Source organism: Chenopodium quinoa, unplaced genomic scaffold (assembly GCF_001683475.1).
Source record: "Chenopodium quinoa cultivar QQ74 unplaced genomic scaffold, ASM168347v1, whole genome shotgun sequence".
Classification (NCBI taxonomy): Eukaryota; Viridiplantae; Streptophyta; class Magnoliopsida; order Caryophyllales; family Amaranthaceae; genus Chenopodium; species Chenopodium quinoa.
In genome coordinates, this window is record NW_018742630.1 from 2,227,944 (window position 1) to 2,300,032 (window position 72,089).

A 72,089-nucleotide genomic window follows, 5' to 3' on the forward strand; every position below is an offset into this window, starting at 1 on the left:
TTGTTGAGGAAGGTATGGTGGAAGAAGGATTTTCATGCAACCTAGTTTAATTAAAGAACAAAGTGTAAGGGAAACATTATTATATGTGCATGGTCGTATAATTAAAACAATATTAATTAATAAATCATGGTCCATGCTCATTTTGTCTTTCTATATTAACAACAATTTCATCAAATTAAAACTCATCAAACTAGTTGGATCGCCGCGTGCATAGCACGCGTCAACGAACTTTAAAAACTAATAATACTTGCTCCCTTCATTCTATTATTAAGTGTTTGTATTTGTAATTTAGTGTAAAAGAAATTCTTTTTTGTAAAAGCGTCTATTCATATATTACATGTATAAATTATTTTGAATAATTTGTTCGTTTACATTGCTTAATTTATTCTTTAAACTATGTGCAAAAAAAAAGTATGCTCCATTTAGAAGAAAACAGAGGAGGTATTATAATATAGATTAATATGATTATATATACATACAAAATACAATATAGTTGTCAATACACATATTTAACTATTAATATATCTAATGATGTTATAGTTAAAAAAAAAATGTAAACAAAATTATAAGTACGGAAGGAACTAACTTGCTTTATAATTCAAGAGTGGTTTTACGTTTTCATTATAAAAGCTTCTTTAGTAGCCCTTTTTTCTGTGTACGGAGTAATTCTTACAATTATCATCTTATGGTAGTATAATATTACTATTATTTATTTATCAGTTTATGATTTGATGTGGCTTTTCAGCTATTACGAATATTCTTTTAATTAATGGTTACGTATTCGTATGATACATGTGGTTAAATTATGAACCATAATATATGTTTGTGTAAAGTTAAATTAGTATACTAAATCAGTATCTCTCTCCTCTCATGCTCCCCACCCTTACAATACTACTTTTTTTATTATTATTATTATTATTATTATTTGTTTCCTCTCACATTAATTATATTATGGAGTACTTTACAATAAATTATTAACTTCACTATCTTTCTTTTACAGTTTATTAATACCTTAACTACCCCACTTACCTCTTATTTTATTTAAGTTAATTAAATTGCCAAAAAGTATACCGATTAAAGTGTAACACTTACAAAAACACAAACAGAGAGAGCGATTATTTTAAAAATAACAAAACGTGTATAACGCTAACTTCTAATTTGTTTTAATACTCCATCCGTTTCGTATTAATCGCAACACTTTTTTTTTACATCCATTTTATATTAATTGGAACAGTTTTATATTTGGAAAGGACCCAACATTATTTTATAATTTCTCTCTCCCACTAACCCCACTTTCACAAATATTTTACTATTTCTATTTCCTATCAACCCCAAATATAATACAAAGATATTTAGTTTCTCCGTAATACTGACCTATGCCTCCACTCTATTTTACTTGCATTGCAACATTAAGATTTTGACATTATACATGCTCTCTCGATCTTATGACGATATATTGTGCTTTACAAGGAAAGAAAAAAATAGTTATGTGGGATTTTGTTACATTTGTCTAAATTTATACTCCTTTTATTTTGTATTAATCGCAACACTTTCTTTTACGTTCATTTCATAATAATTGCAATACTTCCTTTTTTGGTAAGGACCAATACTATTTTATTATTCTCTCTCCAACCAACCCCCACTTACACTACTTTTTTATTATTTATTTCCCCTACTAACAATTAAATATATTTCTACTAACTATACTTTATAGTACTTTGTACTTTTGTAGTATATAACATTTTCCCTTTAATCCCCACATTATAAATTTTATCATTATAAAATGGAGGGAGTACTTTTTTTCAAATCTACTTCTTATAATTTTGAGAGTGATTGGGATATGCTAATGGAAATCAACTTTAAGTAATAATGTAACAAAGAGTCAAACTGATTAAAAACAAAAAGGAAGGATGTGGAAGTAATTATACCATTTAATTCCAAATCATTGATTCTCTTTATTTGTACTTTAGTGTTGAATTCCAGATGAATCTAACAACGCCTCAAATGAGTATTATTTTTGTAATGTATAAAACACAGAAAGTAGTCAAAGGAATGTGTGTACATAGTACGGAATATGAAATCTCAAAAGTTTGTTTAAAAAAATATTCTCAAACGTTGTAATTAAAAAAGAACGGAAGATATATATATATATATACAATCAAAAACAAAAAAAGGGCAACGCCATTGAGTTTCCAGTCTATTCTATAATATATCTATAAAAAGACACTTCCTTCGTTCTTTTTACATACTTTACCTATTTTGACTTTTGCACTATTCACGCACTTACCATTGATAATACATAGTATTATGTACTTTATACTTAACGAAAAATATAATTATGTGAGATCTTGTTTGAATCGTCTCAATAAATTTAATCACATATATTTTTTTTACAATTTTTACTTATTAGGAATATAAAATATAGATGACTAAATTTATGTATTAATAAATGTAATAAATGAAACATATTAAATAAAAAAGAATGGAGAAAGTAATGTTTTTTTTTTTTTTTTTTTGAAAAAGAGAAAGTAATACTTAACTACAAATTAAAGAGAATTCTTCCATGTTTCCAAAAAAAATAAAAAAATAAAATAAAAAATTACTTCGACACATACAAAGCAAACCCCCCCAAAAAAAATAAAAAGACACAAAAGGTATAAAGTCAAAAGATGTTACTGTACATCTACCCTTTTCACCCAAACCATGTATTCTCTTTTTAGAAGGGTATAGATTTCTATGTATGGGGTGGGAAGATAAGTAGTTAAAAAATTTATACAATTAAGGAGCATGCATTTTTTTTTTAATAGAAATTAAATTTAATGTGTATGTATTTGTTTCGTATGTTAGAATTTTTTCTTCATGGCTTTTATCCTATATTTAATTACAATATTTGGTTGGAAAGTTGCTCGTAATTGGAAATTCACGAATATAATATCCATAATTTAATTTATATTATTAATAGTGTGATAAAATATATCTTGGGGTTCAACCATCAGTTAAGTTTTTAGTTACGTTAACCCTTTAATATGGTATTATGAGCGAGCCAATGTAACTAGAAGGTCACAGGCCAATCATCTCAATTATTACCTATCTTTCTATCTTCTCAAAAGTGAACATGATATATTATCATTGTAAATCTTGTGAAGAAGAATATTGTGTAAGCAAGATAATAGTACATAAAATTTAGTGTATTGATCAGCTTATTGATAAAATTTATTTTGATTCAATTATTTGAATTATGAAATCTGTAACAAAATGTGTACACTTAAAAATAATGCATCAAAATATCAAATAAATTTGTGACAATAAAAGTTAGTTTCATGCATCAATTAATATCGACCAACCAAGTAGTCCAAGTTTGAGTCTGCTATTGAGACATAATAATAATCATGCTTATAATTGGAGAGCCAAAGATCTACGAATATATCAAGATCATTCAGCTTGATGCTTATTAATGAATGATTAGTTGACAAACAGAACCAAGTAAATTAAGGTTTTTGTATAAGAATTTGGTGTAGTTTATGGTAGTTGGCTTCCATAAGTAGATCAACTTTGTCTTATTACCAAGCATATAATAAAATCTAAAAATTTAGTTGTCAGTGATCAGTCGATCTTGTTTAGATGCATTTTAGTATGAGTATACAAGTATATGTACGTAGGAGATCGATCGACCTCCTCAGACATTACATTATCATCTCTAGAGCGTGGTTAAAAACTGATCTGAACCATATAATTTAACTAGCAATAACTTGAAATTGACAAACTAATCAATCAATGAGTACGTGCTGTGATATTATCAACTAGTAACCTAAATCAAACTTGACCCGATAAGCTATTGGCCCTAATGCTTGTGTGGTCTTTCGTATTTGTTAGTATATGTATAGAAAACTTTATGGAATGGCTGACGAGATTGGTAGTTACAATAGTACGCACCTACACAAGGATTGTACTCAACACTTTGTTGTCATGATCAAAGTCAAAGTATAAGGGAAACTTGGTATACGAATTCACTCAGTGTATGGATAAAAGCTTATTAGCTTTGAATTGGTTCGATAGGCCCTCCCTAACTACTTGTTTGTGTTGCGTGACAGAGCAAAATTTTATATTCAAGATTGGCAACATCATATTCGAAAGAGGTTGAATACCTACCCTATGTTTTGGTTAAAAACAACATGGACTAAAGAAAGTCCTTAGTCATCAGGTAGTCTAAAGACGAGCTCGGTTAGAAAGTCACTGTGCCTAGGATTCCCTGCACAATAGAGCACGTTAACCGGCATCGGGATTTGCCGAGAAATGCCCCTTCAATGCCTAAGTTAGTACTTTTTCATACAAAGAGAGTATTAAATGCTATGCAAGATATTTAGTGATTGAGGCTAGTCGTCATGGATACGTGAAAATGGTGGAAATTATACTATTTATACCCATGGGTAGATAATAATGTGGGATCTGTTTCGGGGTTTTTGGAGTCCCTCGGGAGAGTTACAACACCGAGAATGCGCGTCGACCGTTTGTACCTGCAAAACCACGGAATCTCCGGTTGGGTGGAGTTCCGCCTCCGACGATCAAGTTAGAACGTGTCCGGATGTAATAAAGTGCGAAATGTAATGGTTTTTTCTCTTTGATTAAGAGAGAATTCTACAATTAATGTTGCTAAGTTTTTGTGTTTGTATTTTTGAATGTCTAATAAATGAGGATTTTCCTCTATTTATAGTGGAAGAGGATCAGTTCCCCTTTTAGGGTTAAGATGCCACGTGTCAGTAGAGGATTGGATCCCATTGGACCTCTCTGAGGCTGACACGTGTCAGCATGCCTTTAAGCCACATGGCATAGGGTAATTTTACTCTAAACAGGATCCATAGGACACGCGGTAAGCGATCCGCATATGGGTTGGTTAAGAGGCTTTCCTTTGTCCTTGGGTTGATCTTGCATTGACTTAAGGCTCCAAATATTAGTATTTGGCTTATTGGGCTTGAGAGCCCAATTGTATCATTAGGCCCAAATATAGCTAGCCATTTTGATAACAAAACACCCTACATTATAAGATGATCGGAAGAAGAGCATATATAAATGTTGTTATTATAACAATGAAAAACTAAAAGAAAATTAATATGTGAAGCAAACGTCTCAACTTGGTTTGGTTATAATTAGAGCCTCAATAGTGTCAAAATTAATATGTGAACCAAATGTCTTGATCAACTTGGTATGGTTATAAATAAAGCCTTGACAATGTCAAATTAAAAATTAAACACTACGATTTGTAACCTAGAGGTCCAAGACTAATGAGGAATATACCTTTCACTAGCAAACCATATCTATAAAGAAGGAGAAACTACTAATCTTGACACCAACTTCAATATGTCACATGCAACAAATTACGAGGATTCGAAGATGGTCAAAACTTATTGATATTAAGAATTCTATGTGAACCTATTTAATCTTGTTTGAACTTGTTTTTCCTAATACAAGTAAAAATAAAGTGATCAAAACATAACTTTTTTAGTCATTGTTCTACTATGTACGACTGTACAGCTGTACTAAATCGTCGACATACTTCCCCTCTCATCCACCTTTAAAATCCACCCCCACAATCCAATGACCATTGTGCTCCTATCTACGAACCATTAAGTCGGCGTCTACATTAACAATAGACAGATGTCCAACTTTACGTCCAATGAAATCAACAAAATTTTACAATTAATCTCATAAAAACATGGACCATTTACAAATCTTTGGCAGAACCCAAAACGCCACTCTAAACCGCTAATTTCCTTCCACATCTCTTTCTTCTTTGAAATCCCAAACCGCCCATACTTTCCACGTCACTTTCTTCATTCTCCAAAAACCCGCCATTTTTCTCCAAAACGCTCTTTTCTTCTTCTTCCTTATCATCACTTTCTCTCTCCTCTTCTTCAATGGCGATTTTCACTTCAGCTCAAGTCAACCCCAATTCCAGCTTCACCTTCTTCTTCCCTCCTTCTTCAACCTCTCACCTTCTTCATTCAACGTTTCGAAACCGGGAGTTTCGGTTATGGAAGAAACGCCGATTGAAGCGGAATTCTAAGCTTCTTAGAAACGCACTTGAACCTTCTTCTACTTCCGCTTCAAGTGCTCTTGATTTTCTCTCTCTTCTTCCTCTCAATTGGGTTCCACCTGCTGCTCTAGGGTTTGCTTCTGCTTTTGCTCTTTCTTACTCTAAGTACAGAAACAATAATCTTCTTCAATCGAATTCGAATTCGGGATCAGAATCGAATTCGGATTCTAGGGTTTCCGATGTTGGTGAATGGATTCTATTCACTAGCCCAACACCCTTTAATCGGTTTGTTCTATTGCGGTGTCCTTCGATTTCGTTCGAAAATGGCGAAGAGGAGGATGTGAGTGAGAGATTAGTGAAGGAGGAGAAGCATTTTGTTAGGTTAGATAGTGGGAGAATTCAATTGAGTAAAAATGGCGGCGGCGAGGCGAAGGAGGAGAGAGAAAATGGGGTATTGGAGTATCAGAGGGTTTGTGTTGGGACTGAAGATGGCGGGGTGATTTCTTTGGATTGGCCTTGTAATTTGGATTTGAGTGATGAGCGTGGATTAGATACTACTGTTTTATTGATCCCGGGGACGGCGAATGGTAGTATGGATGAGAATGTGAGGTCGTTTGTGAGGGAATGCTTGCGGCGAGGGTTGTTTCCAGTTGTTATGAACCCTCGGGGGTGTGCCGGTTCTCCATTAACCACTGCTCGGTGAGTCGTTGATGAGTTTTCGATTTGTTGTTTTGATTTTGGTTTGTGTTTTTGATATGTTGGAAGTATGTGTTTTTGTTTCTTTTAAGTTGTGCTTATATATGATGATAATTTTGAGTATACTTTGCTAATTGATCATTAAAGAACTGGAAGGAGAAATCTTTCTGATACAGAATGTAGCTCTGCATTCGCGGTAGGATGGAACCTTGACGACTTGATGTAACTCCCACTTAATTGAGGAATTGACTTGTTTTTACTTATAGAGCTTTTTTTATGTACTAGTTACTCATTTGGAGTTTTGGGCACTTTCTTGATCTCATATATGCTATAGTTCAATTTAAGTAGGGAAATTGGGAAGGTCCAGTCATAACTAAAGTGATAACTTTTACTTTACATCTTGCAGCTTTAAAACGGTATGCTCCCTCCGCCCCAATTCAGTTTGCATCCTTGTCAAAGCACATAATTTTAGGTGTAAGTTTGGAGTGTGGTTGTCAATTGTTATTTTAAGAAAAAGGTAGATGTGATGGACTGATTGGAGATAGTGGGGTATTTTTGAAATTGAATGAGAGAGTGTGTGGACTTTAACAGTTGGTAGTGGGAAGAGAGAAGTATTTAAAAATTAGTGGGTCTTTGCCAAAATAGAAAGGGGCAAACTAAATTGGGACGAAGGGAGTATGTTACAATGCTTTCCTGACATGGGAATTATAATTGCGAAAACTGTAGTGGTTATTTTGGGTTGTAGCATGGCAAGCCAGTATCTTGTCATCAATCTATGGTTGAATATCTCCCATAACATATATGTTCATCTTTAATCAACAAACTGGTACTTCATCTCACCATATGATCAATGCATTAAATCATACCTAACTTCTTTTTCATTCACCTCTAATCAACACATCTCAAAACAATTTCTCTCTTTTTTGTGCCCAAGAGAAATGAGATTATATTTGGGGACGGCAGGAGTAGCTTAGAGGTGCATGATCAAATTCCCCTAATAATTTCATTGTCTAGTGTCTGTGGATTTAGATTCTAGAGATACCTTTGTGTTTTTAATTGTAATTTCTTTTTTTATTCTTTCTTTCTTTGTAAATATCATTTCTGATGTAATTTTTTTTCTATTTGAATTATATTTACCTGCTATTGTGTTTAGAATGATGGGATTTTTCCTTGTTATTTTTCCGTTATTACAAAGAGGATGAATTAATGAATTGCATAACCTGCTTATTTTCAAGGTTATTTACAGCTGCTGATAGTGATGACATTTGCTCGGCTATACAGTTCATCACCAAGGCACGACCAAGGTCTACATTGACAGGGGTTGGCTTGGGTTATGGTGCGAATATGCTGACAAAATACCTTGCTGAAGCTGGGGAAAAGACCCCTCTTACAGCTGCTACATGCATTGACAATCCTTTTGACTTAGATGAAGCCACCAGGACTTCTCCTTACTGCAATATCATTGATGATAAGCTCACTGGAGGCTTGATAGATATATTAAAGTCTAACAAGGTAGATTTCTAATTTGCTAATAACTTTTACTTTTTACTATCTTTTTGACCAGTTTATAAAATGGCGATCTAATTTTGTAAACGTAGATGTTTCCTAGTAAACTTGTTGCTGTTAATTTTCTGTAAGGCATCAAGTATTTAAGTGTTTTACACCTTATGTTTCAGGAACTTTTTCAAGGTAGGAGGAAAGGTTTTGATGTGGAAAAGGCTTTGGCAGCTGAATCGGTCCGCGATTTTGAAGAGGCAATATCCATGGTTTCATTTGGATTTGACTCATTAGAAGATTTCTACTCAAATTCTAGCACCAGAAAGCTGGTAGGAAACCTGAAGGTTCCAGTACTATTTGTACAGGTGTGTTATTTTCTGGAACTGCATAAATGGATGCTTAACATGTTCTTTTATGCATAAATTTATAGAGGTGTCATTCATGAACTTAAGGAGGGCTAAGAATGAAAGTTACTCATTCTATTAATCATAAGATTATCTAAGTACACAACTTTATATTGATTTGAACAACTTTCGTTAAAACCCTAAATTTAGAGGTTAACCTCTGTAATTTTCTACCATAACCTCATAGAATATGGTGGAAAAATAAAGCTTAGGTAATGAGTCTTAATGTGAGCCACAAGGGGCATCATTACAAAACTTAATCAAGGAGAGAAATAATAATGAATTTGGATAAACTAGAACCAACAACTAAAAGGACTTAAAAATAGAGAAAAGGAAAAAGATTATACAAAATGTCATTTCCCCTTCCCTTGTTTTTCTTTTACTGCACAATGGGTCATGCCTTATGGGTTAATCATCCCTGCTTTTCATTGCCCTCAATCTCTTTTAGGCTCCTCTCCTCTACTTCTTTTATCATTATCATCATTCATCGCCGTCCATATTCTGATTATAAACTAACAAGTTAAGGCCGTTCAAAACTAATTGTGTTTATTCCAACAAAAAATGGTGAATTGAAGTACTCGTACCTGCACCGAAATTGAACTTAGCTACTGCCTTTTCCCTGAATTCAGTCGTTTCGGTTCATGTGGGAATCCCCACTGTAGTCATTGCTCTGTTTTTCTTAAGCAGTGTCTTGACTAGGTACCAAAACACTTGTTTCTTTAAATTAACTTACTGAAAAGAGGTCTAATAAAGAGTAAGGAAACTCCGAGCTTCTCATGGGTTCTTTTGACTAGAATGCGATGATTTTTATATCCTTGACATTAGTGGCTAATACCTAATGGGAATTATGGTCTTTATCCTGTTTCCTTTTGGGGAATTTGACATAAATGTGCCTTTTCTTGCCTATTATAATACATAAATCTTGTTATTTATGTTGTTATGGCTCACACATATTTTATCTCTTTCCCACCCCCTTCCAGAATGACACTGGGACTGTGCCTCTGTTCTCTATTCCTCGTGGCTCGATTGCTGAAAATCCTTTTACAAGCTTACTTCTGTGTTCATTTTTACCATCTACTGTTAACACGATCTCGTGGTACCAGCATGTGGCAACTGAGGTAAAAATTATCCTCTGCTTCAATATTTATTTAATTACTCCTGTAAACTGTACTTGTTCTGATGCTATGGCAGAGTTTCTGTTGCATAAGGAGTGATTACTTTTTCTCTTTTATCTTTTTGATTTAGAGTTGGATGGGTGTTCATCTCCAGATTACACTGTAGTAGACTAGTAGTACATTTTGTGATTGGATTGCAGAATATATTCTTTTAGTAGATAAACTGAGAGTAAAACGAAACGTAAACAAAAGTTTCAAGTAGTAAAATAAATCATAAATAGCAACCACAAATTTTCAAGAAATAAATAGCCCTTCAAAATGGGTTATATTGCCCAGCATTGGATATTCTTTTCCTTTTGCTTGCACCCTCAGTGAGTCCTTTGTTACCAAATATTGAAAATTTTCTCTGTTCAGACTTTTTCAACGTAAATGTAACCAAAAGTTGTACAAACTTTTTAATGATATATTGAGATAGATGGCACATATCTATTTTATCTTTGATTTGAATTCTGTTCTACATAAGTAATTAGTTAGATGATAACTTGTATGAGATGTACAAATATCATGCTTGGTTATATAATATCCTTATAAGAGATCTTTGCTTATGTGTTCTTCCATTTTTTGAATCCAAGTAAAGATATGTTGGGAGAATCGGTTTGGTACTTTTTGTTTCTAAAATATGTTTCTATCCTTTGTTCTTGTAAAATCTTGTTTGCTACATTTTTGTGCCCTGTATATCTGATAAATATATTTATAATGAAGTGGCTCACAGCAGTGGAGCTTGGAATACTAAAGGGTCGCCACCCACTTCTTCAAGATATAGATGTTACTGTCAAACCTTCAAAAGGTTTAGCTCTTGTGGAGGGAAGAACGTCTGATACAAGTGGCAGAGTTGACCGTCTCTTGAATTTGGCCAAGTTAGATAATTCAGATGTATTAGTGGATCCAATGAAGGGTATGCGGAGAGAGACTGATACTTTACCTAGTATTCATTCAAAGTTAAACCAGAATTCAAAAGGGAGCTCAGATGATGAAGATTCCACTAAAGTCACAGAAACCAATCCAGTAGAAAGTGATTCTGGCCAAGTGCTCCCAACAGCACAGGTTGTTATGAATATGCTTGATGTGACAATGCCTGGGACATTAAAAGAAGAAGACAAGAAAAAGGTATCTATTTTAATATTGACATTTTAGCCTTGGGATTTTCTGTAAAGCTGGAGTTTGATAATGCTAAAAACCAAGTGCTCTTTTGTATCTTTATTCTTAAAAGGCCAATATGACTTTGTGCTTTTACTGTAAAAATTTTGGAAGATAAAAGAATTATATCTTAAGTATCTCTAATGAGGATACTATATAGCAGTATAGGATTGGGGCAGCAGTCCTGTTGGGGTCACATACATGTAAGGCATAGCTTTATTGTATAAATTCAAAAAGACTTTCCTTAACTTAACCCCTTCAATTTTAAAGAGGAAGTTCCCAGTTAAGTATGATGCGGAAAACAATTGATTGGTCTATCATAATTTGTCCGTAAAAATGAAAGTAAACGATAGTTTGAATTAGATAGTCATTTGACCGAGTTTAGATAGTCCTTTGTAATCATAGGATTGTTGGGATGACTTGCCTTTGTCAGAGATGAAATATGGAAGTATCAACGATTGATCTCTACTAGAGGGAAAGCTGACTGAACCATCTATTGTCTTCTGTATACACAGATTTATATTATATTGTCTGCCCTCGTGATTTTGTTGGTTAATAGACTTAAAAATTATTATAAGCATTGGCTTGAAGCTGCACTCAATCTGAAGTTTTGTTAGCTAAAAGTGCTCTGCTTTAAACCATTTCTAGCCTCTAGTCAGTATTTTCAACACTTTGATTCTCAGTACTAATTACCAACCCCATAACCAGTTTGATCAGCTTGTAGATTAACCAGAGCTCCGGAATTCCCCTCCCAATATAACAAAAGAACCGGGCAAAATAAAATAATTTGTCGAATTTAGTTGAAACCAATGGGCTTCTTTACACCTGACGAGTTTGTGACGAGAGCCATGTGCCATGCCCTGAAACAAAAAGAGAGCAATTTTTGTTTGCAGTATTGTGACTATGATTTGGTTTGTTCAAGAACTTTTAGCCGTTTTTCTGGGAGTATAAACTACATCTTAGGACTAAGGCACAATTCTTCAAGGTTTATGTGCTTGTACATGATGAAGTGCAAAAAACTGCACCCTGTTGGGTAACAATGATCATGAAAAAACAAACTTAACAAGTTTAAGAGTCTTACATCAGGCAGAATGTATGTATTACCCACACTATATAGCTATTGCCCCTTCACAATGGGTCATGATCTTTTATGTGAATATCTACTTTTCTCTGGGTCAATAGCTCATCTGTCTGGATCTTTTAGATAGCGTCCTTAGTTTTTAAAACAGTTTTTTTTTTTTTTTTTTGGTAGATTTAGTTCAAAGCACCTTCACTTATTATACTGTTAGTTGAATACTAGCTATGTTTGTTTGTTTTGTTATGATGGATCTCACTCATTTGCTAGGTACTATCCGCTGTTGATCGAGGTGAGACCCTTATTAAGGCGTTGCAGGATGCTGTCCCTGAGGATGTCCGTGGCAAACTTACTACTTCTGTTTCTGAAATTTTGCAAGCACCTGGGAAGAATATGAATCTTAATACACTACTGAGCATTAACCATAAAGCTGATCCTTCATCTGCTCTGAAATCAGATAACAAAGAAAATGCAGCCTTGCGTTCTGACTCTGAAAATGAAAACATTGATCGACCTTCAGAAAACAGAGTATCCGGAGATGCTAAACCAGACAACAGTGATAACAACCTCGGTGAAGAAGCTACTGAGACTAAAGTAGTTGACAGCAATGAGGGGGATACAAGACTGACAGAAGGTTTAAAAGATTCTCAGAATAGTGATGAAAAACCTGATAATGATGCCTCTGCCAAGAATGTTGACCAGCCTGTTGATTCTGGTGGGGATGGTTCTGATGCCACTGCCAAAATAAACTCATCTAGCGGCAGTGGTGGTAGCACCAACTCTGAAGCAGGTGTTAAGCCGAGTACTTGGTCCCAAGATGACGAAACAAAACAGGCAGAGAGTGATATCTCTGAGATTGTTGGTGAGTCCAAGGATTTGCCTGAAGAGCAAAATAAAACAAGCTCAGATGCTGAACCGGCAGCAGATACAGATGAAGCAACGCCACCACCCACATCTGATAGTCAAATATCAGAAAATGGAAATGGTGATGGTAAAACCAAGGGTGAAGATTTGCAACCGCTGCCAGATCAGAATAGTGCTCCTGAATCTAAAAGCCCCACTTTCAGTGTTTCACAAGCTTTTGATGCTTTCACTGGGATGGATGACTCAACACAGGTGGCTGTCAATAGTGTTTTTGGTGTCCTTGAAGATATGATTACTCAGCTGGAGGAGAAAAGTACTGAAAACATAGTCAATGAAGAAAGTGAGAACAAGGATGCCATTAATGGCTCAGTTGTTGAGAAGGATGGCAGTACTAGTGAGCTCCATCTAGAAAAACAAATGGATGGTAAGACTTAAGTTTGGTTGTTTCATGACTTGTCACATCTTCCTGCGTAATTGCTATGGTTATCTTACTGATTCACAGCTTGATGCAGGGAAAGATAAAGAAAATACCAATCCTCTGGATATAGAATCAGTTCATGCACATGATAGCAATGGTAGTATGAAAATGGGTCCAACGGCAGCTTCTGGCAAAGAGAAAAATATTGAGATGCTTAACTTGATTGTCAATAACCCGGGAGCAGCAAACGTAAAAGCATTTGACAAAGAGTTTGTCCCTAAATATATCCTGTCAAAGATGCAGAAAGTGAAAGATGTTGCTATGGATGCAACTACTGCTCCATTACTTGATTATGTTCCAGAAGATGGGCACTTGCTTCTGCTAAAACAGCCTGGTGGAATACATGTTGCTGTATTTGACAATAAAGACAAAAAGGAGCACACCAAGCTACCTCAGAAAGAAAATGTTATAGATAACGTTATTGAGCCATCATATGTCATTCTTGACAAAGAGACGCAGGACGAACCAACGGAAGAATTGATGCAGAAATCACATGACAAATCTGTGAAACGTGATAATGTGGACAGGTCAAAATTATTTGTTAAGACCACTTTACTTAATTCTCTGAAAGTTGAAGTTAGTCGTAGACTTAATGCAACAGACATTGAAGACATGGATGCTGCTCTAGCAGCAGATATGGAAGCAGTGGCAGAAGCTGTCTATTTGGCAATCCAACATGAAATAGAGCATAATCAAGAGCTCTTGTTCTCTGGGTTAGACCCTGATTTCCAAGAATGGAGTAGGCTTATTAATGGTGACCTTATCGTAGAAGCAATATCTAAAGTACTACAGGATACCAGCTACTTGAAAAAAGTGCTACCCATTGGTGTTATCGTTGGTTCTACTTTAGCTTCTCTGAGAAACTGCTTTGATGTAGCTGCTGGAGCTTTGGACATGGATCAAGATCAATTCAGTGTGTTGAAGCCAGATGATATACTTCCACAAGAGGTCATTCAACTTCCTATTGATGGGATTGATCTTACTCCAGAGAAGAATTTAACAAAAGTCAAGGGAAGTGGTGCCTCAGATGGTCCTGGTGAAGATGACGTAGATAAGGAGGAGTTCAAAGGTTTGGATGGAAATACTCTCATGGTTGGTGCTGTTACAGCTGCACTTGGAGCGTCTGCATTATTAACAAGTCAGCAGGTATTTTCTATGGTTTTGAAGTTTCTTTCTGCTACACACATTTGTTCTTCAAAATGTAAGGGTCTTATCTATTGTCACCGCTCCCTCAGGGTTTTTTTTTTTTTTTTGGTTGTAAATCTACCCCCTTTGCCATTTCGCATTATTTACATAAATTATTTTTGGTGATTTGTTGATAAGAAGAATAGTCTAGTGAGATACTGTAAATCTTCTCAACGTATAGTTCCGAATATCAACATTTATAATTTTTATTTATTAAGTTTTTAACGGTCAAAGACTCAAAGCCCTGTGTAGGTAAACATGAATAGTCAATATGGGTAAATTTAAAAAAAAAAAAAAAAAAAAAACAATAATGATGGATGTATCTCTTTCTAGCTTAAAATTTTAGGATGGCATTCAACTACTTTGAAAGAACTTGTGGGAAGTCTTGGATTTTAGCCAAGTATTAGGGAATCAGATATACCAATATTTGGAAGGTATTTTTTCTGTGCCTACACACTGGCAATAATCTACTTGCCAATGCACAGAATTGACCATAAATATATGCAATAATGTATTATTAAAAACTATATTAAAAAAAGTCCATGTTTGAAAAATATACATTAAGATCAATCTTACAACATATTACACTATAACATTTGTTTTTTATGAACTGAGTAAGAAAATGTGGTCATGGTTATATTACACAACCGAAAGAGTTGAGCAGAAGCTTAGAATATCTTTTATAAATCTTTTTCAATTTATATTAGTATTTTCTCTTCTTGGGTTTTCACTTTACTCTCTCTTTGTTTTTTTTTCTCAATATATTCTTTCTCGTTTTTTGTCCCTTTCAATTTTCTATCTTTGTTCCCTTTTTTTTTTTTTTTTTTTTTTTTTTTTCCTTCTGTTTTTTATTTGCTGATTAACCAACCCCAACTCATTATGGGATTAAGTCTTTGCTGTTGTTGTGGTAGCAAGAAAATGTAATCAAACTTAATTTATGAATAGTGCAAAACTCAATCCATTGTGAGTAACAAAGTTAGTAATGTTTAGCATAATGATGAATGCTTTTAACAAGAGACAGGCAACAGCCAGTCTGAGTCCGTCACTGGTGGAATTTTAAAGGTCAAAATGTTTGTTGTCTTACCCCCTAGATTAAAGTTATAAATCATCAGCTTTTAATCTGAAAGTATCTGTGTAGTTCAAAGTGATCTTTTGCACTGCTAATGCAGTGTCAGACTGGCTAACTGTTATTTTATATTATCCGCCATTCACATTGTGCTGATGTTAAATGTCAGGCCATATATCGGTTGAAATAATAATCACTTTAGTTGGCTTCATTACTGGCCATTGGCCTCCCTCTTGTTTCTACAATTTTGTTCATTCCTTTTGACTTCTGGCCTTGTATATTATCATAGGACGATTTCATGGCGAACGACGGTTATGAAACTGACGATAAACATATGAAGAGTGAATCAGTCCATAAAGAGGAGACGGTAGATGACAAAGACCAGAGTAATATAGTAACAAGCCTTGCTGAAAAGGCAATGTCAGTCGCTGGTCCAGTGGTTCCTACTACGCAAGATGGAGCTGTGGATCAAGATAGGTAGACTGGCTTTTGTCATTTTGTTCTCTATTTTGGTCTGCCTCTTTTTTCACATTTCTCGCCCTTCCTTGAGTGTGTATGTGAATGTTTATCTAATTGAACTATTGCTTTATCAGGATCGTCGCAATGCTGGCAGGATTGGGCCAAAGAGGTGGCGCGCTAAGGCTTGTTGGAAAATTGGCTTTACTGTGGGGTGGTCTTCGTGGTGCTATGAGTTTGACAGACAAGCTTTTTTCATTTTTACGTATTGCCGACCAGCCTTTGTTTCTGAGGTGATTTGTGTTTAAGTTTTTCAAATAAAACCAAAGTAACTGAATAAGTGTGTGGGAATCACAATGATTGCATATATTGATATTTGCTTTTGTCTTTGTTGTGTACTATACTAGTTTGTATCCATTGCATTTCCTTTTTTAGATATCATTAAATAAATACACATTGTATGCACCTCCTTTTCTGGAGAACAGGAGATTATCAGGCTATTATGATGCTTCTTTAAATCTTGGATAGCTAATCTTTTACAATTCAGTGTATATGATGCTATTTACAATTTCTCTGTGTCCTGGGTTTATTGTGATACAACCTGGTGTTTTTCAAGTTCTGACCTCGTTTTGAAAGTCCTACATATGATAGACTAAAAGAATGCCGAAAAATTATATCCTGAAATCATGACTCTCTGTAGAATGTCTGAAATCACTGATAGCTGTTTACAACCATCAATCTAGGTTATGGCAAAATCTTAGTGCTTCAGTCCTTCTGAATTGTGTGTATCAACTAGATATTTTTCAACTAATTTAAATTTTCTTAGTGAATTCATTGTGTTTTTACTTTTAACTCCTTTAATATAATGGATTGCTATGTCCAAAGCATACTAGTGATAATTAGTTGACTACATAATATGTATCCAATACTATCCACACACCATTTTCAACCTGAACATACTGCAAATTAGATAAACATTATGTTAGCTGATACGAGGAAGCATAATATTTTTGTGGCTTAGTTAGATCTTCAACCACTTTTGAGAATATAATCTTTTAGCTGGACAGGCATGTACTGTAGATATCTGATGATAGCTTCTGATGGCTGCAGTAGTTAGCTAGTTGAAAGCCTATAGATTCCGTTAACTATTGAACCTCAGATGTTGATACCTGTAACATTTTTTCCTCTTATATTGTAATTTCTTTTCTTCACGGTATGGCTAGAAAAGCTGACATCTTCTTTGTTTATATCATTGTAAATTCTTGGCAATGTTTTTTCCATTAGTATCATTTATTTGGGATGTATCTAAGTGCCCCTCCAGTGCTTGTTAACAGTCTTCTCATTCACAGGGTACTTGGATTTTCTGGCATGGTCCTAGTTTTGTGGTCTCCAGTGCTGGTGCCCTTGTTGCCTACACTTTTTCAGAATTTGTTGACGCATACCTCCTCTAGTATTGTCGAGCTAGCTTGCATAGTTGGGCTTTACACTGCTGTCATAATACTTATCATGCAGTGGGGGAAGGGAATACGAGGGTATGAAGATCCATTCAAGCAATACGGGCTGGATTTTACATCACCAAGAAAGGTATCAGCTAATATCTGAAGCAGTCACTTCTCCTATCAGATTATATCTTACAGCATTGTCAAAGATTTATATGATTTTGCGACTTCTCTATAAAACTCTCTTCGTGCTTTTATTTATAAAAATAAACTGATTTACCAGAATTGAAGTAGCAATGAATTATTATAGATGCTGTTTTAGTTCATTATGCAGGATCTTGTTATGTTTGCTGCATGCATTGATTGGTGACTGGGCTCACCTCCTCTGACCCATATCCTGATAAAGCAAGGTGGGAGGAGGAAGACAATAGAGAGTGAAATGTAGTAGATAACTTTTTATTTACTGTTGTTTCTCGTCAGTTTCTTTTTCAATTAATTCTGTCTCTACATACAGGTGCAACACTTCTTGATAGGGTTGGTTGGAGGAGTCATGCTGGTTATCTCAATACACTCTTTGAATGCATATCTTGGCTTTGTCAAGCTTTCTTTTCCATCCAGTCTTGGTTCGTCGTCCCTAACTTTTAGTGCCAAAATCAAAGCGCATGGCCAGCTGTTTCTTTCCGCTGGACAAGGACTTGCCGTGGCAGCTGGTGTTTCTTTTGTTGAAGAACTTCTTTTTAGATCATGGCTGTTAGAAGAAATCGCAATAGACCTTGGTTATCATCCTGGAATACTTCTATCAGGACTTGCATTTGCATTATCACAGAGGTATGTCTGCAACTTTTTATAGTTTGAAACAGACCTGGAAGGTATTATGTTCTGTTATTTTTCAAAAATTAAAGATAAAATGTAGGAATGGACATAAATTGAACTGTTTGGAATCGATTTGGTCTAAATTTGGTTTGAGCTTGTTTGGTTTGTTAATCAGCCAAGCTTGAGCTTAAAATAGTTTGAATTTAAATGAGCCAAACTCAAGCTCTGCTCGAAAGCTCATGAGCTCATTAGTTTAAGATATATAATACCAGATTTATAATATTGTTTATTTAAATGTTAAACCAGGGCTTAAAATGATATGAGAAATTCCAACATGACTTATCTAGTCAGAATATTTTTTTATCAAACCAAGCTCTTATTGTTTAAACATACTTTATTGAGTTGAGCTTGGAACAAAGTTGATTTTTTTATTTATTAAACCAAGCTCGAACATAAATTTAATTGCTAAGTTGGAGGTGAGTTCGAGTTCGAGTTCAAACTCAATAGAATTAAACCAAACCCAAAGTATAGTCATGTTAAGAGTTCAGCTCGGCTCTAACATAGGTTTGGATATTTCCTAGGCTTTTATAATTTTAATGATGCCTCTTTGTTGTCGTGTCTTCGGAGTATATTATAATCTCGTTCCTTTGATGTTAGTTACATTTTTCTTACTTCAAGCAACACAATGCTCATATAAATCTTATTTCATTATTTCCCAGGTCCTGGCAGGCCATTCCTGGTCTATGGCTATTATCCTTGTGTCTTGCTGGGGCTCGACTAAGAAAGGAAGGCAGCCTTTTCATTCCCATTGGACTGCGCACTGGCCTAATGGCCTCCAGTTACTTTTTACAAACGAGTGGTTTTGTTGTTTACATGTCAAAGATTCCATGGTGGATCATCGGTTTGCACCCCTTCCAGCCATTCAGTGGAGTAGTAGGTCTTCTTGTTGCGTTATTGTTAGCAGTGGCCCTATACCCAAGGCAGCCTAGGCTAAAGGAAGGAGTTTCTCGAACTATTCGGGCATGAAGCTCTTTTGCTTGAAGAGAGCCTACAAAGTTGTGAAGGGGTTAGGTTGGAGATCTGAATCATATATGATTCATTTGATAAAGTAAATGGATGGTGGCTGCTTCTGTAATTTTTATACTTATAGTAGTATTTAACCTTCTGCAATGAAGATTATGGGAGTGGGATGTGAATAACAGCTATATCTTCTGAGCATACGAGTGCAGAAAAGAATCTGCTTCAAGCAACTGCGAAGGATTGTGACAAATATACTCTATACACATAAATTATGTGCCATGTAAATGTTTATAGAAATTTTTTGTAGAAAATGAAGTCGAGCGTAGATTTGTAAAGTGAATGTTGCATATAGTACTTGAATCAAAACATTTACGAAATTGTATATATGAAAATAGCTGTTACATCTACTCTCATATATGAATTTTTGCCTGTACTACGGACCTACTTACACTAATGAAGGAAGTTTTTCTGCGTGGTGCATGAATGGTAAATACAAAGGGTGGTGTTTGCAGATCATTGTGAGAGAATGGTATATACAACATAATTTTTTTTCAATTATCATTGTGCAGGTATACTTCATGGATCATGGAACAAAGGAAACCCAGTGGTATACAGCCAGTCGTCAGGACCGTGCAGGAAAGCTCCAACAGTAAATCTCTTTGCTAGATCTTCTGTACAATTCTTCTTGTATCCTCTCCATTTAACTCTATATCTAGTATCTGCCCCTGGTCCAGTATTCATGTACTCGATGTATTCTACTGTATCCAAATTGCTGTATTGATCCCATTGAGACCATCCCTGTGGATGTATCAGGTCTCCAAGATAACTCCTCATTATGACTGTCCTTGAGTAGTTCCTCCATGGTCGACCAAGAAAGGTAAATGATCTTCTGCGATCAGGAAGAGAAAAATCCGGGGCTGCACTGATTGTGCAGTTGGAGAGAGAGAACCCTGTGTTCTGATTAGGGTCCTCTCTGCTCTGAGCAGTGATCATGTTGCTCTGCCCATATATAGGTTTCCGGGCTAGAATCTGGCAGTTGTGAAAGATGGCTGCTGCATTCCCAAAGATGAAATCAATGGTACCTTGGATGATGCATTCTCGGTAAAACTGACGGAGGGAGTGAGCGTAGAGAGTGTCCTGGTTGGAGGTGAAATTGCATCGGAAGAAAGCAGAGTTAGAGGTCACTCTGATTGCTACTGCCTGGTACATCTCCGGACTTGCCGTGTTTTCTACTGTCAGGTCTCTAGCCAAGAACCTGTCTCCAATTACAGCTGCAGAACAGAAGCCAATACAAATGACAATTAGTACTTCCCATGTTTAGCCATCCCCTTTTCATGTAAAATTGTAGCAGTGTAATCAGGAATCAGGATGAAAGGAACAATTGGCTGTAAAACTATTTACTTCCTACTGTATCATACATTTCAGATAATAAAAACATAATCATTTTCCCAACAATAATTAGAAGCCTAATCTGTGATTTTACACAATTGAAATGATCTAAACACCAAGTTCATAACCAAATATCACATCTCCAAATCTCCCAAAATCACAAACTAAATCAACTAAATTCATGGTTATTTACAATTCCAACATAGTCTAAGATCAAAGGCGAAATCAACGAGACACGAAGAAAAGAGAGAGACGTACTCAAAGTAGCTGAAGTAAAGGTTGAATACCCATCAACAATACTCCTGTTTCCACTAATTACAGTTGAATTAATCCCACTTCCAAAGAACATAACATTCATCTTATTTCTTGGAATTTCCAAATTTTCTTTATAAATCCCCGCCTTAATTTTGATCACATACCTACTCGAACTCATATTTGGCGCCATTTTTATTGCTTCCCCAATTGTGGTGTAATTCCCACTCCCATCGCTCGCAACCACGACATTCGGCTTAATTCTGTAATTCCTTCTTCCCATCATCCTCCTCTCCCTCTTACTCATCCACGGCGGAAACCCGGTTTTTGATCTTTGAACCGAAGAATAATACTGCTTATAGTTATCCAATAACAACTGATCATCTTTTTCTTGTTTTATGCTTTCTTCCATATGTTTTACAATTGCCAAGATATTGCTAATCATTTGAACAATGGGTTTTAATTTCATCTCAAGATAAATTCTGAGACCCTTTTTTTGATGAAATTTTGATTCAATTCCCTCCAAATCAGAGAACCCATCAATGCAAGTATTCTCATTAGTCATAGCAGCGCTCAAAAGGGTCTTCAAATCTCCATAATACGGCCGAAAAACCCCGAAAGAACTACGGAGGTTATCCATTGCTTGGCCTAATTCATACAAAGTCTGATCAAGCATATCAAGACAGTCATTAAAAGCAGTCTTCTCTTGTGAATTAAGGAGTTGCCGAACAAAGAAATCGACAATTTCAGGCTGAGAACTCGAAACGAGGCCGATAGTGTGGTTGATCGAGGCCTCAAGGAAGCGATCGAGGGTAGTAAAGTGGGAAAAAGAGACAATAGAGAGACAGAGGGAAGGGTAGAAAGTGGAAGAACAAGCTGATTTGATGATGGGGTTTAGTGAATTGAGCTGATTTGTGGGTGTCTGAGACGTTTCTTGGATTTTCGAGTCGGGTTTCGAAAGCAAGAAAATGGCGGATAGAGTGATGATGCAGAGCATGAAGTAGAATAAGCAGAAGATTACTCTGTTTTGGGTTTTTGCTGTTGAGTTCTTGATCGTTGTTGCTGTAGTTTCTCCCATTTTTAGGAGAGAGAAAAAGAGAAAGATTAAAGTTGATTTTGTTGAAGAATGTTTTTTATGAAGAGAATTGGGGTTATTTGATTTGATTGTTGTTGATTTAGAATGTGAAGTAAACGAATAAGAATGATATGAGTTTAATAGAAGAACACTTATTTTGGCGGCAGAAATTTGGCCTTTCAACCTTTTTTTTTTTTCTTTGTTTCTTTTTTGAGAAAAATTGGGCCTTTTAACTTGCTAAGTTAATGTTGTACAGAATTACCAAAATAAAATATATATATATATATATATATATATATATATATATATATATATATATATATATATATATATATGGGTACAAAATGTCACGGGTTCAAATCCTGTCATCCCTACCTCTCGAACTCGAACCTGAAATCTGAATGACCCGGAATTCTTTTCCAATTTTGTATATTAACTAATGGGGATACCGGGAGGGAGGAGATAAAGGCCCCGTCTTACTTTAGAAGCAGAGACAGGAATTGCTACTTGAACTAGAAAGCATACTACTTAGATAAGAGTTCTTCATGTGCACATCCCGTAGGCAAAGAAAGAGATTAGTTGAAAGCCAAGTCATCGACTGACCAATTTCTTTGTTTCAACGAATCAAGTACAAGCCAGTATTTTCCATATATATATATATATATATATATATATATATATATATATATATATATATATATAAAGGTTATAGTAAAAATTAAGTTGTGACATGATAAGGGGTTAAATTCTACATTATGGTTTTTCTTTGAAAAGAATATATCCCGTGTATTAGCACGAGTACATTATATGATTTTTTTTTTTTACAAAAAGAATAAAGGGTTCCAACAATTGTAATCAGTTTAATCATTAAGTTAATTAGCTCGGTGAGAAACTGGAGTCTGGAGACTATGTGGAATTTGTACGTTTTTCACTACTCAAAGTATTACTTCTCTGACGGAATTGGGCATTAATTTATAAAATGCTCTATCCAATTAGTTTGAAATTATACCTCATGCAATAAGTAACACACTAGTGAATCAGTAAAAACCAATCCAATTAGTATATACTCTACCAAATTATGTCATGAAATCGGAAAGTCTAAGGTCCAAACCATTGTAAAATTTCATTAGCGCAAATACAGTGAGGTTTTGAGTATAGGAAAACCTATTGTTGTATAAGTTTTTTCTCATCCTTGGTGGATGACTCACAAAAGAGTTTGTTATGACAACAAATGCAATTAGTACTCCGTATTAGTTGTAATTCCAAACGTGAAACAATAGTCATGTTCGGATGCTCCATTAAGAGAAGAAAATATGCATGGTAACAACTTTTTCGAAATTTGATATGTTTTACAGAGGCAAAGCGTTTACACTAATATAACACGAGTACATGATAATTGATTCCGGACAAAGGAGAAAGTAGTGTATAAGGATTTAGCATTTGCGAGTCATGAAAGTAAATTGTTGAGATACGTAGATAAAATAGAACAATTTTTCATTAAATTGGAACACAAAGGTTCCCTCCACAATAAAGACAAATGCCGCAAAGAGAAATTTTAATTGCAAAGTAAAAAATAAAAAAAGGGTAAGAAAAAAACTAGAGAAACAAAGTCATAAGGACATTGATTTCTTTTTTATTACAATCTCAAAAGAATTTGAGTTATTTTTGACAAGCACGCAGAGAAACTCAATCGCTCTTCCATGCACAATTGCATATATTCATCTTCAGTTTGAGTTCGAATTCGAATCCTCTACCAGCAAAGGTACTGATTCGGCCTGAAAAAATAACGAAAGTAAGCAGAATATTAATGTTATTGTACATGAAATAAGTTTAAAGAATGTAACAAGTAGGGTGTGTTAGTTTAAAGATCACGTACGAGCTTTTTGTACTTGAGAGCGTAGAACATTTCAAGGTAACGACGAGCCTCACGACGGTCAAGGTTTGAGACGTACTTCCAGAAACCGTATACACCTGCAAGTGTTAGCAGCCTGTCGGAATAAATCTTCCATGTGTATCTGCAAGTAACAAGATAAGCGCGTTAGTATCTACAATATGTATGTATGCAGGACATTGATGTTCAGCTCGTTGCTTACTTCTCTTCAATTCGTTTCAATCCACCCTTGGAAATCTTCTCCCAGTGAGAAGGATCAGCTGTAGACTTCTCGAAGAATTCGACAAGGAGCTCAGCAGCCTTGTCCCCGTGGTATGGATCAATGTGGTAGCCAGATTTTCCGTTGACAATGATCTCAGCAGGTCCACCATGGCAGGTAGCGAATGTAGGTAGCCCACAAGTCATGGCTTCAACGACTGTGAGCCCGAAAGCCTCGTAGTATGCAGGCTGAACAAATGCTCCCTTGGTGTCAGCAATGTACCTGTAGAGCTCACCGTTCCTCACCCTGTTCATTTGGGCAGAGATCCACCTGAATTGGCCGTCCAACTTGTACTGCTCAATAAGTCCGTACATTTTCTTCATCTCTTCCTTCTCTTCTATGTCCTTGGATTCCTTCCTCCTGTCACCAGCAACTACCACAAGGTTCACAAGCTCTCTGAGCTTCTGGTTCTTACCATACCACTCGACAAGGCCAGTCATGTTCTTTACTCGGTCTAGCCTAGCCATCGAGAATATGATTGGCTTGCTTCGGTCCTTGAGAACACATCTGTTTTAACACCATAAGGACAATGATTAGGATCAAGTGCATAGATATTTTATAACAATGATAAAGTAGGATCAAGGATAAGGGAAAGCAAATTTACATGTGCTCTTTGTTCTGAACTTCACTGTAAAGCAGCTCTTCGATTTCTGGATGGAGGGCTGTGAGTCTTTTCTTCTCTTCGGTGTAAGGGAAGTAAATAGACAGATCAGCTCCAGGGGAGACGATGTTGAATTTGGGATCAAAGACGTCAATTCCGTGAACAACTCGGTAGAGGCCAGGGAGAGTGAAGGCCATGTGAGACTCATATTGTCCAACAGTATCCTTGCTGAAAGATCAAAGAATCACAGATATCAGTAAACTGACTAAGTTTTAGGGAAAATCTAAATGGTTAAGTCTGAAGACTGAAAGAGGCCTTACTTTCCAGCAATCTCTTGGAATGTACTGGTAATGATAAAGTCGGTGTGGTTCATGGCAATTAGATCAGCAGTGAATTGGCAAGAGAAGTGGTACTTCTCCTCGAATGACTTCCAATAGATGTCAGAGTTCGGGTACTTGGTCTTCTCAAGAGCATGAGCAATCGTACATTGTGTAACTCCGAGTTTGTGGGCTAACAATGAAGCAACAATATTTCCATCACTGTAGTTTCCGACAATCAGATCAGGCTTGGCCTGTAGTTCTCCAGCAATTTCGTTTGCAACATCCTAAAAGAAGAGAATTATGTACTCATTAGCCTGTCAAATATATAAATTTATGGCTCGGAGAATAAAAGTTGGATGTTATCAGAATGTGGGTGATTTACCTCAGTGTAAGTCTCTAGGTATGGCCAGACTTCAAATCGGGAAATCCATCTTCTGACAATTCCCTTCTCGGTTCTGAAGGGCACACGAAGAATGTGTGAGTGTTCAGTTCCGAACACCTTCTCAAGACGCTGACCACAGGTTGTTCCCACTGCATCAGGGAGCAGACGAGATACAATAAGGATGCGAGGGACAATATCAAGGCCTTGTTGCTTGATGCGTTGAAGCATTTCATTCTCCAAAGCACGGACTTGATCAAGGATATACACAACCTGTACAACAAGAAATCAGAAATATCGTTAGACATCAAACACCTTTAAATGTATGGATCAATGCTCGGGATATAAATTCAGGTCAAATAAAATGAAGAGGATAAAGAGATACCTGGCCACCAGTGTCAGGGTAACCAAGGACATTGGCCTGAGCGAAGTAACCATGAGGCGAGAGGATCACAACATTGAATACCATCGGGATCCTGCCAAGGAATTTCTCGAGAGTGCAAGAATCAGGAGCCTCAAGAAGGTCAAGGAGTAGCTGTATCATGTCTGATACTCTCTCGGCAGTGTCACCCCAACCTCTTTCCAAGCCAATCTCCTGAAACTTATGATCAAATTCAGAGTAGGGTGTGTCAGCAGGTAGTGTAGCCAGGAACTCCTCTGCTTTTCTTAAAACGCTTTGGAGAGAATCAAGGTTCTGGATTCTGTCATTGAGCATCATGGTCTGCAAGGGAACAATGATACAGTTAAAGACAGGAAATCTTACCCCATCAATCGGAAATAGTAGTCTCATTGTTTTAGCACCTCACAACTCAGTATGATAAATTTACAAAAATTTCTCACTAACATAGTATGATAGTTATACATGTTTGATTTGACTCATTTCTATATAATTCAGTATGAATCTGTTAACTCTGTAAGACTGGATCTTATCATATATTTTCAGCAGCTTTTATTTACAACACGAGACATTTATGATCAGCATATCTAACAAAAATTTACCTTGCCCTTGTAGTGGTGCATCCTAAGGAAGTCAAGCAACGGGCGCATACTCTCCTTGTCATGGAACATCTTAGCAGAAAGGTGCCTGTTCAGGAACTCCACACCATTTCCAATCGATTTGGAGAGGGTAGGGCGAGGGAATGAGGCATTGAATGGTTCAAAATCGAGCTCCAGCACAAAATTTCCATTCACACTGTCATCCACAGATTGGTAAAAAATAGTTTGTCAAATGACTCAAATCCCTAGCTAATGTAACTGAGAATGCATCATACCAAAACCTTTTAACACTTGTACAAAAAATAAAAATTCATTTATCTTGAAATTACCTTCCATCAACTAATTCCTCCTTCACATGAAGGAACTGGGAGGGGGTCAATTCCTCAACAGCAAGCTCGTCGACATTGACACGAATGTACTCCCACACACCAGGCCTCGGACGAACAGCAAGGGTGATCCATGGAGGCAACACAATTGCTTCCTAAGATTGAAAATAAATTTGCCAAGGACATCACATGAGAAACAACTTAAATAAACCATGATCTATTAAAACTAAAGTTCATACTACGTATTTTATTTTTCCAATAAATTATAACAAGGGCTATTCAAGTTCAATTCACAACTAAAATAAGTTCCGCTACATTCCAATAAGTTCATATAAACAATATCAGGTGAAAAGAACGAAGCCATAGTACGACAGAAATCTTGGTGGGTACAAAAAGTGAGTAAGAAGTGTTACCTGGGTGTGCCTGAAAACTTCACCAAAAGGGCCATCAGCAAGCTTATGTTTGTCTTTGTCAGAAACAGCTTCAAATTCAGACAACAGTTCATGGGGTTGCAATATCCCTTTCCCATGACTCGCAATCCTTCAAAATTTTAAATTTTTTTGTATTATTGGTGATTTATACATTCAATAAACCCTAACCATAAAAATATAAAAGAAAAATAAATTCTTTGCCTAAAGAAAAGTAAAAAGTAGTGACAAGAACACAAGTTTTATGCAATGTCATATTATCATTATCATCAGGACCATATGAATCTTAACAAAATAACCATTTTTTCTTTAAAAAAAAAAATAAATAACACCAGTAAAATCCAATTATTACAGTAAATGAGATCCTGATCAAGTACGAGGTAATCCAAAGGTGGGAAAAAAATCAAAAAATTAATTTAATTTATTTTTAAAAAAAAACCATGTTAAATTAAAAAATAAAATATCCCAAGAAAATCAGAGAAAATAGTAATTAAAAATCAGAGTAAAAATTTAAAAATTGAAAAAAAAAATAAAATACCTGGACAAGTAGGAGAGAATTTCATTGCGTTGAGCAGTGAGAGTTTCATCCAAACGCTCCTTAAGGCTTGGAACCCTCGTTAAACGCCCTGCCATTTCCGGTTTTTCCGGTAATTTTCACTTTTTTTCTGCAATCACAAATTTTCAACTGTTTAGTTCAACATAATCTTTAAATAATCTTAGTTTTAAAAAAAAAAAAAAAAAAAAAATCAAATATTATGATCACTTTATCAAAGAAAACTACGTAATTAGTAGTCCGTACATTATTAATTTATTTAATTAGTCAAAACTAAACCAGAAAAGCACTGAACCAAAACCATCCAAGAAAAGTATTACTGTACAAAAATTATGAATATAATACGTTGATTATTTGGTTCAAGATTAATAAATTCAGTAAAACTAATTGGGTTTATCTAGAATCCTCAAATTTCAAACGCCACCAACCTTAAACAACTAATGGCCGACTACACTAATTTTAAATTTATCACTTAGTAATCTACTTAGGCAAGTGAGAACCTAAGTATGGATAATGATACATTGAACTCCAGGGCTAGCGACTCTCACACTGTGATTAAACCCGAGAGTTAGCGACCCTTACACCGTGATATATCACTGTCCGTATATTTATTACGAGTACAACCTATGAGTTAGCGACACTCATCTGTGATTGACCACTTACGAAAGTTGGCTAGATCTTTAGAGAAATTTAAATCAACAGTTAAAAATTTTGTGCTAGGGTAAAAAATTGTAACTTTACCATAAAGTGTAAGAAAATATGAGGGTGGTGAAAAACCAGAATAAATGAAATTTCTTTAAACGTTGCATGATTTTTTGTAACCAAATATTAGGGGATTCATCAGTTAATCTCACATATTTTAACGTCATCATAAAAAGTTCTGAAATTTTCGGCAGATTTTTTTTTTTTTCGGCATAAATTATTATTATTATTATTATTATTATTATTATTATTATTATTATTATTATTATTATTATTATTATTATTATTCATATTCAGTACTTTATCTGTGATTCTGAAAGAAAGTGACTCAGAGTGAAAAACAGGGGAAAAACAGAGTATCTTGAATTTTTATATAAAAATTATACACTTATAATAAGTAATTAAAATGAAGAAAATAATTAAGTATAATATATAAACGAATGAATAAATAAAACTTACCAGAAAAATGATGAATGAATAAAATGGATGAATGAAGTATAAAAATGTAAGGGAGAGTGGAGGAGAGAAAGAATGTCTTAAAGAGAGTGTTTATGGGAATTTATAGAAGAGCATCAACCCCATAAGGTCGCTTGTTATCCAAGCAATATTTTTAATTAATTTTATAAACATAAAAATAATTGAATAAAAAATGAAAAAAAATAAGGACAAATAAGATTATGTGTCACCAAACATCATTATTATTTCTCCATGTATGTCAAATTTAGAGTAGGTTCTAGTTGTTCCACACACATATAGAAAAGTTCAAGAGTATATTTATTAAATTATTGAAACAATGGATAATATAAATATAAGTTTTATGGAATAAATAAATATACTTTTCAAATTGGTAATAAGTCTTGTAAATATACGGATCGGAGTAACAGATTGTGTATTAGTATTTAGTATATGGTGCATGATTATAAGTGTTTAGTATTTTTAGGTTTGATTTGTAGTTTACGTTTTTAAGGTTGAATCTAATGTTTGTCAACGTAAACTAATATGAGTACTATGTTTGAGTATTCCGTATTATTTACAAACTACAACATACGAGTGATTAGTAGATCAGTTGTATCACCTTAGATTACTTTAAGAAAACATTTCTTTTTCATCTAGCTTTCTAGGATAGAGATTTTTCATCTTGACTATTTCTCCGTAATATTTGTACTACGACAAATATATTCTTATTCATTATTTAAATTTTCTTTTCACGAAAGCAAAGGAAGAAGAGAAGTTGTAATGGATTTTGTCCATCCAATCAAATGATAAAGGATATAGAAAATTCCTACACTTAAATCGTATGACAAAGAATTGAAAAAGTTGGTCTACAAATAACAAATTTGTTAACTAATCAAAATTATTCCCATTTTCCATGGTATATAGTTAAACATGTACCACCTTTGTTTTCCTTCCGTTTTCATCACCTTTATTCACTTTTATCTATTCATTTAACAAAAATCTCTACTTATTCATTTTTCAAATTCCTTCTTACATCTAATAAATTTCTTTCCATCTATGTATCTCTTTTATATTTTACCAGTGTCACCGAACCAAGATCCTGGTATTCAAGTTTAAAACAAAATGACCCACATGAACGATCCGACTTATTTATGACTTTTCTTTTAATTATGTTAAGATTATCATACTAATCGAGTTGAACTCTAGAACAATAAAATAAATAAATAAAAAGGCCTTGGTATTACAATGTTGAAAAGTTCAAATTTAATTACCCATAGTATTATAAATGTACATGATTACACTCACCCCCTTTGCACGTGGATCCCACCAATATATATATTGGTCAGTTTCATATATCCAATTTTGGATAATACATAGCCCTTAGTAGTTAGTACTCGTACTCATTATTTTGGACTAAGATAATGTATATTATTAAAATTATTTAGATGTTGTTATGTAATCAAGCTAGCACAAAACTTTTGTTTTCAGACATTTTCTGTCTTTTTCTTCACATTATTTCATTATCAAGAAGCCACATTATGCAAATGACAAGGGATTTATTCTTCCTACTTCCTAGTTAACTATAGTCACTTAAATTATTAAGCTGAATAATTCAGTTTTATATGTCTGTATACTTGTTTAATTGTTTTTAATAAGATATAATACATACTCCCTATTATTAATTTCTTTTGGATATGATCAAAGATTACTATCAGCAAAACCTAATCTTATTAATATGTTTATTCTATTATTTTCAAGAAATCAAAAGTTGCTCTGATCTCATTTTCCTATGTTTTGCAAAAAAAACCTATAAAAGACTATTCCGGTTTTAAATGTTACTGTATTCTTGTTTAAACTTTTTTGTTGACCAGTCAGCTATTGTAAAAACAATAATTTTGAGAAATGGAGAGAGGATTAATTTTTTTAAAAAAGTATATATTTTCTAAATAAATCTAAATAATCAACAATAGTATTACAATTAGTATAGTAATCATGGTTAATTATTGCTTTCCAGGAGACAAATATTTCTTTTTGACCAAAAAAAAGTAGCTAAAAATAAAATAATATTGGTGTACCAATCATATGGTATCTAAATGGATTTTGGTACTATTGTACCCCAAATAAAAGGTAAAAAAATTGATGTGCACCTAACACCTTAGAAAAAGATTAATGTCGTTAAACCTCATCCATGATTTTCATTACATTTTTTGTGGGGGACAATGTCAATAGGTATATTCTCAAATAGATTATGATAAAGAAGTTAGATAAAGGAATGAAAAGATTAGTTAAGATATTCTTCTAATTACAAACAATTAATTCATAATCGCGGACTATTAAATCATCAAATGTCAACATCTATCGAAAAGAAGAACAAAAATTACGAAAGCATTTGGCTAATTGCATTATCATATTGTGTAACATTTAAAAATTAATTTAGGAATAAAAAATGTTAATAATGTTTGTAATTACTCAATGGTATGATGAAAGAATGAAACTATAGGCTACAATAGAAACGATGATATAATGCATGTAGCATATATGTACAAACTATAACAATAATATTGTAAGCGAGTTTATAGATTACCTGAATAGTATCAAAATTGAAAACGCCAAAGCTCAAAAGTTGGCAAAATGATTAAAAAAAAATTCTTATATGATTAACGTAAATAAGAGAATAGAAGGAAATGAAGTGAGATTGATGATGAAGTTAAAATTTGAAGAAGAGCTATATATAGGAAATGAATTCTTAACCATTATTATTAGTAGCAACCTACAAATTGATATAAAGAGTTCTTCTTTTTTCGTACAAATTAATTAAACAAATAATTACTCCAAGTTGCAAATTAAGAGTATGTAAGATCCTGTGTTCTTTTCTTAAAACCACTTTTCATAGTCATACCACCAATGGTTTCACTTAATTTGCCCACAATTTTGTAACCTCACCGTCTCACCCTCTAATAATTTAATAATTACTAGTTATTTAATTATTGACCTAACTTTAATTATTATTTTTTTACTTTAGTTTTTCACTAGCCTATGAGATTATGTAACTTAATTGTTTACGTATGTAGTATTGTGGTGTGCTATTGAAGCTGTAATCTATTACATCAGTTTGAGTGAATATATTAATTTAATTGATTGGTTAAAGCAATAGATGTAGATAGCTTGTTGCTGTTTAAAATTTAATAGTAAAAGATTGAAAGGTGTTTATGAATGAATCAAAATGTTCATGTATGTTCGTTTTTATTTTATATTAGGTTCAATTATTTTTATTAGTTTTGAGAAGATTTGTAAGATTCAATCTATCTACATAGATGATTTGTCAGTGCATAACATTGATCGCCATGCTAGAAATTATGGCTGTATTTAAATTATATATATATAGTATCAATGTTTATAAAGTGGCATGGGATGCTAAATATGGTATAGTAGATTGGATCACCATCATGTGAAAAATATACTCCAGTAACAACGAAATTAAATACTCTATGCTTTCTAGTCTATGTAAAGAATTTTGTAGAATAGTACGGAGTGGATGTTATTTGATGAACATGAGGAAATTTTAACCAACAAAAAATGGGATAGCTTTACAAAATCACCCAAATTATATCTTCAAAAATACAAAGTATATAGAATTAGTAACATATTCTCAATCAGTTTTTCAAAAAAAAAAAAAGGACAGATTTTTTTTTTTTTTTTTAATAATCTTTTATGATTTGATCATTAATGGCAAATTAGTGAGGTGATTTATAGCAAATATAAAGGTAACTTTTTGTAGTACACTAGTAACACTACTATACATATTTTGATTAATTTACATTAAAAAAAAAAAAATAACGCATTACATGCAATATGAATCATGAAATGATATATTTAAAAGGGACATATTTTTACAATTTTCAACTGGTTATGAAAGGAACGTTTACGAAAAATTTAAAAGTGTTAAGTGAAGTGAGAAGCATATGGAATGGATGACATTTGAGTTGAGCCACCGTCCATTACGCTATTAGAGGAGCCACCTTCATTTCCCTTTGTAAAAAACATTTATGCCAATTTGGAAACGCCAATTGACTATTTCTACATTTTTCTATCCTAATTTTTTGTTTCAAATTTTGTTTTCTTTAACTTTTTTTTGTTCATATTAGTTACACACAAGTATGTTTTTAAAAGTGATTATAAGAACATCATTCTTATGTGAAACGATAATTGGGTATATGATCGATTAATGTGAGTTATACCCTACCGGATATAGGTCATGTTCGGCAAAAAGAGGTGTAATGATATCTACTTATTAGAGGTTAGCTATCAATAAATGAATACTAAATTCTCCTGAGCTATATACGAGTGACTAACAACCTGCCAACTATTAAAATAAGAAGTACTTTTGATTATGAGAAATATATACTGCGATGATTAGAAAAGTTTACTCTTAAACAAAAATCTCAAAACCTCCATCAAATGCACCATTTTCTGCTCTCTTGCAATAGAAATAATTATCCTTCTTTAATTATTAATACCATCTATCTCCCTTGCAAAAGAATTTTATCCTTCTTCAAAATTAATACGGAGTAATCATTGTAAATCATGGGAAGTTAAGAAATATGTGGCCTTTATTTGAATTAATCTCCAAGTAATTAGGTGGCTTAAGGTTAACTAATCTCTCCTAACAAGTAACAACCCAAATATAATTCCAACTAAATGTAGATTCATTTCGTATTAAGTTAGAATTGCACGTATATAAAAAAATATTAAGAATAGAAATGTGTCGGACTAGGCCAAGCCACGTGACGCCAACTAGGCATGGCTCGTAATAACGTAGTTATGTTCTTCTACAAAACTTATACAATATCTATTATTATATATATCACAATAAGGCTTATCATGATTCGCAGTACTGTCTATATATTCATAACAGGGTGTGCCAATCTAACTACCAATATCCTTTATAGAAGCACCTGATTTTTAATTTTAATTTTCGTTTACTTTCTATAAATTTGTAAATAATCGGCGAATCAAAAAGAGTAATAAAACAAACATCACAGTCTATTGTAATTGGTGGCATTCATATTTCAACACAAGGAGTAACTTCCTTTTACAAGGTTGAAATTCCAACTAAATTTGAAACAAATCTTTCTTAGCTTAGGTGAGGAAAAGCTCCTATAATAATTTATTTTTAAAAAATTAAAAAAAAAAAATAATAAAACACCAAGTTACCAAATAGTTAGGTAGAGTAATAAAATGTCACCTAAAAAATGGATAAGGCAGCCCATCAAAGGTTGAAAGACTCAAGTCAAAACCACTTAAAAAAAATGTTAGTTGTACAAAACCGCCATAATCTCATACATACAAATATAAACCATACACTTGGAAAGTCTTTGGCTTGTCAAAGAGGAAATTAGGAGAAAGACCAATTGTGTTGTCGAGATATGACTAAACTTCCAACAGAAACCATTTAAAGCTATCTACATGGTATTGTACGTACAAATTACTTCATTCATTTTGTTGGTATAAATTTCTGGCTTTTGTAACACTTTGGAAATATGAAAGTTGGACCAATATGTATAATCTAAGTCATTGATTTAATTATGTCATTACTAATATTTCTGTATCCAGAAGATGATGTATTTTGAAACTCTTTTTAATATTTGACCCTTTAATTTTATGTTTTATTTTGATCTAAAAGGATGTATACATATAGTCATATACTCATATGTAATATTTTAAAATGTTCAGAAACAGAAAATTTGTCAAATAATATATAATTATTATTTTATTTGGGTAGGTAAGGAGAACTGGAGAAGGATCTTCTCGGGCAGAATGTGTCACAGGTTAACCCACTTTGAGTTAGTTGGCTAGGTTTTTTGAGAGCCGAGTGAGTGAAAAGTGGAAATGAGTCACTCTAAAGTGCCTCTCATAAAGTTTAATCCCACAATTGAAATACGTACAGTAAACCAAGCCTTGCTTGGTACTTGGTCATAAAAAAAAAAAAATTGTCCAAACACCTGCTTTCATGTTTCTTAATATGGAATATTACTCATATTTCATACGAAGCATTATCTTTATTATTTTCTAGATGGTACGGAGTTGTTAATCAACAAAAAAAATATACTTCGTATTAATTATGGACTTTTAGTATAATTGTCATACTCTTGAATATTGAAGGTTTATATAAAATTTACCCCACATAATCATATAATATTATTTTCTAGATTCGAGTTTATCTTCAAAATTAAATTCTACTTCGTAGTTGTAAAATTCTAGAAGTGATTGACGAGGGCAAACTCTGATAGGACTTTGATTACTTATGGGTTATGGCCTTGAAATTCTGGGTCACTCGTTTGAAAAATCATTTTCCATGTGACGCATTTGGATTCAGCATTTTGCCATTTCAACGGCAGCTTTTATGGTTTTTCCTATCTTTCATCAAAAATGGTATGCACATGCAGTCCCCCGTTTTCCCTACACAAGGACTAATTAAACACCGTGTATGTACAATTTTTTTTTCCATCAATTTCATAAAATGTCACTTATTACTTAAGAAATTCACTAAATGTCATCGCGTTTTTTCAAAATTTACCAAATGTCACTGAGGTTTAGTACAATGTTACCATATGTCATTTTCATTAGTTGACCGTCAGTGTCCGTTAGTTGACTCCACCATTTGCCACGTGTCACCTTCTGATTGGTCCATTTTTAAAAAGAATAATTAATAAAAAAAACCAAAAAATTTTAAAAATAATAATAATAAAAAAAACCACCAAATTGCTGCCACCAGCCCACCACCAGCCAGGCAGCACCGCCATCCCCTTGCCGCAGAAGCCAACACCGGAAGGCGCGTCGGCGGCCGGCGGATCCCCACCCCTTACCCCGTTGCGTCACCCACCCTAGCCCAAACCCCTAACCCGCGAAACCCCACCCCCTTCCTCCACCACCCCCCTTCTCTTTCCTCAAACCGTGAGTTTTTTTCCCCTTTTTCTTTTCAACTTTCATAGTTTTCCTTCATAATTTCTAAAGGATCTTAATTTAATTTAGTTGCTTGTTTTGTTTCGGGGTGGTGGAGGAAGGGGGGTGGTGGAGGAAGGGGGGTGGGGTTTCGCGGGTTAGGGGTTTAGGCTAGGGTGGGTGGCGCGACGGGGTAAGGGGAGGGGAAGGGGTGGGGGTCCGTCGGCTGTCGACGCGCCTTCCGATGCTGGCTTCGGCGGCAAGGGGAGGCGGTGCTGCCTAGTTGGTGGTGGGCTGGTGGCAGCAATTTGGTGGTTTTTTTTATTATTATTATTATTTTTTTTAATTTTTTAAAATATTTTTGTTTTTTTAAATTTTTTTTTTTTAAAAACGGACCAATCAGAAGGTGACACGTGGCAAGTGGTGGGGTCAATTAACGGGCACTGACGGTCAACTAACGGAAATGGTATATGGTGATATTGTACTAAAGCTCAGTGACATTTGGTGAATTTTGAAAAACGCAATGGCATTTGGTGAATTTTTTAAGTAGTCAGTGGCATTTCATGAAATTGACGTTTTATTTTACTTATATACTCCTTCTGATCAGAATTAATAACTCGTCTCACTTTCGTTTGTTCCTATTTATAGTTATGTTGATGTTGTTGTTAAAAACAAACTAATTGACATTATTTAACTATGGACATACACAAAATATATATTTCGTATTATGTGACTATTAGTATTTAGAAAGTTATGTCAAAAACCACCTTTTAAATCCTTGTTTTGTGAAAAACAACCTTTAAAAAAAACATGTTGCAAAAATTCCGTTCAATTTAAAAATTTTTGTTGTAATTCACCACCTGCTACAAGAGAATGAGCTTCGACTACTCACGATTCAGTGGTCATTTGTTCTTTTGTTGGTGGTAAATTTCAACAATAATTTTAAATTAGGTGATTTTTTTACAACATGTTTTTTAAAAGGTAGTTTTTCACAAAAACAAGAAATTATAAGGTAGTTTCTTGCAAAATTTCCTAACCTTTAGTACAATTTTAGAATGTTTGAAAAAGTTGTTGAATTTTCTATATTAATTACTATTAGTACCTGTTTATTACGATTAAGTATATAATATCGTTATGCTGTTACTAATTGCCTAAGTGAGCGTAAGTACTGCTAAACACTTATAAAAGAGTCATGTTAATGTAAATTTTGTTATATGTGGTTAATTGTGAAGATCAGATGTATGTTAAGGACTGTGATTATTATCTCATAACAAAGGTTTAATTTAAAGTGTTAGTTTATTATTAAGACAAAATATAGAAATATATAATTCCAACTCATCATACCACATACTATATACCCTCCTCCATTTGATGTAACGATTTAACCCCTAACACCCCACATTGGTACTTTCATTATTGTATTAGAGATCAATATGCACACTATCGTGTGTAAAATTTAAAATGTATATGTAACATGTATTATATTATATATAATTGAAAACACTATATTTAGAATAGAAGTGAGAATATTATAGCTATTTAGGTGGAAATTAAATTACTCATTAAAAGCTATTTAACTTGATCTGACTTATATATTATAGATATCTTCAACCTCTTTATATTATTAAATAGAAAAGAAAAGAAAAGAAATTGTACTCATTCATCGTTATATTCATTTCTTAAATCTTAGAACATTGCATGTATACTAATCAACAAAATTTCATTATATGAAGTACAACATAGAGTGATATTCTTGGGGAGTATATAATTCGTACTTATATAATTTAAATAAATTTAATAATTAAAGTAATATGAATCATATATATAGTGATTTTATCTACGCCACATCAATATTCTTAACAAATCGAGTTTTGTCAAAGTTAAGAAGTTTTGGGAGAAATTGTCAAATCATTCAAACATCGACTCACTAGTATTATATCTAGGTACACTACACTATATATACTTTATTAAATATAATGTTATATTCTAAATTCTAAGGAAATAGTTTGTTATTAATAGAGTACAAATAACGCAAAAATATCATGCGAAGAATCGCAACAGGAAGAAAATATCAACACAAAGTTGATAGAATAAGAATAAAGGAATTGATTAAATTGGGAAAAATTCTTCCAAATGAAATGATAGGCTAGCAGTGAAATTGAATCATATTTATATTTAGAGGTCCCCTTTAATCCATTTTTAGAGGTTGAAAATAATTAGACAGGTTGTTAAGACACTTACAATTCAAGAAAATTTGGATCGTGCTTCTTAGCTATATTTGATTTGATTTTCCTCAAAAAAGCTATTTGATTTGATTTGATACCATAACCAATAATATTTCACCTTCTTAATTGGGCCCCATCAAAACATTCGCCAAAATCTAACCAAATTCATGTTCACCATGAGCAACTATCATGATAGGGTGAATTTTTGAGATAGAAAACATATATTTTATATCAAAGTTGAATAGTTATTGAATAAAGAGGGAGTATATGCAAAAGTAGTTTGCAACATTTGAATTCTCAATGCAATGATAGAAAGATATTATAAAATCCTTAATCCATACTCTAATAGATTATATAATTAGCTAGGTGGATTGAATTGAGATGAGTCATTACATCTCATTAATAATTAATAGTCATAGAGTTGTTATTTTTTAATCAATGATTGTTAAAAGACGGTAATAATAGTAAAATACACTTTATCTTTAAGGGATTTTGTAGTTAATTATATACGAGGATAGGCGTGTTTGGTCATGAAGGTTTTAGGCTAAAAGAGAGGTTCGAGTTCTCTAATGTATGTATTTGATCGAGAGAGTTTTCAATACATACAAAATGCTTATTTTGAAAAGCTAATACTATGAGTTTTTATTAATTTTTTTTTATTATTATTTTTTTTATGAGAGATATATTTGGAATTTGGGAGGAAATGGCTCCTCTCCCCTAGAAATGATTAAGTCATTTTACATAATAAAGTAGATACCAGCTAATTAATTGGTATTTATTAAACACTTTTATAACATAAACGATTATAACGTAAGAATCTACTCAAATCAGCTCATATCATTTAATCAAATCAACTCATACAAACAACTACGGAGTAACACCTGACAATTCAAGTAACATCTTGTTAGCAAATTAGGTCTATCTCTTATAGTAATCCTTTCTTTGGTTTGTTCTACCACTACAAACTCCTATTTGAGATTGTTTGAAATTATTTTAATTATGATAATCTTTCCAATTTTAGTCTCACACATTCATATAGCAATGTTAATTCTATGTTTTTTTTTTTAATTTTTTTTTTTTTTTTTTTTTTTTTTTTTTTTTTTTTTGCGGGAATGTTAATTCTAAGTTAAAATGTCTTTCATTTCCTACCCTAAGTTTCCAATTCCAGGCATTGTTGACTTCATTAATGAATTCACACAACATTATGTTACAAGATTTTGATAAATCAGACTCTAGTCACTGTCACTCTACACACGATTCATATACCAAACATCAACTTTCATATGTTGCCACATGTCTCACTTTCAACCCCTTACTCTATTTTCTTCTATCTAAAAATAAAATTGTACACATTTTCTGAACTCTTCCACTTATTTTATTTTACTTCATTATTAATTGAATTTTAGTTCATAATCCAATTAGCTTTAATGCATCAGACTAATATTTTGAGAGAGAGCCCAATTTTATCACTTTAATTTAATATACAAAATTCGTTTATCAAGTGGTACAATAGTAAATAAATCAATAAAAATGTCTATTTATCACGCATTATTGTAATTATATTAACAATTATGGGCCCATTTATTTAATAAAAAGTTGTTGATTTATTTGCAGTTTTGTCATTGTTTAATTATCAAGGCCAGGTGATGAACTTGTATTTCTAATAATAACATTCTTCAAAACCGAAAAGATATTGATCAATGCTCATCGTGAGATAATGAGAACTTTCCAAAAAATATAAATATATAATATTAAAACCAACAACAATAATGAATTAATTTGTGCATCCTATATTACCCAAAACTAGCTGTATCATATGAAAATTGCAATTGAAGTTAGGATTCATAGGCACATTCATTCTAGGCATATGTGGTTATATATTGTTATCGTCGATTAGTTTGCTTGTTTATATTTTTATTTGAAATAATGTCATCTAACTCCATTTTGATTGTTCACAACTCCATATAAATAAATGATGACTATACATAAGACCACGACCAAGGAGAGTTTGTACCTATCTAATTAAATTAGACAATTAGTCAGATGTTACATGACTTAATAAGTTGAGGCTAGTTATCCTATAATAGAACTGTATATCGTGTGCAAGTTTTTCCCATACTTGTACATGAAAAGTACAAGGAACAACATAACGAGGGTAAAACATGAATTCCTAATAAACTTGATAAGCATCATGTTGCAGATAAATTGTGTTGCGGTGACAACGATTGGGTAAAAGAAAAACATATAATGATCATATTGAGATCTTATAATAAGTGCAAACTTTGAATCGATGACAACGATTGAAAGAGAACGAACCAAAATTTCTTTGTTCCACCTAATTGGATATATTGGCCCTCTACGTGTTATTGAAGCATCAAGCATGTGCTCACTCTTTACTACGAGTACATTTTATTAGATTTGATAGTTACCATAACTTTTTTTTTGATAGTTACCGTAACTTTGGTACCGTGTGATATTGTCAAATTGTGATTATGGCCTTTATATTTTGCTTTGTAGATTGTGGTTTACTTATTGATTTTGATTTATTGGATTACGAGTGCTAATTGGATTATTGGCTAAAACGGTCTTAGGCTCTGTTCACTTTACCTTATTTTTACTGAATTGAAATTATTTTTGTTGAGCTTAAATTATTTTTACTAAATTGAAATTAATTTTACTGAACTGAAATTATATTTCTTCTTTAGGGTTTTTTAAGTTGTTAGTACAGAGGTGATTGGGGCTGCACTTGTTAGGAAAGGCCGCGTGTTCGATCCCCCGCATCAACAATTGGGAGGGGACTGAAACATAACCATTCAAAATTGAGCCCCGAATCCGAATTAACTCAAAGGGTGAATCGGGTAGAACAAAAAAAAAAAAAAAAAAAAAAAAAAAAAAAAAAGAGAGAGAGAGAGAGAAAGTACTCTAGTTTTTCAAACGATGGAGTTTATTAAATGTCAATTTTAAATTTGTGCGTATCGTGAATTCATGATGTATATTGTATATGTGGCTTCAATTTCTGCCTCTTAAATAAAATGCTACTCATCGCTTATTATCCAAAAAAGAAAAAACCTAGGTTGCTAATTTGGGGTATGTATAGTAGTGTTTGTCTCAAAGATCAAAATACAGCATTATAGCCTATGAACTAGGTGAGTAAATGGGGACAAACATTGGCATATGCCTTAAGATATCCGTATTAAAAGGCCCACTAATTAGCTAATTTGATATATCCGTATTAAAAGGCCCACTAATTAGCTAAGTTGGATTAGGTAAAATGTTGTTATCACACATTGATGAAATTACTTAATCATCTTTCGTCTTTATACGAAGTTGGGAAACACATGACAACTTCTATGAACCTAAATATCTTCCAAAACTATCAACATCATTTAGTATGGTGATTTCGGGTAACATTAACGTGCATTGTGCATTGTACATTGTAACACAGCTAGATATCTTGATCTTGTATTCCATCCGTTTCATTTTGCCAGTGTAAAAGATAATGATGACTATATTATCATTATTATTACTCCGTATAATTTACTATTTATAATTTTGTGTTAATCCCTTGATTTACTCCTTTAGATTGATAGTCAAAACTATCTCTAAATCTTAGCTATGTACCTAATCAATTACTCAAATGTATCTAGTCGTATTTTATGGCCCACTCAACATTCTCATTCTCATAACTCTATCAGCCAATTCTGTTTAAAATCTTCATATGAATGAAAATGAGATCTTATATTCTGTCGATAAACAAAAAACATAATTCCAAATTTATTTGGCCTGCTTCGATGTGCATTTTAACAATGTTATTTATTAAATATTTTTAAAATTACGTTTTACTTTAGTTTGATTTGGAATTATGAGAATGATGTTGATTGCCAATCTTCCCCAAGACTTTTAGTTTTACTTTATTTTCTCAGTTGCAAAGAAACTCTTTTAGCCTTGTTTACAACTAATTACAAAAATTTATTTATTTACATACCAATGCCCTATGTGGTTAGTCGGGTGAAGTCGATGGTAAAGAGCTTATTTGACCAGCTGATTGTAACAGTTCGTTTCTAATTGATTACATTAGCTTATTCGTCAATTCATTAGTACAGATTGTAATAATCTTCTGGTAGAGGTTTGTAAGTTCATGTGACTTGCTACAAAGTGTAGCAGATTTCTTGTTTCCACACGAGCTTATTGGACTATACTTCGTCTAGTAACTTTACTAAATACCTGATAACAATATGCTCATTTGATATACTACTATCGTTTATTTTAATCTCATGTTAAAGTACGTATCAACATGAATTGTCACAAACAATGGATGAAATTATTATTGTTCAAAGCCTTTTTCATTTATTAGTAAGTAAAGTAGATCAATTCACATTAACCTTTTACATTGTATGCATAACTACAACCAACCCATAGACAATAATGACAAAACCCCTTACGATACAAAAATTACTCTCCTAGAGTATAAAACAGAGACGATAGAACAGCAGCTGAAGGTTATACGGAAATTTTTAAGATGTTAAATTCAACTGAAACAATTAGCCAAGAAAATAGAGTATCAGTGATCTAAACACCCGGTAGAATGTTGTCCCTGCAACAACCCCAGAAAAGAAACACACTACGAACAGTACAGCATCTTCAGGTTATGTCAACGCGCAACACTGCATCTTCTTTTCTAGACTTTCACCCAAAACAAAAAATACAGGATGACACTACAACACAAATTGCATCAACTTTGAAATAGAGAATCATATCATCAAAATTTCCTAATATGAGTTAGTCACCTAGAACTTGTGAAGCTACACCAACAGCAGTTCATGATTCACCATCCTGTAAAAATAATTTACGCGAGAAAGTTCAATTAACAGAATTCCCAATTTATCCATACAATACAATCAGCCAAAGCAATATTAGCTTATTTTGTGATTCAAACAGGTCTATTAAACACTTGTCTGGTGAATCTAAAATATGAAGGATATTCAACAGTCTTGCATCTTAGCAATCAAGATGAACACAGTGACACATATGGCTGTCCGATTTGTGAAGAGTATCCCTACGATGGTATTTAAAATATTACTACGCATCATATAATTCATTAATGCAGCATGTCAGACTGGACACAGGCAATTCCCCCCACCTAATTTCCTTTGAGTAAGAAGGTAAACATTTTTAATAAAAATAAATAAATAAATTCCTCTTTGGTCTGATTTTTGTTGTTCTTCCTATTTCCTTTTTTCTCTAAATTTCGTAATGGATTTTCCACTCTTTGCCCACCAAAACTCCTACCCCAACCTAATTGACCCCCAAAAAATCACTAATCTGCATAACGTTTAAAATTAACCTCATTTGCCTTGCCCCTATGACAAGTCAAACTAGGTTGCATAAAAGGAGGGACTATCAGTAAAATTTTAATAAGGGACCAACTTGTAGTTGTTTCCTCCAAAAAGGTAAGACATACACAAGTACACAATCATAGGTTCTGTTTATTTTAGAGTTAGCCACAGCACTATGGGAGTTCTAGAGTGAAAGTATGCAAGGTTTTCTCCATCCTAGTATTCTCTAGTGCGAGTTATCAAGACAAATCCAGTTTAACAGAAAAATCCACAGAAACTTAGCATTGCTCAAGCCAAAATCAATAACAATCTTAAGTCATTATATTTAAAAAAAAAATAAAAAAAAAATAAAAAAGGTTAATAGAAAATACCAGATCAAAACGAAAGAAAAATGGCTTGTGGATTTAAATATGTCCAGATACAATACATACCTTCATAAAGTTGGCCATAAGTGTGAAGCTCTGAACATTCCTCGTCCATATGCTTGTAAAGCATGAATTAGCAGGGCATATTTACATGAGGTTGCAAATTTTCCCGGCTGCTCCATATACTATTTAATTGCCCCAACCAACACAGCCTATTGTCTTACATGCCTGACTTTGGTCAATCAAAATAGATAGAACCTCATGATAGATCAAGCAGCCAGCATCAAAATATTACTGCTCATTTGATCAGAAGGGAGACTGACACAGCGGGCATGTTGACTTGTGGGAGGTTGAAAACCATTTATAGAGGCATGCAGCATGGAATTTGTGCTTGCAAGTCTTGCAAGCAAGACGCGGAAGACTGTGGTTGGTAGTATGAATCACACTGTAACAGATGGGGCACTCTTCAACTCCTTCAAATTCCTTGTCAAAGTTGCTCTTCCATATCCGTATAGCCTCAGCTAAAGCACCATTCTGAAATAAGCAACAAGTATAATGTCAATAAAGGGTCAGTTAGCCCCATCACTGCCTATAGAAACATGGAAGGTTTATAAAAATCAAAGATGTACGCATTACATATGATGATACACAAATTAAATAAACACTTTGGTATTCATCTCAACTTATGTAGGCAAGCTATATAAAATATCTTCTTTTGTCCTTTTATAAAATCTTTCCCAATATTATAATTACTTTCTTAATGTCTTTCATCACGTAGAACTGTAGAAGAAAATGGTGACCAGCAAGCTCATGTATTTCATAAAGATATGTTGTCAAGCATACACATTCTAGCATTTATCTGTTAAAGAAACGGAACAGTTCCAACTTCAAAAAATCGCCGAGCAGCTGTATAATTTTCAAATGATCAATGGGTAAAGAGATGGAGGCCATGCAACGTTACGAGTAGTTTTGTGTACCAAATTCATCTGCATTAAGCGTAAGGTATTCTTTTTGCAAAGTTATAAAGATGTAGATAATGTGTGCAATTATTGAATGAGTGTCAGTAACATATTGCACATATTTTCCTATCATAAACGCCCAACTCACTGTTTTTCCACAGTAAAGCTAGCAGAATATATAAGGACTGCCTCCTCTCTTTCAGATGTGAGCTCACGACTTTGGATAACTCATACTACCTCTGTTCTTATTAAGTTGCTACATTTTTTTTGACACTATTCACATAATCGATTTTAACTACCTTTTGTGATTTACACTAAAGGAAAAACATAGTCATGTAAAGATCTTGTTAGAATATTTTCATGTGTGTGTTTATTAATATCAAATCACTGCAAGTTTTGCTTATAGATGATTAAAGATATTAGTGATTGACATTGTACGTTAGCAAGTGCGGCTAAAGAAACGAACCAACTAAAAAAACGGAGGTAGATCATCAAAATAAGAACTTATGGTATTACCTGATTACGAACAAATGCCATCATGGATAACAGCCATTTTCTTTGCTTTACTTCACTTATGCCAAGACTCCTTGTACACTCCACATCCACAGACCTTAATGGGTAGGAAGCAGGAAGACGGATGACCAAATCCATACTGGTCTCATCCTTGGTATAGGTAGCAATGACTTCATTGGCTGATTTGCTTACACTAACAGCAAAACATTCGTCTACGAAATCAGATTTCTTTATCTGCATCATTAAAGGGAGAACAGAAATTAGAGATCGGCTTCACAACTCAATTAGAGAGGGTTATCATAGAGATGGGGAATTTGTTATGCATCACCTAAAAACCTCTAGATTAAAAACTTGGCAAAATCTGAGGAACTGAGTAAACATAGTCCATGAATTTAACAAGATACTGAAGATGCTAACCTGAGATAATTCATCTACCATCAAATGTGGGCTGCACCATGTTTTTGTGAAAGACTCAATTGCAGATGACGAATAACGATCACGTAAATCATTGAACCAAACCCGAACGTAAGCAGGGAGAACACGAAGCATTAAACCAAATATTGCAGCAGCAAGTGATGCCATTTTTTCTGGTCCAATAGGCCAAAGTGATTCTACTGCAAAGAGAATAGACCCCGTACTTATAGCACGTGTTGCCGAAGTTGCAATATTCACAAGCTCGGGTGGGGTTTCTAAGTCTCTCTTCTTTAAGCTATGTGCTGTACATAATTCAACAGGAATATGTTGGAAAAGACAGTCCAATATTGCTGAAGAAGCAGACTCCTCTATCTGTTGAACCAATTTCTCCCTATTGGAGGAAGAAGATGGTAAAGACACTAGATAGCTCAAAATTAGACACCAAGCAAGGAAAACATGCACCTGCACATTTGACATAGATGATATCAGATATTGTTATGGTTGGACAAGTTTTTAGCCACTAGGTAGTAAACAATAGGACCAAAAATCATTACTGAGAACAACCAGCCTTACCCTTTCTTGTGCTTCCAAATCCATACCTAGTACATCAAGTGGTAGTTTGTGTATCAGGCAATGTAGCCCCTCCCTCAGAGTAAAATTATTCTCGGAAGACAAATCAAGATCACGGGATTCGACATCAACAGTAGAACTTGATGAGTCTGAAATATGATCGTCCACCAAGGCCAAACTAGAGAATGGCTGACTTGAAAGGAGAACAAAAGAAGTAAGCTGCAAGACAGATACTGGTTTGGGGGAGAACAGGATGGCCATCAAAGAACTAACAGCACCTGTTCTTAGACCCCAAAGCTCAACTGCCTTAAAAGCTTGTTCTCTAGAATGTGTGGAGGACTTCAATGCAATCGAAGATACTAAATTCCAAAAGTGAGGATAAATATGATGGCTCCTTGCTATTATAGACAAACTCCGGCATGAAAGCAAACTTGAAATAGCTTCTGCAATACCAATTGAAAAAAATATCCGCAAAACACCCTCCTGGACCAGATCAATAGTTTGATGGCATACTTCAGTTTTTAAGACTGTTAACTTTTCAGCTTTTTCCAAAGCATTACATCCAACAAGCTCCATGACTAATGAAAATGCATAAAGGGCATTGGTTGCAATATTCATAAGAGATGTATCCAAATTCTGTATGATCTTCTTAAGCTTGCTTATCACAAGATCTAAGTTATCATCAGATTTATTTCCAGTTTCAAGATCCAAGCACTCAATAGCCTCCTCCATTGTTGTAACTACCAACTCTATCCAGTGCCTCAAGTTAGATAATACAAATTTCCAATCTTCTTCATCAAATTCCTCCCAACAGTACCCTACTGCAATAACCATCAAGCGTGAAAGCAGTAATGATACGACTGGCAGCTCATTAGTGACAAATAATGAGTTAGCATCATGCCTTTGCTTACGAAACACATCAAGTAAAATTTTTTGCTCCAAGGAACTCGCATCCAGTTTTAAATGACCTACATCAGCTGTTGTGCTTAAAGGATAGCATGACAGAACCAACTGGAACCATTCCTCCATCTCTGCAAGTACCCATAAAATGGTTTATCAGGCTAATCTAGATAGAAGAGAAGAAACAAAAGATAATATACAGTAGGTACCAAGAAATCGAAATTGTAAAATAGGATTATACAGAGACCAAATCCTAAATCCACCACCCTGTGACAGCCAGACAAGCTTGAAGAAAAATAAACAATTTTGCAATCTTTTCAATAGTTTAAAATGTGTACATGATGGTAAATGTTGAGTGACTCCAAAATCTATCAACTTACCTTCACCAGATGTCCATGAAATCAGGGACGGGAATGTCAGAGTCTTTTCGAGCCAGTCTTGAACAATAGTTTCTCTAAAAGAATCGGGCAAGGAATCTTTAACCAAATCACTGGATCCTTTATTATGGAACAAGAAGCGCGCAAGAACAGAAACCAGGGGTGGAAGAATCCTCAAACAGTTCATATTTGCTTCTTGACCTACATAAAGCTTGTTTAGAAGCAATTCCCAGAGCCCAACAGCTTTTTCTTGGTTCCATATGCCTTCATTCAATAGTGTAAAAAGTAAAGTCACCAGGGCTCTCAAAAAAGGCTCTTCAATATCATCGAGATCTTTACTTGAAGGTGGCCATGTATTGAAAAAACTCAACTGACTTTTTGTTCCGCATACAAGAGCACCCTCAAGCAAAATATTTACAGTGGAGTCAAATAAGCAAATTAGGCTACCATCACTTTCACTTTTAGCATGAGAGCTTAAAGAAGGCAAAAGAGTATCTAAAGCACTGCCATTAGGCCACTTCCAATTGCAAAGCATTTCAGCGACTACCCAAGCTCGGGAAAATTCATGCTGAGAAGAAACTAGCCCATTGCCTCCTCTCTCCTCTGCAGCTAAAGCTTGTAGATCAGAGCCAACAACCATTCTGTTAATACCCATTTCTGAGATAAGCTTGTCAACTAGAGCAACAAACACCTGGCTCTGCGAAATCTGCATGGAAAAAAAAATTCATATCGTGAATATCCCAGCTGCATACACAAATCCAGATATCCGTACTTGTGCCATAAGCTGCAGGAACGAAAAATTAAGACAACTGTGAAAGTATATGACAAGCATGTTTCTTAATAGTCAAGAAAAGGAACTTCGATTTCAGCATTGTTAGATTCATCAAGAGCTTACATTATAAACTAATTCATGTAAGTAGATTATTCACACTTTCTACATTCTTTAAAGTTTGCTACATTTCCCTAAAGTAGAAGTTTCATATAATTGCTACATACCCATTTTTGCCTTTTTGGTAATGTGTTCACTCTATCTCTCACACCACAATTTTCAAAGAATGAAGGGATAAAAAATTACAAGCATTGCAAAAATAAGTCCCATGAAAACAGTTTTCTCTGGTTGTCAAATACAATTTCCAGGGAATCACATGCAAAATACAAAAGCAATGCAACAAAGGTTCAAGATACATGTGCCTATTTTGATGGTCAAAAGGATGCTTTTGTTTATGAAGGAAGCCAAAGAACATAAGAATCAAGATTAGCCACCCTCCACCACACAAAATAAAACACACACATACACACTTTATTTTTTTATTTTACTTAGAAAAGCAACTTCCCATCTTATGACAAAAGCTGGTCAAATATGGAGATGGAGCTTCAATTTCCGTCGGAGTAAATTAACCAAACATTGTATCTTTCTCAATTCCATGGAACTAAAGTTCACATGTCAACTTATTGCAAAACAAAGAAAGCCTTACAAGCCTAAATGCTATAGAAGGCAATAGAAGATACATGAGTATTAATATAAGAGGAATATGTTCAAGGGCTCGGACCTAGAGAAGCTATTGCAAAACAGAATCTAACAATATTGTAACAATTGGCTCCTTGCATTTGTGCTACAGGGATGGCCCAGGAAAATGATATGCTGAGCTTACACCTAATAAGTTAATCCCTGTAGCATAAACCTATTCCATAACCAACATGATTCTCAATTTAGTATGTTTATTACCAGATCCCTCCTAGGCACCAAAATTTTGAGATACAATAAGAGATAAATAATATGGTCTGCACTTCATGATATCATAAATAATAATAGACTACAGATCTAAGGACTTGGTGAATACTTAATACACATAAATTAACTTGAAAAATAATACTAGAAAAATAGTGAATAAAGAACATTAGCTCATAGTATTCAGAATTTATAAGCAATATGGAGATTCCACTTACATGTATATCAGTTAAAACACCCTCGACTTTAAAGGCATGCTTTCTCTCATTATTACGGTTATCTGGAGTGACCCACAAAGGCCATGATTCATCATCGTTAAGAAGCAGCTCTACTAACTTCTGCTCCTCTAATTGGTTCAGACAAAGATGATTGCTAACTTCTATCATCCATTTGCAGCATAGAGATGTGATCATGCCAGCATCAAATACATCCTGCTCGAAAATGGCAGACCTAATGAACTGTATAAGAAAATTTCCTAGTGTCATCCGACTTTGTGACACAAGGCTTCTCCAAAATTGTTTACTCGTACTTGTACGGAAAGCATGCATCACTTTACCAAACTCTTGCCTGGGCATGATACTTTTCGCCGAAGCACCATTGTGCTTGGTGTCTGATGCTCTTGACACATCATATTCCCAATCAATCACAAAGATAATGCCTCCAATACCAAGAAGCAACTCACTTTCCTCGCAATATGATTTCAAGCTAAAAAGGGTACTTCTGAGAACTTCTAGAGAAGTGTAAGCCATCCTAACCACGTCTGCAGAATTTTGAATCTGTGATGTAGTGGACTTCATAAGAGAACAAGAAATAGAACCAAATTTCCTTACACAAGCAAAAGGAGACTCCATAGCATAAGCTACAAGCTTTCCAAATGCTTCTGTGTATATCTGAACGACGGCATTCTTAGACAGAAAAGAAGTATCATCCTCCTCTGATGTACCACCAAGTACAGCCCTGAGACATACAAAAACAAGTCAGAGATAGCATAAAACAAGCACCAGAACTATAAGTTTTAACACACACTACTAGTTTATATGAACGTAATGTATCAAGAATTTTTGCCAAATTCAATCGATAATAATACTAATAATATAATAATAATAATAAATAAATAAAAAGCATGGCAATGTACAGAATATTATCCTCATAAATTAATAATAGCTTGATAAAACCAAACTAGGGAGTGAAGAAACTGTTGGCCACCGACCAGTGTATAGAGGAAAAAACAGGAGATGGGCCATACCGTATAAACTGCAAATCAGAATCTGCAGAGGTTGGAGCATTCTGCATCATAGTAACAGCAATTGAATCCAGCAGTTCATGTCGCCAATTTGAAATATGAGAGATTGGATCATCACCAAGTTTTGACAGCCTTTTTGTCAGCTTCCTAGCCTTTTCAATAAGAATTGAAAACCTTTCAATATGGGACGATGCAGAATGGTACATATTGGTAGCATATGTGATAATAATGTTCCACTGCTGTTTAAAACATTTATTATCCAGTAATGCAAGCAAAAGATCCAAGCGAGCATCCATGGCACTCTCACTTTCACTGAAACACCAAGAGACAAATGTCTCCTCAAAAACTCTCAGAAACTTGCTTGCTTCTCTATCATCCTGACCAGTGGCACTGCCATCAACAATTCCTTCAGTTGGAACAAGTCTCAATACTATTTTCCTTGGCCCAAAGATTGAAACCACAACTGAGAGAAACTTAACCACCTCAACAGATTCCTGATTTCAAAAGCACAATAACGGATCATGAGCAAAAGCTGCTAAACCATATGATACCTTGAACAAATTTCTCTAAAAAGCTCCCACAAAAGGGTCAATAAATATGACATTACTCATTAGCCTATTACAATGCAAAGAAGTTGTTTCATAAAAGTACAGACTGAAAAGATATAAAAAACACAAAATCAATAGTTGACAGATATCTGGATCAATGTATGCAATCTACGATAAAATAACTTGCAACGTGAAACAACTCATGTCTAATCTTCATCTCTAGAACAGAGTGACAATTATCCAGCCATCATCTAGAAAATATTGACCAGAAGTTATTAGTAGAATTATTCGTTACTATATTTTTGTGTGAGTGTGAGTGTGGGGGGAGGGTGGTTGCACACTGCACAGTGAAATAAAGTAATCACTTGTACAAAAAATAACCAGACTTGTTGCCAAGAGGGAAAAAATAATTTACTATGCAGCATCAGCTATTGAAACAATTCTTTTGCAGTCTTCTTAATATCTAGTTTTCTACAACTGTCTGAAGATTCTAAGTATCGGCACCCAAAATAATTCAAACATTTGACTTATCTGCATCAGATCCTTCAAGGCCTAGCTGGCCAATCCCTACAATATGCCACATCAACTGTAGAAACATTTTTTTTTTTCATACCCCTATGATGCCAATTATCGTTAAGTATTCTCAGTTGACAAAAAAAAAAAAAAAAAAAAAAAAAAAGGAAAAAAAAGAAGGTCTAGCACTCACTGCATCAGATCTTTAAGAGAAAATTCTACAACCAACCTGAACAACCTTTAATCCCCTATCCAAATCATTACATAAGCCTTTTGAACTTCTACCGCAATTGGAAAAGGCAAGTGAATTTGGCCAGGAGAGAACAATGAGAACTCTTGCATCAGGGTCTCAAATTCAATATCACTGATGAAACATAAGGTGTAGCAAAGTTGCACTTCATTTTCTTATTTTAATAAAAAAATAATAATAAAAAAAAATTATTTGTAATAGCTTAGTAGCAAATATAGAGTACAAAACAGGTAATGTTGTCCTCCCACATAAGCAAAGATTACACTTTGAATCATTTTTTTGGGTTTCTGCAACTACAACTACATATCTTGCAAAAGCCCATTCCTGCTCGCTCAGAATGATTTTAAATAAGTTTATTCTATCCCACAACTAACCACGTAAGCTGGTCTCAAAGGGATAAGCACACTAAACTACAACCAAATGCATCGTAAGATTGCCATAAAAACATAGCTCCATAGCAAGCTTTTTTGTTTGGCCCCTCCAAACCCACAACAAAACATAATTGTAACAAGTCCAACACAATAAGAGTCATGAAATAGAAGCCAACATGGAACTTACATGGGATATAATCAATGGAAGAGACCTTTCCAGCATAGGCCCAACTAGATAATCCAAGAGCCAACTTTCATTTCTTAAAACTGCATACTTCTCCACCAACATCAAAAATTTTATGGCTCTTCCTATGTTCCCAGAAGCTTCCTTTACATGCTCTGTTTGCTGAAATGTCTCAAGGCAGCAGCCCTGAAATGCTTCACAAAATGGATTGAGCAGTTTGCATTCCAAAGAGTAGATAGCAGAAAGGACATCAATTATGCAGCACCCCAGATCATGCAACTGCCCTTTTTTAACCTCCAGTTGACTTTTGTCTAACAATCTAGAGGTCTCTGAAAGAGCATCTCCATCAATACTGGAAGTGCTGACATCTTCATGCCTTGCCTCAGAGTAGACCAAGAAATCGTGCCACAATAACTTCACAAGTACATTATCAACAAGAGACATACGGAAATTGTATATTGCATCGTCTCCACTACAATATCTGGCAAGAATAGAAAAGAATATATAAGACACTAAAAGAATCTGGACAAGAATTGCATATCCAAGGAACCTTCATGCCAATTACTTCCCCTGCATTCCCCGAATGAATTTCCCATTTCTAATATTTGGGTCAAACTTTTGACCGTAAATTCCCGTTAATCTATAAGAGATTAATATTTATGTGGGATCTTGTTGGATTCGTCACGTTTATTTTATTAATATCAAGTTTTTATAATTTTTACTCGCATGGAAATGGAGATATAGACGTTTTAAGACACGTCTTGGAGACCGTGAAAAGTCAAATGGGAAAATCATTCGGGGACGGAGGGAGTACTCCATATTAGATAATGATATAACAGTTCATATTCATAAGTAACATATACCTAACATCCTTCTAATTTCCTAAACTTAGCCTTGTGGAGCCACATGAAGGCACCAGGTTTTAAACAACCAGAAGAATACCATGAAATTGTCAACCCAGCCAACAGATCTACCTAGCATCTTATATGGGAGCTGCATCAGAAGGTTAGGAGGCGGCAGAAAACATTCTTTCACCCACACAATCCCTCTCCCGCATCTCTCTCCCATGAGTCCTAAGCAGAGCAAGAATAAAACTGTCCACTTATATAAAATTGCAAATACTTACCATAAGATACTTTCACGGAACCCTCTCTGATGTTGCAACACTCATCTCCAAGATATACAAGCAAAATACAAGCAGAAAACACCATACAGTTAACGAATAATCTAATTTTTGGAATGACATTATCTAAAAAACCTTGCTCTTTTTGAGGGAAGGAAAAGGAAAGGTAGGCTCCTGTTGCCAGGCACCCTGCACCCATATATGTTCCCATTGCCCCACTTTTTCTCCCTCCCTCCAACAATAATCTATATATCCTTTATTTGGTCATCCTCACTTTCTTAAATTTGTATGAATTGGATAGAACCAGAGGTACAAAACTGCTGGATCATTTTTATATTTCAACTCATTTTACGACACCAAATACATTCAATTCCACAAGCCCTATAGTATTTCATTGTTTCTTTCTACCATATCCTAAATTGATCTTATATGTGATCGCAAATCCCAAGTTTCTCTTTGAAGCACAGATTGAATTGTATTAAAGTCTGCCACAATATTTGACACCACCCAGAGCCTGGCCGCCTGTATTACCTTTATGTGTGCATCTAGTGTTTGAAGGAAGATATCTGGAGTTCAAAGGAAGACAAAACTTGCACCTAAGGTTTTTTTCCCCCTTCTGTGGTGAGGATTTAGTCAAGAAGTACCCGCCAAGGGAGTGAATTCAAATACTAAAAGGATTTGAACATGAGGAGAAAGAAAGGCAGGTTTGAATGTTAACAAGACTGGCTTCCTAATATAAAGCACATAATTCAAATATGTAAAAGTCATCATTTCTTTATTCTTTCCTATTTTTTGACTTTTATTGATACAAGTTCAGAGCTACAAAACATTTGGAAACAAACTACAGAAACCAGAAGCACAAAACCTCTCAGATGCAACCCAAGTGCTTTGTGAATATAAAAGTTCCTTTATCTGAAAGTTTAACAGTACTCAAAAACATGGTGGCTACACACTTCTGCGCTTTATAGGTTATACCCCTCCAACAATGCAGTAATCCAATAATGACAAACTAAAAGCTAAAGACCTCCTACACATTTGTTTTATATCATATAAAAATACATACCTTCCACAATTATGCAAGACCCAAAGGAGACATTCTTTAAGGGCCACAAAAAATGCCAGGCGATCAGCATTACTAGGGTGAGATGCATTCCTTCCTGCCCATAGGTTTTGGAAGAAGTCAACAAAGTACTTCTGTCCCCCAGTTACCTCAGCTGGCAAAGCATCTAGGAGAAGTACCAAAGCAGGGTATGACACCTGCTGTGATCCACAGCATCCATTTTTCAGGAACTGCCAAAAGCGATTTGAAAAGATTTTTTGAAAGTTAATATATGACCAACTCCCAGAAAATCTTCTGGTAAACAGCAAAAACGTTTCCCACAACGCTGTATGACAAGATGGGTCCTTTTCTTGGAAGGCACCAAGTATTGCAGTAGCAAGACCTTTAACATCTTCTTCACTAAAAACTTCACATATATTCTTGACGAAACTTCTGAGTACTGCATATGTAGCTGAGCGAACAGCAGGGCTCTCAGATTTAAGAAAGTCCAGAAAATAATGATGAGACACAAACAAAGTCTTGGCAGAAGAAATAGCCATATCTCGAGCTTTTGATACCTTTGTTGATTGAATGTTTGAGTCTTCAATAGCAGGTTTCTCTGATTGAACACCAACCAATACATCTAGTAGTGTAGCAAGAGCTAGTAATGATGACGATATAACCTGATAGTCAACGGAAGCAAGAAACAAGGCAGATGGACAATGTTATTAATGATTTCGAAATAAAAAGAAAAGACAACGAAGAAGAATCCAGGCAATAACATATGCAGGCAATACAGAAAAATAAAGCTAAATGAAAGTCAAATGCATGCAACAAAGCTATTTGAACCAAACTAAAGTCAAATGCATTCAAACAAAGCTAATTGAATCAAATGAAAGTCAAATGCATTCAACAAAGCTAATTGAAATTGAAGGCTATAATGTATGTAATGCATAGAGCATATACAATCATTCTATATAACATCTTAAGTTACTGTCCTTTTGATCCAACAAATAGTTACCATCCAAAACAAACTCATAATAATGTAAGTACATACAGTTATGAAGTATCAGTTGCCATCAAATAAATAACAGCTGACAAGCACATACCCTTTGGTGCATATCTGCTAACTCATCTGAAGCGGCAGCAAGATCAGCCATACCCTGCTGTGTAAGCTTTAAATTTTCTTCCAAATACTCAAATACCTCAGAAGCGCAAAATATCAGTGCCTCTAGTCTTTTCTCCTGGGTTGGAAAGGCAGCCTGTTTCCATAACAAAATGATATCAGGTTTTAGCCTGTGTCCAACTGAATTATAGTCATGCTTACCAGGTAACACGCATACAAACTAAATTGTAGATATTTTTAAGATTAATTAAAACTAAAGATAAAGTTTGACATACATACATGCAAAAAAATAAGAAATACATACTTCCTCTGTTTTTTTATAGTTGCAACACTTCTCTTTTCACGCTTGCCGATGCATGATTTCAATCGTTAATATCTTTAATTACCAATATGTAAAAATTAAAAACATTTGATATTAAAATAGTATAAATCGAGACGAATCTAACAAGATCCCACATGACTCAAAGCTAGTCAAAGTGAAACACATGAATAGTGTAAAAGTCAAACTGTTGCAACTATAAAAAAAAGAAGGAAGTATATACAATGCATAGAACATGAATAGCTATTTAACATTATCCTTCTGAAACAGGAGCAACAGTTATCATAGAACAAATGGTGAATTACTCAGTGTTACAACAGTCAAAGTCAGCTGGAAATGGCCATACCAAACGGATTTAAGTATGTAGTCCAGCTCGGCTCGATTAAGCCCAAATTAAGCTCATTTTTTTGAACAATGAATATTTATAAGTAAACATACCAGGGTTTCAAACTTAGTTTCAATTTATTCATGGAGATCAATGCATCAAAATTATCGTGTCTCAAAAATAGGTCCTCAGTCCCCTCGACAACGTTAATTTCTAGATAAAGTTTTTGCTAGCTAATTTCACAAAATTTCACAATAATATAACGTAGGAGTCAATCAACAAAATGCATTATCATCAAGTATGACACTCAAGAAGCAAGTCATTTTCCAATCGTGAATCCTACTAGTTAAAAATTTTACTACAAACCTGTAGTGATCGCTTCGCAGCTTGAGAAACTTCAGAAACAGAATCGAACTGAGCAAACCACCATGGTCCCATCAAAGACTTAAGATGCAGAGCCAAATCCCGTCTGCAGAAAGGGAGTAAATTGTTATTCTCACCTAAAGCCTTTTATCAGCCTCTGATGCCTAGACATCGACAATCAGGCATTGGGTAACAATCAAGTTAATTAATTCATTCTCCTTCCATAGGAGCAGAAAAAACCAATAAAGCAATTTCAATATAACTTGAAGCATGTGTTTCTTTATTAGCCCTTCTCTGTGTCTTCCCCTTCTCTTTCTAAATGACTAAAAAAGTTGAAACCAAAGAACAATACAAAAGTCATGTCTGAAAGAAACAAGGACTAACCCAGCAGCAGAAACAAGGCTCGTCATAGTGTCATGAGTTGCCCGTCGAACTTCTCTGTTGTAGTCCATCAAAAGCCTCCTGTATTCAAAACCCTGAATAACAAGGTACAGGTCAGGAAGAAGTAAAAATTGACCGGCATCAAACTTTCAGGATTATTACAAATAGAACTAAGCCAAATTGTATATATACCAGCTTTATATCACAAAGCTACATTGCCTTGAACTCTCACCACTGTCATAAGGTTGACCTTCATCATTTAAACAAAAACCAAATCTCAATGACTACTTTGGCCAAACCAAGTGACAAACACACCCCACACCTCCCTAAAACTATAACTAAGTTAAACAAAAACAGAAGTATGTAAGCAACATAGACTTAATTAAGGAATGAATTGAAAAACAATGAACAAGCTAAGCTGGTGGAAGATGTTCAGGTTCAAGAAGTGATCTAAGCAAAGTATTAGGACACAGAAAAGCAAATGAATGGAGAACACATACCCACTGTGGAATTATTGGTAATACATCCTTCCCAGACTTGTTCTTCAGTAAGGCTGATAAAGAATTTAATGCTTTTATCTGCATAAACAAAGGCAAATTAGAACATAGAAGTCTAAATCAAGACGCAAAAACTTTAATCAAATAGTTTTCAGCTCAAGCATAATTGGGTAGTGACAAGAAATTTGTCTCAGCTGTTAAAAAAGACGGGATATCTTCAAAGAGAGCAACCCAGAAAACATTTTCACACATATGTAAAATCAGGTCTCCACTATACTAACTGGCAGAGGTCCATGATAGCTATTTTCTGGTGGTCATTCTTTCGTAGCGGAAACAATCAGAATGAGGGAACTAACAGGAATTCAGAGATATCAACTCAGCCATGATCAAAGAGTAAAAGGAATAGTTCTTAAATGAAGGTCTACAATCTCATTTGAAATTAGAAGGTATGTGTGAAAACCACACATATTTTCCAGGCTTCCTATAAAAATAGAAACAATGAAGATGATAGATCCATTTAGGACAAAGCTAAGATTTTTGGAAAGCATAGAAGATCAGCATGTGATACAAAAAATAAACAGATGCATTATGTAAACCATGCACTGACAAAGGCACAACAGAAAACCTCAGGTAAATCTATAATTTTGAATTCATTATGCCTAAAAGTGATCACTGCATTTCTATAAATCACCATACACTTAATATATTGGGAAAGAAAAAAAAAAAGAAGAAAGAAAATTAACTTGTCAAGGACAGTAAAAAAACAAAGAGGACCAGTGTTCAATCTATTCATTAATTTAAATTTAATAGCATAATATACAAGACCAAGCAATGAATGTTTTCACGATAAAGCAAGCATTAGGTTAGTAGGTTATGGCTTCTGCATGTTAGCCAGTTTATGTCACAGCAGTGGGAAAGAAATACTGCAAAAAGATATCATAAAGTCATTAGGTGTAGACAATAACTTGGACCAAACAAGTGCATATGTTCCAAATCTAACAGAAAATCCAAAGAACTGCATTCGAAAATATTGAACATGCCATCACATAAAAATTTACACCCCAGAAGTAGGCACAGTAAGCAATTATCATGTTTTGCCCAAATTCCAAACAACTAAACCAAACTCTAAAATTGGCAAAGTTCACAATTGCTCAGGGAATCAGCATGATCAAATCCCTAATCAGACTAATTTGCAACATTAGTAGTTTCAGTGTTAGCTCTCAGATGACAGCAGTAACATGTCAATTTTAGTTATCAACATCCAACTAGAATTCGATCGTAATTACCTTTGTGACGGGATCTTTTCGAGCAAGTCTTTTCAAGTATTGTACCATCTCACCATCAACACCCTACATTCAAACACCACAAATATCTCAATACCACAAACCACAACTACATAAACCCAAATAAACAAATTCAAACACAAACTCTTTCCCACTAAAACATTAGGCATTCTACTAACACCCACAACAATTCAATAATCATAACATGAAATCAAAAACAGCAATAACAACATCACGAACTACTAAAAAAAAAAAACCGAAAATTATACCGCGAAAGAAGTGGATTCATCTCCATGTACAGAATCAACCCGGGAACTCCCCACATAACCTCCAAAACCAATTGGGGCAGAACCCGTAGGCACCAACGAAGCAGCAAGACTGAAAATTTTACAACAAAAATTGATTACAAACCTCCAAATTAGAGAAACCCATCAACAAATTAGGAGTAAATATACCCAATTCAGAATAATTATGGAGAAATCAGAAAGAATGAACAAAGAATTTGATGGATTTTACCTGCTGCTAGAAGCACGAGCTTTGGTTCTAGCACTTTCACCCTTTTGTTTTCCCATCGATTTTCTCTCTCCTCGCAAACTCTAGCTTCTGCGGCCGTGTTTGTGGGTGTTAATACGGCGTTTTTAGGTGTTTATTGCGGTGGTTTTGGGTGTTGCTGGAGGTGGCGCGATGGTATGCCGCCTTTGCTGCCGTCGGAAGAAAGTTGGAAGGTCTTTTAAAGTTTCTCCATTCACTTATAGCTGGAGATATGTCAAACAAATAGAGTTTTTTTTTTTTTTATTATTTATTTATTTATTTATTTAATTAATTTTTTACAAAGATTACTAACAATGAAACGAACAAAACCACAAACACTATCTAAAAAGACCAGCAAAGGATATGGTGGTCGCGAGCACGAACAGCCAACTAATGTGCAGGAGCAACCCAACTCTGAGGCACCTTTCAAAGCCGAATGGCGGAAAAGCGGGGGAGAATCTCCTAAAACAACCACAAACAAGAAATATCAGTAGAGCTAGAATGCTGAAACATGGAGACCGGAGCAGCACAATCCGTATAGATGAGAAGACGAAGAAACAGTTCGAAGATCCCACAAACAAGCTTGTAACTCCGCCTGTAGAGCAGTCGCAACGCGATTAGCCCTTGCTCTACCTCCAAGAACCGTATTCGAAAAAAACCTCTCGAAAAATCCAATCGGCGCCTACACGGTTATCCTAGCAAAACCAAGCACCGTAAAAAATCAGACAATGATTGAGATGATCGGAGGCCCCCTTGCAAACACAAAGGCACCAACTCATGATGCGGAGTAGGATATCATCTGTCCAAAGATAAGAGATGTTGTTAAAAATCTCGAGCTTGGACGACCCGAGTGGTCCATTCCTGTGAAAGATGATGAATCAAAGAAGGAGACCACACCACTTGCCAGAAAATATAGGGATTTCGCGCATGCCAAATAGCTCAGAGGAAGGAGACGGAAGACACCAGACCAACAAAATCCTTAGACTGCCTATAAAACGAAACCACAGCCACCACCCAGTCAGGAAATGGAAGAGAACCTAGCAAACTACCATTGAGTGTCAAAAGGGTTGGATTCCAAAGAGGATGAATAAAGGGATAGTCGCAGAAAAGATGTGAGGTTGTCTCGAGGTTGGTGTGACAGAAAATACACACTGGATTAACCGTAAGACCCTTAGAAAATAAAGTTGCCAGCAAGGGTAAAGCATCATGGAGTAACTTCCAACTAAACATCTTAAATCGAGGAAGAAGAGGGAGACCCCAGAAACATTTCCACCACGGAGCAGGAGCTGGAGTAATGACAATCGAAACGACAGATTGTCGAACTAGCAAAGAGTAGGCCGATTTAGTAGAAAAACGACCATCCCTAGAAAACTTCCAGTAAACAAAATCATCCATGGCTCGGTGAGGCCTTTCTAGCTCCAGAATGCGCTGAGCCGAAGGACTATCAAAGAGCCAATGAATCTTAGATGTGTCCCACACGCCGGGACGCGGAATAATAATAGAAGAAATGTGAATCGGCACCTCCAACTTAGACACAGAAGGCTAAAACTCAAACCTCCAGGATCCCAATCATCATCAAGGATCCGAACTCGGGAACCCGAACCCACCTTCCAAGCTAAACCCTTGTTCAAGGCAGGCTGCCCTTCCATTAAGCCTCGACAATGTAATCCCCCATGTTTTTAAAGTAAATTATAATATATTTCCTTATTATTTATACAAATATTTTATTTTGATTTCAATATATACATTACTTTATGCAAAATTTATTTGAACTTTATTAAATGAATAAGCTTTATTTTAAATTAAAATATTAACCATGGTTTGACAATAATGTTATAATATTAGTAGCCCAAATTTAAGTGAATGGAGCCTATTTTTAACCTAAACCAACATATTGTGGCCGAAAGACAAGTCATAACCTTATTAGGATTAGAATAAGAGCTCAAACACAAGCCCATACACTTATATAAACCTCAAAACCCTCAATATTCCCCCCCCCCCTCATTCACGTTATTTTGCTTCCACTGCTTTCCCCTACTGCTTCACGATTTCACAAAAAAAAAAAAAAAAAAAAAAATCGCCGCTGGTTATTGCTGTTGCTCAGCCACCGCCACCCACACTGCCATCGCCGACCACCGCAACTTCACCCGCACACCACCGGCGACCCAATTCGCCCCTTTCTCTCTCCCTCCTTCCTTCTTTCTTTTCTTTTGTTGAATTGATTCAAGTTTCAATCTTTATTTAGTTTTTGTTCTTAGTTGTTATTATTATAATTTGATTATACATATGAATTGCAAAAGATTACAAATTTTTGAACTTTTGCTATGTTTAATTTAATGACAAAAATTTCAGATTTAGTTTAACTAAGAATTAAGGGTTTAAATGTATGTTGATTTTTCATGGTTTTAGGGTTTAAAACGTGTTGATTAAGTTATCTAATTATATTGTGTCTAAATTATGTTAAAGCATAATTATTTTGATTATATATAAAATTTCATATTAATTAAAGTTTCAATTTTAAGTTTAAATTGTATTAATTTCATATTTTGATGTTCCTAATCTCATAAAACAATGATTGTGAGTATTTTATGATTATAAAGCCTTGAGCTTTAAAGTCTAATCTCAAGAATTAATTTTCAGATTATCGTTTCATGTTTTTGAAGCCTGTAAATACATTGAATTAGTGTATTTTTGGGTTTAAAGCATACTACCCTTCCATATAATATATGTAGTGATAAAAATTTCTATAATTTCAAGATTTCGAGTGTAAAATAAATTTTTAGATTTTTATAAAGCTCTAAACTTGCTGTAATTTCATGAATAAGTATGTATTTTAAGGTTTTTATGTAGGAAACTTAAAAAACTATATATAAGCTTTTAATTTTTGTAAAAGGGAAGGTTTTAAAGTGTTGTTTGATTGGATTTTGAAGGTTTTAAAATAAGTTAGTATTGCTGTAAATTTAATTGCTTGGGTATTGATTGAATTATTGTTGTTTGTTATAGGAGAGGACTTCGTAGAAGGCGATTTCTGATTCCTAAAGTGGCAACCAACTAGTTTACTCAAGGTACGTACAAGGATACGAAAACCTTGACTCTAGGAGCATGTTTAAGGACTTGGAAAATCTAGAATAATGTTAGGAAACTTGTGGATTGGTTGAAATTGTATGGTAGTAAGTTTGATTGGTGATTAATGTGATGATTGGTTTTGATTCATGTATGATAAATGCGTATTGATCTAACTTGTAAGTATTATTTATTCATTAACTTGCAAGATGAGCTTAGAGGTAAAAGTACATGAATATGTGGAATGAATTATCTTATTACTCGTTCATTATTATTGAAATGGAGTGAGTAAAGGAAAAATTGAAGTCTATAAGACGAGGTTGAGGATTTGAGGTGCCTTATGCACTTAAGGTGTTTATACACCGAGGTAGTTTCAAGGGTTCAACACTAAATGTTGTTTGTCACTAATAATTTAAGAATTTTATTGGAAATTTGAGTTGCTTGAATGATTAATGTTTGATTGGTTGTATTGTTTTGCATTTGAGACATCACCAAGTTTAAACTTGTAAATCACGTAAAGTGCAAGATGGATGCGCAATAAAATTCTGGATTTGTGTGTGACAAACAGGGGTTGGGGTACACGGGGTATTAGCCGTGCACTTTTCTAAAGGTCGTCTGATCTACGAGTCTAAAGGAGTTAGATGAGATCGCATACTAACTATGGCCACGGAGTCGCGCCCGTCCGCCATTAGATGTTTATTGATGTTTCTGAAAGGAGGCATGAGGGTTTTCTTTTATTGATGTTCCGAATTGGAGCATGGGGAGACAACATTGTCTATTGCTTAATCCAATAAATAAAATGAAATAATCAACATTATTTAGAGAAGTCTTAGTAATGTTAACAGATGAGTTATGTGTTTGAGTCAATAATTAAATTGTTGTATGTTGATTGATAATTAGTAGCATGCTAGGAATTCTTTATTATATTCGTAGCTTGTATATACTTAGTGTTGCTAATTGCGTGCTTTTGTGTGTCTTTTTCTTGGTTATGGCCATCGCTTTTCAATGACCCTGTAATGATCCAATCTTTACACTTGTAATATTGGGGAGCAGACTTATCATAGGTGTTTACATAGTTTGGACTTGCATCAAGGTGGTGGGATTTTGAGTGGAGAGTTGGTTATTGTTCACAGTTTATTTCATTTCTTAATAAAAGTTCGTTGGTTTTGAACTTGTTTAAAACCGAGTTAGTTTTTCCGCTGCTAAATTCTGAATTTGTCTTAATGTTTGAACACGTGGCGGTAGCACGTAGGTATTTACAGGTTTAAAGAGAGAATTATTGGGGTGTTACAGACAACCCCATGAAGAGCGGGAAATCTTCGTCGAGCCAAGAGAACGAAGAGAAGGGTATTTTGCACATAAAACCTTGGAAAGAAGAAGCTGAGGATGTTAGAAAATACGCCATCGTTGCCGGGCAAGCAAAGCTTGATTAACAAGAGTTGTATTGCGAAGACCCAAACCACCCAAACCTTTGGGAAGATGTAAGAGCGAAGCTGACCGAAACGCCATACCACTAGAGGAAGAAGAGGACCGCCGTTAGAAACGAGCCAGCATATTACTGACGTGGTGACAAATCGAGACTGGAACCTTGAAAACGAACAAGACATGATTAAAAGAGGCCACCAACACCGAGTTAATGATAACTAACTTTGCCGCTGCTGAAAGGTGGAGGGAATCAAACTGTGAAAGGCGATCAGATACCTTGTCAATCAAAACTCCGAAGCTTTACTACGGCCTAAATCCACCGGCATACCCAAAAAAGAGTCGAGGGACGATTGATGCTATAGACTCAAGCACCTCGCCAGGTAATCCCTATAATCTGGAGGGGTAATAGGATTGAACTTGACGAAGGATTTATGAAGATTGATCATTTGGCCCGACACCACACAGAACTGCTGAACTACTTGTGAAAGGTGGTCACAAGCAGCTGGCGAAACTTGAAAAAACAACAACGAATCATCCGCAAAGAACAAATGTGAAATGGAAGGAGCTCCTCTCGAAATGCGAATACCCTGAATCTGAGATAAATTCTCTGCACGTCTCAACAAGGATGAGAAAACCTCCATACAAAGGACAAAAAGATACGACAAGAGAGGATCTCCTTGCCACAGACCACACTGAGGCTGAAATGCAGGCGATGGACTACCATTTACCAAAACCTGATAAGAAACTGTCGAAATACATCAGTGAATAATATGAATCAAATATGCGGGAAAACCAAAGGCTTGTAGAGTACGCAATAGAAAGGTCCAATTAACTCGATCGTAGGCCTTATTCATATCGAGTTTAAGAGCAAGTAAACCATTATTTGACATTAACCTCCCAAGGACAAAGGCGTTCTGGAAATCCGACACCAGAGAAGGCAGAACCTGGCGAAGACGACCCGTATGACATTTAGCTATACACTAGTAAAGAACATTACATAGTCCTATAGGACGAAACTGATTGTCCGCCTTAGGAAGAAGGACAATAAAAGTCCGATTCCAATCTTTCAACATATAACCATGGGCAAAGAAATACTAAACCGCAGTGACAACAAATGAGCCCACCTCCTGCCAATGAGTTTTGATCATACTTACATACAAGATATATATGGAATCGAATCCTTCTACATCGAATGAGTCCATAACTCTATATGATGAGATGGGCAAGTTTAAAGTGATTCATTGATTTGAGTAAAGCAACATAATTAGTTGTATACTTGTATTATAATTTGTTTGATTTCAAAGCTACCATGAATTGAATTACTCATCTTCCACCAATGCTTTTTCTCATGTTCCCATTATTTACAAAAATGTCATCCTATTTGCATGCGAAACACATAAGGCCTATGCGCCAATACTTCTCCGTGTGAAGAGAGAGTGCATCTAGGAACATAACGCTTATTTATTTTGCATGCACATAGGAGGACAATATGGGGTTTTTATCTTTTTTTATTTGATGTTTCTCTCTCTTAATGGTACAGTGGTACATTTTTCTGTATTATTATGCATGTATAATGTACCATAAAAGTATAAGTTATCTTAATAGTACTATTCATCATGTAGTGATACTTTTTGCTATTCGATATTTTACTACGTCGTTGAATGTTTTTCCCCAAATACCTTCCACTTGGCGCATTTTCCAACAATGTTTTTTCTTATGTTCCCATTATTCACAAAATTGCCATCATATCTGTTTCTGAAGCATATACCCTTCATCTTAGAAGACTATATCAAATGGCGATGTTTAAGAGGATATTCATCAATGTGAGATTTCTCCCAGCAACAATCATGATTTTGCCCAATCAAATAGTACTATTCAATTCAATTTTATTGTGTAGTTGCTAGTTTTGAATTTTATTATAAGTATCATATGACTCTTTTATAAACGAATTATTATTACATAAATTAAGATAAAAAAAGCTAGGCCAAATTAGAAAATAACACCTGAAAAAACCCAATTTTTGATTATAACACCACAAAAAAATTCAAAAAATTGATTTCACCACCAGTTATTAACGCCATCCAAAAAATTGTTAGTGGGCCCCACATTATACACGTGTCAGTTATCTACAGGATTAAAAAAGAAATTTTTTTTTTTTTAAAAAGGATTTTTTTTTAAAAAAAAAAAGAAAAATTGAATGAAAAAGAAAAAAAAAAGAAAAAACTCCAAACCCTAACCCAGCCACCACCCTCACCACCGACAGCCCTACAACCCGTCGCCGGCAAGCTCACCCAGCCCCCGAAACTTCCTTCTTCACCTTCGAAACCACCACCTAACCACCGAAAAAACCAATTGCCCACCAACCCCACCCACCACAAGTTCATAGCCATACCACAACCAGCAATTGGTGGTTTTCGCGATTTGGAATCAGAATGGGAATAACAAGATGGTGGGGGCTGGGGTTTCGATTGATGGTTGTGGTGGGATTTGCGGCGGGGCTGTGGTGGGTTCAACTGGTGGACGTGGGATTTTTCGAGGTTAAGTGGTGGTTTTGGGGCTGTGGTGGGTTCGATTGGTGGACGATGGGCTGGTGGGCGGCTTTGAGGTTTAGTTGGTGGGTTCGGTTAGCGAACTATGGGGGTTAGGTGGTGGTCTCGGCAGCTGGGCTGGGTTTTCGTCGGTTTTGGGTGGGGGCAAGGGATGCCGACGGCCTAGGTCAGGGTGTCGGCGGCTAGGGCAGGTGGCTACGACAAGTGGGGTTGGTTGGGTTAGGGGATAGATTTTTTTTTTTAAATTTTTCTTCTTTTTTTTAAACCAATAGATTATTGACACGTGTCAATTATGGGCCCCACTTAACGACTTTTTTAAATGAAAAGGTTAAGTGGTAGTGAAATCAAAATTTTGGATTATTTGGTGGTGTTATAATAAAAGTTTTTTTTTTGTGGTGTTATAATCAAAATCGTGGCTTTATATTGGTGTTATTTTCTAATTTGGCAAAAAAAAACTACCTGTTTTTACCTGCAATTGACAAAGTGAAAATGGGTTATTTTCGGCCACAACTCAATAATAGAAGGAATTTTCATAGATAATACTAAAACCGAAAAGTAATCCTTGCATATGTCGATTTCAAAACTAATTCCCCATTGTAGGGAATTTTTCAAACTCAACCTTTTGAGCCCCATCGTGATCATGCTTTTAGGCATGACGACGCTCCAAGAGAAGGAAGCTAGAAATAGAAGAGTCGCCAACAAGTTTTAGGAACTTGTAAACCGTTAACAGGTGCGAAGGTTACACCCTATTCACGATCACGGAGATCTAACTCCACAGTGGTCCGGAACCATGACTAGATATTTGGGGATGATTGTACGAATCCAACCTAAAAAAGATTGAACCCGCCCTAAATCGAACTCTACTTAATTCTTATGATATTCATGTGCGCTTTCTGATCAACATACATACATCAAGTTAGCCCTAAAACTGTTTAATCTACGTTGGTTGATTATTAATGCATAATTAAATCTATTATTGGTGATCACTTGAATTAAAATCATATTAGCCTAAATTTAAATTATTAATTATCTTATTAGGCGTGATTTCAAGTACAAATTCCCTTTAAACTTGCAAAAAGGGGCGTAATCAAGGAAAAGCAATCAATCATGAATAATCAAGCAACATATAATTAATTGACACAACAACAATCATCATAATAACATCATCAAAACATCATTAATAGCAAGATCCTATGCATGATACTAATTGGTTTAATAACACATCCTAGCATGTCACTAATAAAATCATAATCAAAGCATTAACCTAAACATGATACTAAAAATCATAATAACATCCTAACATGATAATAGCTAGAAATCGTAAAAGCATCCTAACATGATACTAGGAATTAAAATAATACTCTAAACATGATTTCTACTCCAAAATTAAGGATTAAGTAATTGAATTACTTACGTTGATGTTCCTCCCTTCTTGTTATTAAAACAATAAACACTTTAGTAACTTCAAGAAGATTAAATCAACAAAGTAAATAAATTAAATAATAATTGAAATATAGATTTGGGACCAAACCCTCAGAACTATCAACCTTTCACGTCGAGGTCGAAGGCAACATCGAGAAGGGCAAGGAGTATTCAAGTCTCACAAAGGAGGTATTGTGACTGATTGGGGAAAGTATCAAGGATGTTGTGTTTAGGCTAGGCTAAGAATATGAAATATCAAGTGAGAGAGAGAAAGTATTAAAGAAAGTATTGATCATGATTGTTGGTGAATGAAAACGGGGTGATACGACCTCTATTTATAGGGAAAAAAGAGGGTCGAAGAATCAGAAATTCAAATCGAACTAAAACAAGTCTCATCGCGGCGCGACAGGTCCACCGCGGCGCGACAGGTCCACCGCGGCGCGATGGCTCTGTCGCTTTGCGATGGTTTTGAAAAAGATAGAATTCTCGCGGAATTCGATTTCCACTCAGGTTGAGTCAATCAATTTCCATACGTATTCTATTTTGATCGGGATTAGGATCATAAAAAAAGAGATTTATTCGATATCAAATTCTCAAATTTTTATCTTTAGAAAACAGGATAAATTAGATATGTCTAGAAAATTCTAGAAGCTCCTAATGAATCCTAATTGGTTTAGGATTGGGATTAAGGTATTTGGACCCTCCTCATGATCATTGGGTTGTAGGTAAGGTGGACCTAAGTCCGGTTTGGGCTCGGTTTAGTATTTTGGCTATAACTTATTCGTTTCATGTCGGATTTGGGCTTATAATATATCGTTGGAAAGCTCTTTTCAAGCCCATCCAAATAAGCAATAATTGGACCAAGATCATAGAGCAAAAGAATATGGTTTGGACGATTTTATAAATGGGACACGAAATAAAAGATTTTAAGGACACGAAATGAACGATTTTGGGTTTAAAGACACGAAAAAAATGATTTTGGATTAAAACATTTTAGGCAAAGTTAAAAATAAGGTCAAGGCTTAAGGAAACTTCACGAGACTCTTCAACTCTTCAACTTTTCAACCTAACTCGATTATCAGAGACGTTAAAGTACTCGATTATCAGAAGCCCCCACTTTGACTGAGTTTGGAGAAACAAAAGTTTCAAAAACACTAGTCAAAGTAAGTCAATAGGGACGGAGAATGATTCAGAACGTTCTGCGATCGTAAATCATCCTTTTTAACGCCGATACCTGCAGAAAACATGAGTTCTACAAATAAAGGAGATAAGAAACGCGTATCTGGGTTTGCCGAGCACACGTCTCTAGGTGACATCAATCTATTTTGTTTAACAACCTCCAAATTATCAGGGAGCGCTGTCGAAGACCGCTACGCCTCGTGCCATCTTCTCAAATCAAGGGGGACCCTCCAAATTATCAGGGAGCGCCATTGAAGACCACTACGCCTCGAGCCATCTCCTCAAATCAAAGGGGACAACCTCCATTATTATTAGGGAACGATGTCTGTAGGGAATATTTCAAACATCAACTTTGAGCCCCACTGTTATAATGCATTTAAGCATGGTGGCGTCCAAAGGGTAAAAAGCTAGAGATAAAAGAGTTGCCAACAAGTTTTAGAAACTTGTAAACCGTTCACGGGTGTGAAGGTTACACCCCATTCACGATCACAGAGATCACTAACTCCATAGTGGTTCGGAACCATGATTGGATATTCGGGGATGATGGTACGAATCCAACCTAAAAGAGATTGAACCCGCCCTAAATCAACCTCTACTTAATTCTTATGATATTCATGTGCACTTTCTGATCAACATGCATACGACAAGTTAGCCCTAAACCTGTATAATCTACGTTGGTTGATTATTATTGCACAAATAAATCTATTAATGGTGATCACTTGAATTAAAATCATATTAAGCCTAAATCAAATTATTAATTATCTATATATTAGGCGTGATTTCAAGTACAAATTCCCTTTAAACCTACAGAAAGGGTGTGATCAAGCAATACCAATGAATAATAAATACGGCTATTTCACCAAATGCCACTGAGCACTTAATAATTCACCAAATGCCATCAAGATTTTCAAAATTCACCAAATGCCACCGAGTTTTAAAAAAATTCACCGAGTGCCATTAATGACTGACGGTCGTTAACTCCGTTAGTCATTAGGGTTTAATCACGACACATGTGGACACGTGTCAGTCAGCTATTTGTTTTAAAAAAAAGATAAATAAAAATAAAATAAAAAATAAAATAAAAACTCTAAATCATAACCCAACCCAACCCCACCACCGTAACCACCTGCCAAAGCCAACCGACAACCCAAAGCCAACTGCCAGAACTCCTTGACCTCTTGCCGGAACCCCCTAACCTCCCGTCACAACTCACCGGAACCCCTTGACCTCCCTCTGGAACCCCTTGACCCCACCAAAACCGTCGACTCCACTTAATCCCCCTTTCCTTCTCTCGAAAAACCACCCCAGCCATCGCAACTGTCTTACACAATGCCTAGAACTCCGCCTGCTTGACTCTAGCACCCAGACGACGACCCACTAAGCTCTCCCTGCCCGATGACCCCCGTCCTGATCCCCACCCCAGCCCCCGCAACCACCTGACGCACCAACACGACGCATCACGGTAGCTACCGAAACCGACCATGGGAACCCAGAATAAAACCCGACCATGGAAACCCTTCACCCTCAAACGACCAAAATCAACCATGGAAATCCAGAATAGTGAGGGGAAAAAGCGGAAGGCGCTGGTGGTTTTTTTGTGAGGGGAAAAAGCGGAAGGCGCTAAGTCGCTGGTTTTAGGGGTGGTGGTTGGGCTGGTTTTGACGGTGAAGGTGGGGCAGGGAGTACCGGTGGCTGGGGTTGGGCTGCAAGCAGCGACATTGTTGGTGGTGGGGCTAGGTTAAGGTTAGGAATTTTAAAAAATAAATTTAATTTTTTTCTTTTTTTAAAGATTTTTTTTAAATTGAACCAATTATATCATGACATGTGTCATGATTAAACCCTAATGACTAACGGAGTTAATGACCATTAGTTACTAAAGGCACTCGGTGAATTTTTAAAAACTCAGTGGCATTTGGTGAATTTGAAAACTTTGATGGCATTTGGTGAATTATTAAAGTGCACAGTGGCATTTGGTGAAATAGCCATAATAAATAATCAAGCAATGTAATTATTATTGACACAACAATCATCATCATAATCAAAACAATATTAGCAAGATCCTAGGCATGATACTAAACGGATTAATAACAAACCATAGCATGTCACTAAATAAAAATCAAAGCTTTAGCCTAAACATGATAATAGAAATATTAGCTAACACCCTAAACATGATACTAGCAAGCATGATAACACTAGAAATATTAATTAAGCATCCTAATGTGATACTAGGAATTAAAATAAACATCCTAACATGATACTAGGAATTAAAATAATATTCTAAGCATAATTTCTATATCAAAAACAAGGAATAAAGATAGTAGATCTAGTCACTTTGATGCCTCATATCTCTTTCCATCAAAACAATACACACGTTAATAAACTTCAGGAAAGTTTAAATTAAATAAACCAAATAAATCAAACAAGAATTGAAATATAGATTTGGGACCAAACCCCATAACTATCAACCTTTCACGTCAAGGTCTAAGGCAACTTCGAGTTTGGCTAGGAGTATTCAAGGCTCGTGAATGAGGTATGGTGTTTGATTGGGAAAAGTATCAAAGGATGTGTGTTTGAATGCGTTGGGATGTGTTTAGGCTAATGCTAGGCTAGAAATCAAAAGAAAGAGAGAAAGAATAAGTTTTAGCTTAGAGAGGGGGAAGAGATGATGATTGTTGGTGATCAAGCTTGTTAATGATTGAAAACGGGGTGAAACGACCTCTATTTATAAGAAAAAAGAGGGTCTAAGGATTAGAAAAGATTCGAATTCGAATCGAAATAAACTCGCTCTTGGGATAGGCAGCAGTTTTTGCGGTTTTTGTTTTTATCATATCTTTTGATCCAGAAATCAAAATAAGATTAATAATATATTTTTGGAAAGATATAGAAGTCTAATTTCCAAATCAATTGAAATTAGATTAATATCTTTTGTATAATAAAAGATATGGCCGAAATAGTGGGGCAGTGTGAGTTTTGGATAGAGTTTGGTATTTCGTTCATATCTTTTTCGTTATACCTCGGAATTGGGATTATGATATATCATTGGAAATATAATTTCAAGGGCT

The 72,089-nt window shown here is 34.8% G+C and overlaps 4 protein-coding genes across 6 annotated transcripts; 1 reads left to right on the forward strand and 3 right to left on the reverse strand.

Annotated features, from left to right (window-relative positions):
* The first annotated feature begins 5,661 nt into the window (after window positions 1-5,661).
* On the forward strand, window positions 5,662-19,814 carry LOC110721832. The gene is made up of 12 exons (XM_021901032.1): window positions 5,662-6,730; window positions 7,963-8,239; window positions 8,404-8,589; window positions 9,609-9,746; window positions 10,506-10,910; window positions 12,286-13,303; window positions 13,392-14,503; window positions 15,898-16,085; window positions 16,202-16,357; window positions 17,414-17,648; window positions 18,018-18,331; window positions 19,036-19,814. The coding sequence occupies exons 1-12, from the start codon at window positions 5,913-5,915 to the stop codon at window positions 19,340-19,342; spliced, it is 5,154 nt and encodes a 1,717-aa protein (XP_021756724.1). The 5' UTR covers window positions 5,662-5,912; the 3' UTR covers window positions 19,343-19,814.
* Window positions 19,815-19,912: 98 nt separating this feature from the next.
* On the reverse strand, window positions 19,913-22,318 carry LOC110721769 (pectinesterase 1-like). The gene is made up of 3 exons (XM_021900958.1): window positions 20,919-22,318; window positions 20,738-20,807; window positions 19,913-20,607 (listed from the first exon to the last, which is right to left on the reverse strand). The coding sequence occupies exons 1-3, from the start codon at window positions 22,053-22,055 to the stop codon at window positions 19,913-19,915; spliced, it is 1,902 nt and encodes a 633-aa protein (XP_021756650.1). The 5' UTR covers window positions 22,056-22,318.
* A 1,209-nt stretch (window positions 22,319-23,527) lies between these two features.
* On the reverse strand, window positions 23,528-31,683 carry LOC110721833 (sucrose synthase). 2 transcript variants are annotated; one of them, XM_021901033.1, is made up of 12 exons: window positions 31,548-31,683; window positions 27,791-27,917; window positions 27,238-27,364; window positions 26,828-26,979; window positions 26,502-26,694; window positions 25,888-26,223; window positions 25,506-25,775; window positions 25,124-25,407; window positions 24,807-25,031; window positions 24,146-24,709; window positions 23,929-24,067; window positions 23,528-23,827 (listed from the first exon to the last, which is right to left on the reverse strand). In XM_021901033.1, the coding sequence occupies exons 2-12, from the start codon at window positions 27,883-27,885 to the stop codon at window positions 23,777-23,779; spliced, it is 2,436 nt and encodes an 811-aa protein (XP_021756725.1). In that variant the 5' UTR covers window positions 27,886-27,917; window positions 31,548-31,683; the 3' UTR covers window positions 23,528-23,776. The 2 variants fall into 2 exon arrangements, with proteins under 2 accessions (XP_021756725.1, XP_021756726.1); XM_021901034.1 differs by lacking the exon at window positions 31,548-31,683 and adding an exon at window positions 28,967-29,108.
* Window positions 31,684-42,457: 10,774 nt separating this feature from the next.
* On the reverse strand, window positions 42,458-59,796 carry LOC110721835 (E3 ubiquitin-protein ligase listerin-like). Of its 2 annotated transcripts, XM_021901035.1 has the most exons (17): window positions 59,375-59,796; window positions 59,128-59,236; window positions 58,862-58,924; window positions 57,579-57,656; window positions 57,082-57,173; window positions 56,701-56,803; window positions 55,674-55,826; window positions 54,589-55,247; window positions 52,406-52,883; window positions 50,540-51,030; window positions 49,512-50,250; window positions 47,568-48,270; window positions 46,291-47,318; window positions 45,721-46,179; window positions 45,307-45,537; window positions 43,898-44,365; window positions 42,458-42,963 (listed from the first exon to the last, which is right to left on the reverse strand). In XM_021901035.1, exons 1-16 carry the CDS (start codon window positions 59,428-59,430, stop codon window positions 44,138-44,140), a joined length of 5,670 nt encoding a protein of 1,889 aa, XP_021756727.1. In that variant the 5' UTR covers window positions 59,431-59,796; the 3' UTR covers window positions 42,458-42,963; window positions 43,898-44,137. The 2 variants fall into 2 exon arrangements, with proteins under 2 accessions (XP_021756727.1, XP_021756728.1); XM_021901036.1 differs by lacking the exons at window positions 58,862-58,924; window positions 59,128-59,236; window positions 59,375-59,796 and adding an exon at window positions 57,271-57,328 and having other exon boundaries at window positions 57,579-57,653.
* Between the last annotated feature and the right edge of the window lie 12,293 nt (window positions 59,797-72,089).

Coding starts and splice junctions, on each gene's coding strand:
- LOC110721833 (XM_021901033.1), bottom strand. CDS start 27,885: ATGGCAGGGCGTTTAACGAGGGTTCCAAGCCTTAAGGAGCGTTTGGAT. Junction 25,032..25,123: donor TTCCAAGAGATTGCTGGAAA/GTAAGGCCTCTT, acceptor TTGATCTTTCAG/CAAGGATACTGTTGGACAAT. Junction 24,068..24,145: donor TTGAAACGAATTGAAGAGAA/GTAAGCAACGAG, acceptor TGTTACTTGCAG/ATACACATGGAAGATTTATT.
- LOC110721769 (XM_021900958.1), bottom strand. CDS start 22,055: ATGGGAGAAACTACAGCAACAACGATCAAGAACTCAACAGCAAAAACC. Junction 20,808..20,918: donor TCTTAGACTATGTTGGAATT/GTAAATAACCAT, acceptor GTAAAATCACAG/ATTAGGCTTCTAATTATTGT. Junction 20,608..20,737: donor AATGTATGATACAGTAGGAA/GTAAATAGTTTT, acceptor TCTGTTCTGCAG/CTGTAATTGGAGACAGGTTC.
- LOC110721835 (XM_021901035.1), bottom strand. CDS start 59,430: ATGGGAAAACAAAAGGGTGAAAGTGCTAGAACCAAAGCTCGTGCTTCT. Junction 51,031..52,405: donor TTCCATTGATTATATCCCAT/GTAAGTTCCATG, acceptor TTTTGAAATCAG/GAATCTGTTGAGGTGGTTAA. Junction 47,319..47,567: donor TTCATGGACATCTGGTGAAG/GTAAGTTGATAG, acceptor GGGTACTTGCAG/AGATGGAGGAATGGTTCCAG.
- LOC110721832 (XM_021901032.1), top strand. CDS start 5,913: ATGGCGATTTTCACTTCAGCTCAAGTCAACCCCAATTCCAGCTTCACC. Junction 13,304..13,391: donor TCTAGAAAAACAAATGGATG/GTAAGACTTAAG, acceptor AGCTTGATGCAG/GGAAAGATAAAGAAAATACC. Junction 17,649..18,017: donor ATTTTACATCACCAAGAAAG/GTATCAGCTAAT, acceptor CTCTACATACAG/GTGCAACACTTCTTGATAGG.